The sequence below is a fragment of the Coffea arabica genome, chromosome 2e (assembly GCF_036785885.1).
Source record: "Coffea arabica cultivar ET-39 chromosome 2e, Coffea Arabica ET-39 HiFi, whole genome shotgun sequence".
NCBI classification, from domain to species: domain Eukaryota; kingdom Viridiplantae; phylum Streptophyta; class Magnoliopsida; order Gentianales; family Rubiaceae; genus Coffea; species Coffea arabica.
In genome coordinates this window covers 8,414,128-8,469,462 of record NC_092313.1, presented here as the reverse complement: position 1 = coordinate 8,469,462, position 55,335 = coordinate 8,414,128, and the positions used below count along the sequence as shown (strand labels likewise).

Genomic DNA, 55,335 nt, shown 5'->3' with positions numbered 1-55,335 from the left:
CCACGGCTAAGCTAAGGAAGAGTTTCTGATATTTTTAACATTTATTTCACGTTGATTTTTTTTTGTTGACGTAATGGCACATTTAATCTAATCTAACATACTCCTACTCTCAAGGAGAGGGGAATTTACTCTATGAGGTGGTCCAACTAAGCCGGAGGAACTTGATGGGAACTGAACTACCATCAGACCAGACGGGTGCATCACACACCCTTAAGGCACATTGATGAGAGGTAAGGTTTGAACCATTGACCTCCCACCCTATAATTAATGTGATCGTCAACTCCTCTAGAAGGAGGTGATTATTTATTTCATGTTGATGATGTGGCCGATTTAAGCTATTCGGCTTACTAGTGGAATCGTAGATCGAGACTACACAAGTTTTTATCAAATCAATAACATGAAGAGGTCTTTTTCCTTTTTTTTTCCCCTTTTATCTTGGCAATAAAGCTATAATAATACTACAAAATTCACCCGAAAATGAAAGGATACAAGTGTATTTTCTCTTCCTGCCAGTTTTTATCAACGAGTGTTAGCTGGCTACTAATGCTAGTAGTATTTATCTAAAGGAAAGCAACAGTAGTATAACACATCATCCTGGATACACACAGATATATATTGGATAAAATAACATGTTATCCCGATTATATATGTGCATCATTTCTCATATATCACATATATGAATTAATTAGGAAAAAATGAAACAAAATTTTGCTGCTAAAATTAGGGAAAAATATTTTAGCTAAATATCTTATTCCAAGAGAATTAAATCAATTTATTTATTTTTTGTTTTGGTGGGGTGTGGGGGTGGGAGAGTAAAACTGTAGAAGAAGAGGTACCTAGGCAACCAATCCTGACCGATCGTAAAAAGTTTGAAAAAGCTCGTGCTCTGAAAGCTACGGATATAAACGAACAAAAGAGAAAATGAAACGAAGAAAGCATTAAAAAAATCAGTCATGTGTGGACAAAATGTAACCGTACTATAAAGTTGATCTTCCATGAAACGGCGAAAATTCAGCTCATTTTTTCCTCGTCGGAAAATTTGCCTTTTGGTCCCTCATATTTTTAAAAAAATTATTTTAGTCCATCACATTCAAAATTAATCAAAATAGTCATTTAGACATAAAAAAGTGCGATGGCTGGATCCCAAAGTTCATTTTCGCCCAATTCTCAAGCCTAAAAGTGAGTGCCTTCCTCACCTGCTCATCATTTTAAGGGAAAAAAGGAAAACATACTTTGTTTCCTTTTAAAAAAAAGTGCATAACCACTTTTTTTTTTTCTCTTTTCCCTATTTTTAGCCATTAAAACTATTTTTTTTAGAGAGAAACGAAGTATATTTTTATTTTTGTCCTTGAAATTATAAACATGTGAGAGAGGCGTGCACATTTTAGCTAACAAACAGAGTAAAAATGAGTTTCGAGACAAAAAAGGCACAATTTCTTATATATGAGGGAATATTTTAATTAATTTTAAATATGAGGGGCTAACTTTTTTTTCCCCCTCAACGTGAGAGACCAAATTGGCAAATTTCCCGACAGCGATCGTAATTTGCAGGAATCGTACCATCGCGGCAGTTTTCCAAGCACAAGATAAACATTCACTTATATAGACTCCACGCACGCATACCATTACTGGTAAAATCCATCTCTGCTTCTTTGCATTCTTCAAAAGTCTCCCGTTCCTTTCCTCCTGTATTAACAATCTCGACAACCCATTTATCAGTCTAATTTTTCCAATATACATTAGGTAAAATTCTGCCAGATAACGGGTTTTCGCACTTCTGATTCATCTGGGTACGTTTGTTCTTCATAGTGGATTATCTTTATTGCTTTTTTTTTTTCGCTTTCTTGGGTTTAATTTATTGAGTTAAAATGCTAGGATCTCGGTAAAGTGGTACGTTTGTCCTAATTATAGTGGAATTAAGTAAAAGTTTGTTGATCGTTTGGGTTCCTGAGCTTCAATCCAGAGGAACATGCCTGTTGCAAATAATCGTTTAATCGTTTATCTTTGGTTAGTGGTTCGATGAAGATATAATCATGGCATCAAACTTTGTTTACTCTGAATGTTCTATTTCTTAATTTGCGTTGTAAAATTATTGTGTGATCCACTTATCAACATGTTTGCGCTTGAATTTTTCTGGGTTTTCGTTAAAATATGCAAAAGCTTAAGGCTTGGAATTTGCATTGATAAGGGCAAAAAGTTTCGAGCTTTACTCAATTCTGTGCTTGATTTCTGTTACTAGTATTAAGGTACACGTGACAATACTTTAATCAATTGCAGGTTTCAATTGTTACTTTAATTTGAGTGCATCTGCTGTCTACTGCATTCTATCGCATGATGGCCACTGCTGAAGTAGCTCTGCAACTATATGATGGGGCTGGTCCACAATTTTGGGGATCTAATATTGGCTATAGAAAATCAGGTTCATCGTTTCCTTGTAGATCCTTTGAAAGATGCAGAAAGAAAAGGGTCTTAAAGTCAATGAAATCTCTTAAATGTTTAAGCAGTTCATGTAGGGGCATTAGGATTCATCAGTTTCCGTGTATCAATGGGGTCTCACATAGATATGCTGCGACTGATAAGTTTGGTCTTTCGCATTGCAAATGCCAATCTGCTGATAATGTCGGTGGCCTAACAGCCGAGAGTGGAAATGGGACGTGGTTTGTGGATAATGCTAAGGATTTCAATTCAACAAACGGTAATGTAAGGAATTTTCTTGAGCTTGGGGCAGTCAAAGAGTTAAAACATGATAAGGAATTGCACCACTCTAATGGCAACCCACCATCCGATAAGACAATTCAAGATGGCATGAACAAGGGTAAATCGAGCTTCATTGAGAATGAGGCTTGGGAACTATTGCAGGAATCTGTTGCCTACTATTGTGGTAGCCCTGTTGGAACAATTGCTGCTAAGGATCCTACGAGTTCCAGTGTTCTGAATTATGATCAGGTCTTTATTCGTGATTTTATTCCCTCTGGAATTGCTTTCCTGTTGAAGGGAGAGTATGACATTGTCCGCAATTTTATCCTACACACACTTCAGTTGCAGGTAAGGTGATGGTCTAGTTGTCTGACAATTGTAGCTTGATAAAGAGTACTTGTTTGTTTCACCTTTTGTGTGGGTGATTCTTTTTTTGATTTCTGTAGTGAGATAGCTTTGATCTATCCACCAAAATCTTAATGTTTTATTTTTTCTCTTTTGTGTCCACAAAGTCTCTTTAGTGTTGTAGTCTGAAAATTTTTTGCTCCAAAACTATTCTTTTCATCATCTGTGAACAAAGCTCACGATATTAGTGTCGTGTGTCTTAGTCATTGTAACTGTTCTTCCATTTCCAGGTTATGTAAGAAATAGGTTACAATCTGTCATGAAAAAATTTGCAGGATGCACTGCCCAATCTGCATATAAAGTTGCATACTGTTTGTTGCGTTTCTTGAGATGCAAAGTGTATTCTACAAATCTGTACTTTGTATTGCATGAGTGGATTTAACGTGGCATGTTTTTTTCATGTTCAGAACTGGAATTGCGAGAAAAGATGATCTTGAACATGTCTTGCATTTCTGCTAAACTTGGGGTGGTGGTTGGGAGTGAGATTGATGGTCCAAGACATTTTGTACAGGAATAAAAGTAATAGGTGTATTCATCAATCAAATTACTCTACCAAGTATGCAGAATTAACAATGGACCTTGGCCTGAACATGTAAAGCTTGTCACTGACCCAGATAAATTTTCAAATAATCACAAATGCCCCAAAATTAAGGTTGCCTAACACTTCTCAATTTACTGAGTATTCTTTAGAGCTGTTTGATGCATGGTAATCACTGTGCTCTGCCTAAGGGGGGCTAGAAGTGCCAAGTCCCCTATGAGGATTGTTAGTCATCACTTATGATGGTCCACAATATGTGTGTTCTTCTCTTTGTACATCCTCTTATTCACATTTATGAAGTACTATTTTATTATTCTTCAACTATTACCGCTTCAGGAATGTAGGTCCTGTTTCCATATGACACATCTCTCCCCCCTTCCCATCAAAAATTACAAAATCTGCACTTTTCCTTCTTGCATGAAAACTAGCTATGTTCAATTGAGTTTCTCTTCTGAAGCAGTGAAGAAGTAACCCATTTTGTCAGAATTTTTAACCTTATTCAACTTGGTCATCTGCATGATTAACTTCATTAACATAGTATAATAGGGGACATGATTTAAGACAAGGGCTATCATTATGTATTTATCGAAAGACGAGACCCAGAGATGAAATTCTGGGAAACAATTAAGATATTAGGAAGAAGACATCACAGTACTGTATTGATTATGTTGCGCACTGCCTTGGTCCTCACTATTTTATTTTGCTAATGTATACCATATGGTTTGTCTAAAGTTTTCTATTCATACATACTTGAAGCTTGCCTCCCAGTATTGGTTTGCCTTCTCTTCTCTCCTTGCTCAATCTTTAACTGCAATTATTATTTATCCAACTCTATGGTTGGTAAAACTGGATGGTTCACCAATTTAGAGTATACGAGGTTCTGTCCAAGGAGAAGTGGTAGATTTATCTAATTAAGAGGAGTACACTTGGAAATTATGTCGCCAGTAGTGTCATCATTATTATTGTTTTTGTCCAGAGCTGGGAGAAAACTATGGACTGTCATAGTCCTGGCCAAGGTTTGATGCCTGCCAGTTTCAAAGTGCGCACAGTTCCTTTAGATGTCGATGACACTGCCACTGAAGAAGTTCTGGATCCCGACTTTGGAGAGGCTGCAATTGGTCGTGTTGCTCCTGTTGATTCTGGTAATATCTGCTGAAGCATGTCATTAAGAAGGATCTTGATGTGTAAACTAATTGGACTTCGAATAATGTGACGTTCAATACAGGATTATGGTGGATTATTCTGTTGCGTGCATATGGAAAATGCTCAGGAGACCTCTCAGTACAAGAGAGGATTGATGTCCAAACGGGAATCAAGATGATTTTGAGGTTATGTCTTGCTGATGGTTTTGATATGTTTCCAACGCTGCTGGTGACTGATGGTTCTTGCATGATAGATCGTCGGATGGGCATTCATGGTCATCCTTTAGAAATTCAAGTAAGCAGATGATCTTGATCGACAGAGCATTTTCTTGGTAAAAGTTGTAATCCTTTATGTCAATGGAAATTAATCGGAGCACACACACGGAAAAAAAAAAAAGGAATAATCTCATTTCTCTTCTGGACTTTTTGGCTATCTTCTTGTAGATTTGTCATCCTTGGTGGCAGTATTTTGGCTACCATTTCTGTGCGTTAGCTATTGATATTTTAAACTTTAGAAGTGACAATGCTCATTTTTTCTCTCTTAGTGAAGGGTAGTTCATGTATGATAAAGTAACCTTAGATAGTTTTTTACTTTCAGCAAATGCTCGAGTAATTCTCAAAAATCTCTCACTTTCCCCAACAGCCTATTAATTTGTATTGAGATTCTCTAAGATGCAACTATTTCTGGAATATGGACTTGAAGAAGACAGAAAAAAGAGAACTATATCGAGAGCACTTTGATTGTGCATGTATTGTTTTTCTTCCATAGTCGAACTTCTATGAAGTAAGCTGGTTGTGTATACTGGTATGAGTTCTCTAGTTTGGGGTTCTTGTTCTGATGAGGGGATTGGTAACTTCTTTGAGATGTCCAATTCTGTTGCAGGCACTATTCTATTCGGCATTACTTTGTGCTCGGGAAATGCTTGCTCCAGAGGATGGATCAGCTGATCTTCTACGGGCATTAAACAATCGTCTTATTGCCTTATCCTTCCATATTAGGGAATATTACTGGATTGATATGAAGAAGCTGAATGAGATTTATCGCTACAAGACTGAAGAGTACTCCTATGATGCTGTTAACAAGTTCAACATTTACCCAGATCAGATTTCACCTTGGCTTGTTGGGTGGATGCCAAATAAAGGAGGCTATCTGATTGGAAACTTGCAACCCGCTCACATGGACTTCCGGTTCTTTTCGCTGGGAAATTTATGGTCTATTGTCAGCAATCTTGCAACCACGGACCAATCTCATGCTATACTGGACCTCATTGAAGCGAAATGGGCAGATTTGGTGGCAGACATGCCGTTTAAAATATGTTATCCTGCTCTTGATGGTCAAGAGTGGCAGATAATTACAGGCTGTGATCCAAAGAACACGTAAGTTGAACTTTGATTAGACTGACATTAACCAATTTGTGTGGCTTTTGACTGAATATATTTTCCTTTGTTTCTGATGCAGGCCTTGGTCTTATCATAATGGAGGTTCTTGGCCAACTTTGCTCTGGCAGGTACCAGTTGTTCAATTTAGTACGGAATCACTGTGATTGTTGTTATTTTGGTTTCATGCATGTAATAACAGTGCTGTATTGGATCTTTCCTGGGGTTGTGGCTTTTCTGTAGCTTATAACTGACCAGATCTAAATGGCTGATCCTCTTTGTCAACTCAACTAATTTTCGATTGCATTTGTACCGGAGAACATGATAGGAATTCCATTTTTCTCACCTAGGATCTGCATGCGTGGAGGAAAATTTCTTGTATGCTCCTTTTAAGGAAATGAGAAGTTCTCAATCACAATGGAGGGAAAAAATTACATCAATGTTGTAAATGAAGATTATCATCGGCTTTTAATTTTTCTTTTATATACAATGTCCAATTCTGCTATTTTGCTTTTCTCTATTTGTCGCAGCACATACCTCATGCTTACAGCTTTGGCATGCATGTGTGTACATTATTCGAGTTGGTAATGTTCCGAGTGGAATCCACTTTTTTTTTTTTTTTAATTGTGAAATGCCTTTGTAGCATATGTGCCAAAAGCATTTACCATGCCATGTTCATTTATTTAGCGTTTAATCCATAGCTCTATCACTCTATTTAAAATCTGATTCTGCAACGCTGCATGTGTGCATATCTTTTTTTCACATTCCTTTGTTAAGTAATTGGAATAACATGATAGTTTCTTAGCTGAATTTTGCTAGTTTGTATGATACAAATGAGATAAATAATGCGCTTGATCTTTTGCAGCTAACTGTTGCATGCATTAAAATGAATAGACCAGAAATTGCTGCAAAAGCTGTTGAGGTTGCAGAGAAGCGCCTGTCACGAGACAAGTGGCCTGAATATTATGACACCAAAAGGGGAAGATTCATCGGCAAACAGTCGCGCCTCTTCCAGACCTGGTCAATTGCAGGATATCTTGTGGCAAAACTTCTGCTTGCCAACCCGGGTGCAGCCAAGATACTTATTACCGAAGAGGATTCTGAGCTTATAAATGCCCTTTCATGCGCAATCAGTTCCAGTCCAAGACGAAGACGCGGGCCAAAACCTTCCCAGAAAACCTATATAGTATGAGAGTTGGAGGCATGTAGCTGACAAGACATGCTGGAAAGCTTCATTTGCTTCTCGCTCGCCTGTACAGATGAGGGGTTTGCATATCCCTTGCAGGTGGATGCTAACATCCTTCCATCCATGATTATTACGTATTGGATGGTCCCGTTATACTAGTGTCGCAATTCTTTTCCACATTTCTTGGAGTTTGGTTCAAAGCTGAAATTATTTTACTTGTCGGCTTGTATCACTAACTCCTACAGAAAGTGTTAATTATTGGAAGTGTCTGATTCTATCATATATAATATAAATTATTGTAATATGTCGGTTACAATATAAATTTATATATAACATAAATTTGCTTGCAATCATTCCTTCCATTCCATTTTTGACAGTCTTGATTTTTTTTTTTCATTAAAATATCCTTACATTAATATTAGGAAATCATTATATTTCTACATTAATTACAACGGCAACACTGGTGACAAATTGCATCATTCAAAACTTTTATTAAACCAATTATAATAAAGTAGATTATGTTCATCGATAATAAAGTACATTAGATAAGGGTATTTTAGAGAGGTTAAAAATTAATTATATTTTTCAATTAAAAAGTTGACTAGTATAATTTAGGATGGAAGAAAAGAAAAAAACTAGTCGTTTTCGACTTCAATGACAAGTTTACAGTAAGACTACGTGAATTAAAAAAAAAATATAGACGACAAGCAATTAAACATTCTATGCTTTATGGTTGCAGCAACAGAATTGAAAGAGACATGCAAGCTGAGAATTGCGGTTTCTGCGCAGCATTCTCCACTTGGCACTGAACAACACTGCCTCTCTTTGCTTGCACTGCCAAAACAGTAGTGTTTCTAGAAAGATAAATAAACAAAACTAAGTCACAACGTACATAAACATTTGAACTCAAGACTACAAGGAAATGATCAGAAAAAAATGGCATGTGTAATTGTGCACGTATATTTTGTCAGGTGAACTAGCATCTGGTACTTGGCTACAGGGTGCGACAAATTCCAACATGAACCCATTCATTCTAGTTTATCAGCAGTTTGCTTTGACCCTGTCCTGCATTCTTTCCTTTCTTGGGTAAGAAAAGTTGTTTTAACATCCTCGCAAAGGATAAGTTTGGTTTCTTCTCGAAGTCTGATGGTCTTAAAAAGTTGGAACTATGAGAAATTGTGGTGAAGTTTGTTAATTTTCTTTCTTGGGTTCATATATATTTTAACTGGAGAAGCTCAGCTTGATTAAGAAGAGAGGGTAAAAGTTTAGATCTGTGAGTCTTATGTCTACATAACAGGTAAACCCTTTTTATAAAATAACATTTGAAACCATAAATACATATAGTTTTGTGGATAATTAACCATTTAACCATATTCGTTATCTTACAAATCTTGGTGCAAAATGAAAAGTAACTGTCACACGTACCAGTCAAAAGATGAAAAGTAGCTTTCATGGCATGATAGGTTAATTGTAGCTGGGAGAGATGAATATGCATCAAGTAGGAGGAGAAATGAGGGGATCAAGTCTTTGATGCCATTAGCCATTCTTGAAACACAATTTTCTACACCATCAAGCATGGCTAACAATCTTTAAAAAAATGCACGCAGGCTGTCTCTCTTAAGCATCAAAAAGTTACATACACTGGAAGACAAAATCATGGATATATTATTGGTATCTGCAAATTAGTTTACTCCAGAAAGAAACAGTCTTCAATTATATAAATGCAAGGAGTTCAACATACTTGATGATCAAATTCATTGTGTCATTCATTCATTCCCGGCTGCTACTTTCACGTTATATTAAGGATAGCAACCACCTGTCCTTGAACCTGTACCCAAAAACAAGAACAGAAAATCCATGATATCAAACAAGAGGGATGCCTTAGAATAGGAAAAAGCTTTCAGAACTTGTCAAACCCCTGAGCCCTGCAAAAGAAAAACTTCTCAATCAACGTCTACAATAGCTTCCAAATCATCTGATCGGCCTTCCTGTGGCCTAAAAGAATCGAATATTCCCCATCAAATTGCCCATTCAACGTTCTTGATTAATATAAGTAGCTGCAGACTTTACATAACCACTACATGAAGCGCAGTAAACATGAATATTCCTGTCAATTCCAAATTAACAAAAGACATAGTGGGATAGCTGCTAGATAGCCTAGATGTGTGTGTGTGTATATATATATATATGTATAGATGTATATATGTACATAGATTAAATACATTAAAATAACTAAAAATTGCTTCGCAATCTACCGGAAGACAGAATTAATACACCTTTTGGGCCACAATGGGCCCAGAACTCTTCCAACAGCTGGCAGAGTGACCACACCACAAATTGCCGGCCCAAATTCACATTCTTTTGTTCTTTTCAACCCCCTAACCTTCAAATAATGCTTCCATTTCCCATTCTCCTCTCAGCATCATAACACTCAGCTTCTCGAGTCTCACCCTTTCAGGAAACTGCTCCACCTTCAGTGATGATTGAAACAGCCTCTCCACCTCCTCAGAAGACACGAAAATCGGCAGAAAATGCTGAAAACGACCGCGACACGCCGAGTTTCGACTCCACAACCTCGACGACAACCACAAGCACTGCCACTCCCGTTGGTATTGAAGCAAAGATCAGTACAAGCTCAGCATCCGAAGCCTTCAACTGGGTAGCATCAGGGCACACCTCATCCTTCAATAAGCCTCATGCAACGGCAAACGGGGATCCCGGGTGGATTGCCATACGTAGCATTCACTCAGATGTAAACATGATCACCCTCCAAGACTTGTCTTTCATCAAGAAACTTGGGAGTGGGGACATTGGCACTGTCTATCTTGTGGAGCTCAAGGGTGCCAGAGGTTGCATGTTTGCAGCTAAGGTGATGGATAAAGAAGAGTTGGCACAGCGGAGTAAAGAGGGTAGGGCAAGGATTGAAAGGGAAATATTGGAAATGTTGGACCATCCGTTTCTGCCTACTCTCTATACCACGTTGGATTCTGCTAGGTGGTCTTGTTTGTTGACCGAGTTTTGTCCCGGCGGTGACCTGCATATTCTGCGACAACGGCAGCCAGGGAGACGTTTTGATGAGGCTGCCGTCCGGTTAGTATTGCTTCTCTGCATGGCTGCAAATCTTCCACCACATTCTGTCATTTTTATGTTTGTCATTTCATACGCACCTCAATATTTTATTTTTCTAAAACTTTTTTGGTACTTAATCAGTTCACTCTCCAAAAACACTCTTAAATCCAAAAACGCAGACTAATAAGTCTGCTGCATAAGTCTTTCAATTGTTGTTCTAGTTCTTGAAGGTTGGAGGTGGATAAAAAATAACATTCAGGCATTTGTGCTCTGAAAATAACATTATTATAAATTCTTTTTAGATTTTGTGTTCATACTCCATATATTTGTCATTAAGAAATGAATGTACAATTGCCTAATAATTTATGACATGGTGGGCTCACAAACTATGAGTTGGTTAGACTTTTTTATCAGTCTCTTGTCTTCCCATTTTCAGTCGCGGCCTGCGTCATAATTCATATGTTAGACTTTCTCTCTCTCTTCTTTTCTTGTAAAAATCATTTTGTTTTGTGTACTTTTGTTTCTTTTTGTAAAGGGAATCGTGTTTGCAGACTTTGTAAACTAATACAGCCAAATTCTTGTCTTAAATATAATCATTAACTCAGTTAGCCACAAATGGTTGACATTTTCACTAATTTGCTTGTTAATATTTAGGTTCTACGCATCAGAGGTGGTGGCTGCTTTAGAGTATCTACACATGAAAGGGATAATCTACCGTGATCTGAAGCCCGAAAACATTCTCGTAAGAACAGATGGTCACGTAATGTTGACAGATTTTGATCTCTCCCTAAAATGTGACAATTCGAAACCAACGGCTCAACTTGTTCCTGAAAGCTCCCCATTAACACTGAACATCGGTGAATCGAAGATTTGTACAGTCGAGGCAAACCTATCCTCCAAGTCATATTGCATTCTACCCAGATGTATGGTGCCAGCCGTTTCATGTTTCCAGAATAAGCGAAGGAGAAAGAGGCGGCAAGGTCATCAGAGGAGGGCCCTCGAGATAGTGGCAGAGCCAATCGAGGCTCGATCGATGTCTTTTGTGGGCACCCATGAATACTTAGCCCCGGAAGTTGTATCAGGGGAAGGGCATGGCAGTGCAGTGGATTGGTGGACACTGGGGATATTCATCTTTGAGTTAATTTATGGGTTGACACCATTTAAGGGGCTTGATAATGAGTTTACCCTGTCCAACATTGTGGCTCGATCCCTTGAATTCCCCAAGGAGCCTGTTGTGTCTAGCTCAGCCAAGGATTTGATGGCTAAGCTCTTGATCAAGAACCCCACAAAGAGAATGGGATCCACAATGGGGGCTACAGCGATCAAGAACCATCCATTCTTTGACGGGGTGAATTGGGCTCTGTTGAGACGTACAGAACCGCCTCACGTTCCCCAGCCTCCCAATAACAAGGATTTGGTCTCCAGTTCTGATCATTATGATGCTTCTGTAGAATATTACTGAATTGTCTATGTTTTACTACTTCAAGGATGAAAGTTTTTCAATTATTGCATAGGTTTATGTGTACTGATATGCATACATGTATACAAACATTGATTACCAACTATCAAGTGTGATGACCTCTTTTACAGACATCAGAAAGAGGAAAAATTTTCTATAGGCCATGGAAGTTATTCTTTACAGATCATGCCTTTAAAACACTTGCATTTTTAAATCTAGAAGTCTTCACACTCAAGGTATAACAATCCTCAAACCAAATCTAAATTAAAATCTTACTAGCTACATGCTGTAACTATGCACCAATCTTGAACAGAAGGCTTTCGTTTTCAAACATTTTCACCACAAGCCCGTTTTATAGTAGTGATGATAGCTAGAAGGAAAACTATGTATTATCTTCATCCTACCGGTCCCTTCCATTTGAAAAGATGAGGGTTCAAATACCCATCACATATAATTGGACCTCATTTATCCTTAGCCATCTTTCCAGGCAACAGGGTTATCAAATAGGTAGAAGCACCTGAACGATTGAAGGCCGACTCAAATCTCAATGTTGACCGTCAGAACTCCCTCGGTTGCTTGTCTCAGCTCCATTGTCATTCTTCATTTTCCTTCTTGGTGGTTGTACATCTCAGTGAATTCAGAGAAAAATTTAAAACACTTACACCAAATTCTTATGCTGGATTTAGCAGAACTCCGATCATGCAATTCAAGAAGCCAAAATAAATGGCAATATCAAGATACATTTCTTTTTATACTTGCTGATACTGGCAGTATACCTGTTCATTTGTGCAGTAAATCAGACATCCTTCTCTTTTTTTTTTTTCCTTGCGTTGCCTAATGTTTTTTAGTATCATTATGGTAATAGTTTGCTCGAGTACATTTTACCATGATATTTTTTTTTTGCAGTAGATCGTAAAGACTAATTCGTTAGTTGATCCACCTGACCAAATTTATCAGTTATTGTGAGTAAGAAGCGAATCTGATTGAGTTTGTGCTTTGTCCGGATCAAGGGATAGACCAACAATTCGAAAACAAAATTGGGGATTGAAAATGATTAACTTATATTACTTAGTAATTTATAAGCCAAAACATGCAGCCTCTTGTCTTCCTTTCTTCCCATCCAAGCTTATTATAATCCTTTCTTTTGCGTCGGGTTATAATCCAAAGGGTTAATCACATTTACCCTTCCTATATTTTGATTAAACTATCAATAGATCCCCTCCAGAAGTGGCTTATATGAGCTTTTAGAGGCATTTGGTCATAATCCAAAGTCCATATGGGTCAAATTGTTCGCTCAATTATGCGTGGGTCTCAAAGGTGGCTCGTATCGGTTTTAGAAGTGACTTTCGCCTAACATGACACATAAATCATAGATTTTGTGCCAAATATAATGCTTGGATTTAAAGAATGGCCCGACAACTGTTGAGCGAAATTATTAACTCAAATTATTTAATAAATTATGGACCGAAGCTTATAAACGAACCTTGCCTCTTCCTTTCTTGCCACCAGTGTGAGATGGGGCCTCACATGCCAAATCCCAAATAATTGATTAAGCATGTCATCATGATTCTCCCAACAGTACACCACTTGTGCAAGCTAATCTCTACAATTACGACGCTTAGGTCCTTGCATTAAAAGACATATTGTCCTTTTATAGTATGGTGAGACAGGCACCATAAAGAATAAAACGCATAAAACGTCAACGTATAATGGTTTGAGGTGGGCTATGGAGAGTAAGAGCTAGTTGGAGGCTTGGAGCTGGAAGTTGAACTTTTGACCTGAACTACATTAAGGAATTGGACCACCAAATCTCAGTAATCAGAAAAGGGAAAGTGTTTGATGTTACTGGGGTGGCTTGAATGCCCCACTGGATTATGCAGTAAAATGAGATCACTTGCTGGCTTGATTGATAACACCAATTGAATGTTGAGAGCGTATAACCGTAAAACAGGCATCCAGTACTTCTGCAGAAGCACTCGGCGTAGATTGAAACTAAGGGAAACAAGAAACCTTAAATCAGAAATGAAGCCCTGCAATTTGAGAGTGGACTGTCTTTGCAGAGGCTAAAGCCTAAAAGACGCTCACTCTAATTCTCCATTCTCACTGTCCTTTCTTCGTCCATCTTTGATTAACAGTTCACCAAGTTACTAGCTGTCCTTTCAAGTCTTTGATTTGTCAAACTACTCATTAAACAACACCACCAACTTACTGCAACCAAATGCTAGTACTATATAACATAATAATAGATGTCCATTTTTCTCCTGTTTTCAACACCGGATGGAGCTCAATGGCCAATCGTTGTCAACCTCAGAATCACTTAAAGAAAATGATGATTCCGAATCCAGAACAGCAGCAGTGAAGCTGCAAAAGGTGTATAGGAGTTATCGCACCCGCCGTAAATTAGCAGATTCAGCTGTTGTTGCAGAAGAGCTCTGGTAGGTCATTGACACTCTGTTCTTCACCCATAAATGTAGTTCATGGTCATCAAGAACCATTTAACAATGATACCTTAATTGTCCCTGCTATGGTATTGTTTGAAGGTGGCATGCCATAGATTATGCTCGCCTGAACCATAGCACCATATCCTTCTTCAATTTCTCAAAACCTGAAACAGCTGCCTCTCGGTGGAATAGGATCAGCTTAATTGCTTCAAAGGCAAGCATTAGGATGTACAAATTGAAGTTTAAGCCCCCCCCTGCTCCGACCTTGTACTTCTGAACTCTGAAGTTCTTCGCTGAATCTTATTTTTCTGTAGGTTGGAAAGGGCTTATCTCAGGATGATAAGGCCAGAAAGTTAGCTTTTCAACATTGGATTGAAGCTGTAAGTACACATCACAAAACTTTCAATAAGCCCTAGTCTTTTCATCTATTCAGGCATTTGATTATCATCATCAGCATGTATTACATGATTTTCATTGTTAACTATCATAATCATTTCATCCTCATGATCACAGGTTGATCCAAGGCATAGGTACGGTCATAACTTGAATATTTACTACGATGAATGGTTTGGAAGAGATACAGGACAGCCATTTTTCTATTGGTAAGTTATAACATTAAACTTTAGTCTTTGCTTGCCAATGAGAATTAACATTAATGCTTACAGCTACTGCTTACTAGATTTACTGGACAACTTATTACGTTTCCCTATATTATTCCACATCAATATATCTATCCTCCATCACATGCACCTCTGGCTAAGTGTGCCCTTAAATCACAGTTAAATGCGATATGATTTGTATTTTCCTTCTCAACCTTCCTACCCAGAGATGGAATAAACTTTTCTTGCCTCTTATGTGGCATTTGTATGAAATTCGGACTTCCACTACGATCCAAGCAATTTATAAAGAAGTCAACAGATCAGACTAATCTAATAGTCGTACCGTAGATGGAACTGTTAAACTGATTATTGTAATCGTTTAGGTAAATTAAGTTGCTTATAAGGCTTCACTAATCAAAACTGCATATGAGGGAAACTGTGAAAGCACCTAAATACTTATAATAGAGGAGGAGTCGTGAACTGTCAATTTTTGATAGTTTGATCTCGTTTGGAAATGGCTGCACCCAGATAATGGGATAGCTTATAGTTACCTTTTTGCAGGTTGGACATTGGAGATGGTACAAAACTTGACCTTGATGAATGCCCCAGATCAAAGCTTCGGCAACAATGCATCAAATATCTCGGACCTGTATGAACTCAGTATCAGATTAGATTATATATGAAATCAATTATGGAACACATTCAGTTATTTTCAACACCTGGTAGGAAAATCACACATCAAAAAAGCATATATAGGTGCCTTTCTGACAATATCTTCAGAGACTCGTGCATATATTCGCTGTAACATGTTCCTCCAGTTTAATTACCCTGTCTCAGCTATAGTTAACAAATACATGCAAAGTAATCAAGAGGAAATATGATAGAGTGATGTTAGTACAATGCTTATTGAATTTCGAGTTTCTCAATTTTTATAAGGCTTACAATTAACTATTCTAGAGTAAAGGAACACCACTAGAATGCTTTTGCCCATATCTCCTGCCAGCCAATATAAAAAAGAAAGAAATTAAAAGGGCTGAACAAGGTTTAAAGGTTTTAAATAGTCTCTTAACTCGTCACATTTGACACATTTACGTGTTTCTCTTTTCATTTTCTTTCCTTGTTACCAAAACAAGCAAGAGAGGTTGCATTATGAATATGTAATAGCTGAAGGTACTTTTCTACACAAACAAACTGGAGATCTTCTCAACACAACTAGTGGATTAAAACGTGCAAAATGGATATTTGTGATGAGTGCCTCCAAAAGGTTGTATGCTGCTGAGGTGAGATCATAAAAGAACAAGGTCGACAATTTCTTAGGTTGATGCTTCATTAACTTTGGTATCAAGCAACTAACTTCAGCTTCTCTGTGCCAAGAAAAAGAAGGGGTATTTCCACCATTCCAGCTTTCTAGCCGGAGGTGCCACTCTAGCTGCAGGGAGACTTGTAGCAGAACATGGAAAAGTAAAGGTGCGCTACTAATATTTATTCTAGATAATGGGGAAACACACACATCCTCACAAACCAAAAATCCAATATATTAGTGAAGATGGTCCATTCACGTCTCATGTCAGAAGAGTGCAATTGGAACAGAGTCGTGCATTTGTTTTCCCTTTGAGGTCAAGGATTATTTTTCACATCTGAGTGAATGAAAGATATGAACCTGGGTCTTCGTTGAAAGCTTTTATAGTAAAACTCATTTGAGAGGGTTTGGTGGTCTTAAGAATGGTCCAGCATGCATGCATTGCATGTGTATACTTCTAGTTAGCTCTTCGGTCACAAAATTCATGTCTGAAAATCATGATGAAACAAGGAATTTCAAGAATAAATTCTAAGAAATGCACAACTTAAGTAACACTACAGTGGCTAGTCTTCATGGTTGAACACTTGTTCAATTATATATGCATCACAAGGTTGCCAAAACAAATCGTTTCATCAGACTAATTTGAGAGACTTAAATGAAAAACAAGCAATGGAAAAAAATGTAAACTGATAGTTTATTATAAATAAGCTTTCCAAGTATACAGTGTGTATCTACCTCGTTTAGACATGAAAAAAGGATCATTTAACATGACAGAATACGAATTTCATTTATCTGTGTGTCACACTAAGAAATGAAACAAAAACTTTACTTTATCTCTATTTCAGTCAATCTCAACACACAGTGGACATTACCGACCAACAAATGAGAATCTTGGCATCTTCCTGGCCTTTCTCAAAGACAAAGGAGTCAATCTTGAAGAGGTTCAGGTATAAAAGCTAGAGCATCTTTTCACCCAATTCTGTTAATGAGAATGCCATATCAGCTCTGCAGATTCACTAACGATGCATTTTGGCCATGAGCTAACCTTGCTGTCAAAGAATTTGTACCGCAATATCAATGAGCTTAAGCCATTACCTTCCATTGCTGCCTGTATTACTCCTTTTATATAGAGTCTATTTGACTAATAAAATGTGCAGTAATGGTTGCATGTATGACCTCCTCCTACATCAGGCAGGTACTTCCCCATGCAAAGGAGTATGAAGACGATAATCTTCAGATAGCCAATGTTATTGAGGAAGACCTGCCTTTCGAATCTTCTACATATAGCATTAAACCACCAACAAGCAACTTGATAAGGACTTTATCCAATAATTGACAGTGCCCAGAAGTTACTCAAAAAGAATTACTGCAGAGGATTGAGTCCAAGAGAGAAGCAAATTCAAATCAACTAGGGCACCAAGTAAGTTTGAAATGGTCAACAGGAGCCGGCCCACGAATTGGATGCATTGCTGACTATCTGCATAATTTAAAAGAGCGAGCCTTGAAGTTCATTCACCTGTCATCCAAGGACCTTCAGAGTTCACCATCCCCTCAATCTACTTCCCAAGTTCTGAAATTAAGAAATCCTTGCAAGATGATGTGAAAGTAAGTTTACCCATGGATATTTAATTTCCTAAAGGGTCAATTATTGATCCACAATAAAGTATATTACCTTCTTCTTCATGGGCCACCAAATAAAATTGTAAGGTTTATCACCAGATGAAATCAAGATATTTACTCACCACATTGCAGCGAGAACATGATTTCAGGAACATATTTCTCATCAACCATCTGGGCAGCCAATCCACTCAAAACTTCATGGAGACTGTTTTGCTCAAGATGTGGATTTTGACTTGCAGAGAACAGAACTATCCTGTTCTTCAACTCTGTCCAGCTGAACCCAGTGTCCTTCTTCAGTGTCTTCTCCTTCATCAATTTTCTAGTCTCAGCCAATTCATTCCACATCCTTAAGCCTGCATAAATATTAGATAACATGATATGCACTGAAGTATCATCAGGATCAATACTTAATACCCTTTCAGCTGCATATTTCCCCAAAACCACATCTTTATTAGTTTTGCAGCCTGACAAAAGACAGCGCCAGACAACTTTATCTGCCTCTCCTGGAAAACGCCTTATGAAATCAAATGCTTCTTGTGTTTGTCCATGGCGGGCAAATAGACTGACCATACAGGCCAGATGATCTGCCTTTGGAGTGATCCTGTAGTCTCCAATCATGGAGTTAAAGTGGCACAATCCTTCCTGTAAAAGGCCTACATGACCACAGGCAGACAACACCCCAATAAATGTGATGTCATTGGGTTTAACCCCATTCATTTGCATCATATCATAGATCTCCAAAGCTTCCTTTGCAAACCCATTTTGAGCATAGCCAACCAGCATGGTATTCCAAGAAATCAAGTTCCTTGAAGGAAATGTATCAAAAACTTTCCTAGCAGCATCCATACGTCCACACTTGGCATACATATCAATCAAGGCACTTCCAACAACCACATTTGAATCAAATCCAGGTTTTAGAATGCGAGAATGAATTTGCTTTCCCCACTGGACTGCTGGTAAATCCCCACAAATGCTCAAGAGGCTAGAATAGGTATAAAGGTTAGGGTCAAAACCCTCAAAAAGCATGTCACGCAGAAACTGAATTGCTCCTTCATAATGACCAGAGCCTACAAAGCCAGTAATCATGGCATTCCAAGTGACAATATCATATTCATCCATCTCATAAAAAGTCTTCAGAGCCTCCTCAACAAGACCTCTTTTAATGTAAAAAGCCAAAGTTGTATTGCAGACTACGGTAAATGAATCAAATCCTAATTTTATGATCAAAGAATGAAGTTGTTTACCAACTCGTACATCCATTCCATCATCAATGGCTCCAAAGACAGATGCAAAAGTTTTCTCACTTGGTTTCATACCAGAAGAAAGCATCCTATGAAAAAGTAAAATAGCATCTCTCCCCTTTCCCTGTTGTACACAGCCCCCTATTAACGCAGTCCAAGCTGACAAATGTGGCTCATTAGCCTCTAGAAAAGCCTGATGTGCAGCTTCCAATTGGCCACACTTGGCATAAAAATTTACCAACCCAGTAATAACAAACTGATCCATTAGAATACAACACTTAACGATTAGGCAGTGGATTTGCTTCCCAAGTTCCAAATTCTCCAACACAGTACAAGCACCCAGAACACTCGAACAAGTGAACTCGTTAACAGTCATTCCCACCCTCAAAGACCTTAAGAACAATTTCAAACCTTCCTCGTTCTGTCCACACTGAAAACAAGAAGATATGAGTGAAGCCCAGGCAACCAAATTAGGCTCCAAGATAGCATCAAATGCAAGCCTAGCCGACTTCAACAACCCACATTTGCCGTAAAAATTAACCAAAGAATTACTGACAAAGCTATTCAAACTATCCTGAGTCCTATATATCCTCCCGTGAATTTCCTTCCCAATACTAACAGCCCTTGTATTAACACAAGCAGATATAGCACCAACATAAGTATGCTCGTTCGGCAAAAACCCTTCAAGAACCATTGACCTCAGGCAACTTAAGGCTTTTTCCGAGAGACCCATCTGAGAAAACGAGCAAATCAACGTCGTCCAAGTGATAACGTTTCGTTTTGGCATTATGTCGAACACGGTTTGAGCATAGCCCATCTGCCCCAACTGTAGGTACATCGAGAGCAAATGATTGTTTGTATAAACATCTGGGATAAATCCGGACCTGATTAGCTGAGCATGAACTGCTTTGCCGCTGAAAATGGACTTGTGCTTGGCGCAATTCTGCAAGAGGGAAGCAAAGGACTGCATGATGGCTATTGTGGCGTTCTGTTATGGAATTAATGGGCATCTTTCTTTTCCTTACAACTTCCTTTTTCTGTTTTCTTCTCTAAACAGTGGATTGTTGCAAGCAATTAGACATATTAGTATCTCTTATGGTAGCTGAAAACTGCACGTACGTGAAAGCGTGGAGAAAAAGTAATCAAATTAAAGAAAAGAACAGAAAAAAAAAAGCCATACAAGGCTGGAAGCTTGCCTTTTTCTTGCCAAAACAAAAGGCTTCTTTTGACTTTGTACGACTTTTACGTTAGTTAGCCGCGTCTATGGATGCCAAGCTCAAGGCGGCAAATTTATTTCCGTTTTCCGATTTTCCACTTTTAAGTTTGCAATGGCTACGCTTCCGAAACCTTTTTTTTTTTTTTTGGAGATATATAAATAAATGAATCAGAAATGCATTTGCAAAGCACTATCACCCCATGCATGTTAATTCATTGATATTATAGCTAACGCACAAGGTTATGCATGGCCTAGGATGATACTGACGGATGGATTTAATGATAAAGGAGCAGATGACCAAATCCATAGATAAAAATGATGGGCAGCAAATATCTTCCATATGGGTTCTTGATTTTTTGAAGACTACCAGCCAAGTCCTCGATTATATCCTACCTACGGCCCCATAATCAAGTGACTCAAAATTGAAACAACTAATGGTGGCTGAGGAAAAAACCAATCCAAATATCAAGGTCCTGCATGGCTTTTTATGGTTGGGAATAGCGAGCGACAACATTTTTTTTTAGCCAATCTAACCAGCAAGAACCACTACATGAAATTCAAGGTTTCGCATGACCTTGACACTCTTCGTATCCCTTGGTTCCTGATTTACTGATGTTGGAAGTATACCACAAAATCAAATGAAAAACTTAGTTACAACATGAATATCGGCACCTTGATAAATTTAGACAGCCAAAACACTTTCTAGTTTCTGTTGCATGGAACAATATTCGAACATCTCAAATAAAAGATAAACGGAGCTTACAGTTAATTAGCGAATACTGAACACCACACACCGAGGTATTGTATATGTTTATTATTGTTGACCCGTAACATACATTTTAGCTCCTTAAGAGTAACATAATAAGTGAAAGCAACAGCTTTCTGGCCACTAGTGACCCAAATTATGCAGCTGCAACAGTTTCTGCGGGCTTCGATTCAGTTTCTGCAACAGTTTCTGTGGACTTCGATTCAGTTTCTGCAACAGTTTCTGCGGACTTCGATTCAGTTTCTGCAACAGTTTCTGCGGGCTTCGATTCAGGTGCAGCTGATGCTCCTTCTTCCCAGAAAGAAGTCTTCTTCCCGGTCTTTGAAACAGTCTGAAGGACTGCTTCAGGCTGTACATTACCCTTTACTGTCACTTTCTGCTCCTTAAGATCAATGTCAAATGATTCCACGCCTGAAAGTATTACCACGAAGCGCAAGTCAAATATTATACGTAAACCAATGTTCAACATGTCAAGACCACTCCATCTTTATAAGAAGTAAAGACAGTCAAATATTATATATAGAACAATGTTCAACATGTGATCAGTTGATAAAAATAATAGAATACTGCAGAGTCTGCAGTGGTTTACGAGTCTGATATAGTCGAATCACTTGCTATATGAATGGTATTTAAATTCTCAGCGCTATATTGGCAAACTTCTATCTTTTTTTTTTTGGCAATTAACAAAGAAACAGCCAAGTGCTGAATGCAAATATCACTAGTTTCTTTTGATCAAAATAGCACTTGAAACTATGGCCTGGTGTAAAGTCAGGAATTATTAAGCCGGCTACCATGCAGTCTGAAATAAGCACTGAACGACTAATCAATCAACAAACCTTCATTTCTATTACTTTACAAGAACATGAAAGTTCTGGGACAGGCTTATTTGACAGTTGAGAAATGATTTGTAAAATCAAGCACCAACTTAACTAACCAATTTCTCTAGGTGGCCACCAGATTTTGCACAATTCTGACAAGATATTACAGCAAAAGGCTATATTGCATATCCGAAGAGCATAATCAACATGGTCAGGGGGCACAGATTTTCCTCATTGATAGTTTCAAAGTCAGTGGTGTCAATGACAAACAATCAAATGAAGAATAGGCAAGTTGACAAACCTTCCATTTTGCTTAACACCCGATTCACAGCTCCAACACAGCCTTGGCATGACATGCCAACCTTGAGGACAACAGTCTGCAAACATGGAAAATGAGAAATATTAAGGTCAGAATTACAAGTCGAGTAAAACATTGCTTATATTCCCATGCTACTTCCCCAGTATCGTCGAATCCAAAGTATCGTCTGGAAAATACAGATTTCAGCAAATAAATTAGCTAAAAGAAATGCTTAATTCAACCGGAACTTCCAGATAGAGTGTTTGGAAATAATAATTTCCCTTTTTTTTCTTGACCAGTGCAATTAAGCATCCAATCACTGAAGAATAAACACAAAGTTACTGAACTTGCTAGTCAAAACATAAATTGATCATCTAATTTTACTGCAAATTGCCTGCTCGATGCTTCGGTAGAACCAAATGATAGCGGTGAAAAGCGTTGTATTACATTTTTAAAAAAAAAAGACACTTTTACATACATAAATATTCAAGAACAGATGAGTAACCACATTATCTTTCAAGAACACGGAAAATAGCCTAATTTCAACTAAGCAAATTACCCCGATTAAATCTTAGGGCACCCAAATCAGTTCTAATTCGAGAAATTTCGGGTAGGGCAACTAACGGGAAACTTTTAGCTAAACTATGAGATTATGCTTCGCAACCTGATTCCACCTGAATTTACAAAACTAATCATGAATGCTACCAAACAAGAAATCGGAGGGAAAGAAGAAGAGGAAGAAGAAGAAGAAGAGGGAGTACCTGAGACATGATTGCTGATGACTGAATTAAAATTATCAAATGCCGAGAGATAGAAGTAGGATACGTGGGATAGACGGGTGTGCCTTAAATTGCCAAGTCGGTGGGGTATTTATCGACTGAGAAAAAGACGACGAGGGAGAAGAAAAAAAAATTGCTAAATAAAAAATTCTGCGCAGATAAATTGGAGAAGTCAGCCGAATCGGGATTTTAAAATACCCTTAAATTTTGATTCGTCATGCCGCGTAATCGCACACGACTTCCGTTGTAAATATATTAATATTATTCTTTTCTCTGTCTATGCGTACTCTTGGATAGGGATGTAATCGAGTCAAGTCGAGCTCGAGTATTGCTATACTCGAGCTCGACTCGACTTATATGTACCTAAGTTGGAGCTTGATTCGAGTTCGATCGAGTCCAAAAAATCGATACTCGAGACTTGACTCGAGAAACTCCCTTTAAACTCGAGACTCGATTCGATAAGGTTCGACCTTTTGGCAAGCCTTATCAAGTCGAGTCCAATCAAGTTTCTTGACTCGACTCTGAAAATGCACACTTCTGCCCTTATGGAATTTTATTATAAAGAAGAGTATATTGTAAATTCAATATAAATTATATCCATAACGGTCATTTTATAATTATAATATATATATTATTTAAATACACCCCGACTCGACGAGTAGCTCGACAAGTCACGAACCTCGAAATATTGGCTCGAAACTCGACTCGAATAACAATCGAGTAGCTCGCGAGTAGCTCGGCTCGCGTACATCCCTACACTTGGACATTAAAACACTAGTACAGGTGAAGAATTGAGGTTGCAATTGCATATTTGCAGCTCCAAAAATAAAAATTGAACTACCGAATCTGGAGGAAATGAAGAAAATCATCGTGTTCTTTCTTTCTTTTTTGTTTTTGTTATAATTTTCTAGATGCCCGAATTTCACTATAGTGTTTCATGTTGATCGTTGAAGTTGACCCAATGATCAGAATTAGAGGTGTCAATATGGATAAATGGTTCATAATTGGTTTTGACTTAATGGATGGTGGATAAAATTTATCCAATCCATTTAGATCCATTTAATAAATGGATCTAAATGGATGGATCTAAATGGATTAAATAAAAACCAATTATCCATTTATAATCCATTTAAATATTTTGATTACTTTATTTTTGTATTATCATTTCTTGTAATATGAAAATACTTTTTTACGTACTTGTAAATTTTAAGTGTATTTGAATGAGAAAGAGTACAAAATACGCCATTCTCTCATGGTCGTAAAAGGACTTTGGATAGCAAAAGAACTACAATTAAGCTATCAAACATTAACTGATGCAGAAACTTATCACGCGACTGAAGGTGCTTGCAATCCCCAATTCACAAGGGAAGACGTAGTTAATAATAACGAACACTACAAGGAATTAAAGAAAAGAATAAAATTCAAACTGGCATATTTTATGATGTCCAGTCCAGCAGGCACATGTATGCACGGCAGAGAGAGGGAGAGAGAGAGAGAGGCCACCAAGGCCAAGGGGAGCTGCTGAGGCCTCACCAGGCATTTCCTTTCCGTTTCTTTTATTTGGTTTTTAAGTAAATGGATATATGTGATTTTTATGGATAATTCATATAAATCCATTTAATTTAATGGTTTTGCTTTGGTCAACCATTTAAAATCAATATTATAAATGGATAATCCAAATCCATTTAATTATGGATTATATGGATGGATAAATGGATCTCAATCCAAATTGCCACCTCTAATCAGAATTCTTAGAAACGATTGGTTTGTGAGGAGAAGTGAGAGGATTTTTTTTTTTAACAAAAAAAAAAACACACACCTTACGTTTCAATAGATCATTGGCGAAAGGATTGTGAAAACTTGCTTTTGTTTTCCTCATTAATATCGATTTATTATACAATGATTTATAATGTCTCAGATGATTAGTATGAACATTAAACCATAGATGAAAATCATACTCATCTATATCATCCCCATCTATGTATAAAAAATTGTGTATCACTTTCATAATATTAACTATCAAATGGTCCAGAAAATATGAGAAATAAGACGATATTCAATTTTCACATATTTATGTAATTTATCCAAAAAAGAGAGATATACGATTGTTTGGATAGTTATTTTTTTTAAAAAAAATTTATCTTTTTCGTGATTTCATTTTTGAATCGCATTTTTATCTCTTATACTTTTTTCCACAAAAAAAAACTTCAAAAAAAAAAAAATTCCAATCCAATCCGGCTCTTAAGCTCGGTGGATGGCCAAATCTTAAACTTTTCATCAGATAACGGGTACACCAAACATGTTGGATTCCTTGAAAGCCATTTGTTCTGGTCGGCCTCAGTCAATCATCATTTTCGAATAAATCCACTATCATTGGCCTGGCCAGCAGTAAGAGTTCTTTTTTTTTTTCAGAAAAGAAACAGCAGTACAAGTCGGTCCTTCTTATTCACTCTTCGCCATGCAATTCGACGTACGTCCCAACTTTGTTGCAGTACAAACAGTGGAGTACAAAAGTGAATGCGTACAGAACTTGGTAGTACAAAAGTGCGTTTTCCGCTTCTCGTTTCCCATTTCATTTGTTTTTTTTATTCGCCTGTTCTATCATGGCCCATGGGTACCGCGTTATAAGATATGACTGGGCTTTTTTGGACTCTTCATACAAGATGCGGCTGGAGTATCATTATTGGATATCTTTTCCTGGACTTCTTTGGTGTACTGATGCTGCTCGATTGGTATGATGAACTAGGCCCAAACTTGAAAGGGCTAAACTACAAAAGCATTGCGGTGAGTCCACCCAAACTGCTGTTCCACAATCTAGTAATATTTTTTGCATTAATCTTTCAAATTCAAATTTTGCATGATTGTTATTCATCCAACGCTGATAGTGTATACACCGTCAATGTAGAAAAGATTTACTCATATTTTTTATTAATATATTTAATACTGTCAATTACACAAATAAGAGTCCACAATCTTCTCTTATTTGTATTGTATCGTATATGTAAACTTAGGATTAATTTTTTATACACTGACCATCCCTATTGGATACATGACAATTTATCTGAATTTAAATTTAAAATTTAAAATTAGCTTATGTGTCATGTATCCAACGGTGATAGTGTATACATATTGTCAGCGTATATAAGATTTACTCGTAAAATTAATGAATTCTGCAATCTTGTTTGGAGCATTTTTATTGGTTAAAAAACAAATTTTGGACAAAACAAATATTTTGTTATTTTGTTACTTTGGTATTGTAATTTCCAAACTCCTTACTTCCTTTTTACTTCTTTTTTTTTTTTTTCCGGAAACTTAGACCTTACTTCCTTTTTACAGATTGCCAATAGTTGTACAAGTCACCAACGCATGACACATGTTACACAGCAGCTGAACAAGAAACACAAAATAGATAAAAAAAAAGAAGGAAAGACGTTACTTAAAATAGAAAACGCTTCCTTTCCGCCTGTGGCCTCACCCTTTCTTTCCAAAGGAAAAAGGGACTAAAGAAAAAATGGAAACGGGTTCAACAATTTATCAGAGAGCAACTTTGATAGCCTACATGGTTGGTTGAACTTTGAAGCCCTTGATGCACTAGTAGCAATACGTGCAAGTCTCTTCATACGGAATACACTGTAAATATGAAAATCTCGTGAAAGAACATATGGTAATTGGTAAAAAGCTTCTCCAGGTTCAGGCCTTTCAGCTTCAGGGGTTGCATTCTTTGCCTGATCAAGCTCCTGAACCATAAGGCATTCTCTGAAAAAAAAAAAAGGCAAGCCATTTTTTTCTGGGTGGAAGCCTGGCCTAAAACATGACCCCCGCTTTAGCCACCCCACATGTATGTATATAAAGGGATGTTTAGGTAGTTTAATTCCCACGAACATCATCTGTACCAGTTTCCTATTCATACATCATCTTACTAGCACTGACGGAAAAAATGACTCCTCTGAGATGCATCAATTTCATTTTTCTGGCCTTTTGGGCTCCTGCTGTCCTCGCGGTGATGGCCGAAAAACCCCCAGTTCCTACATACCTAATCCCCAAACCCCCTCCACCGCCATCGCCAGTGAAACCATCAGTACCCGTGATACCTGTCAAACCCCAAATCGTGAGATGCCGCTCCAAATTGTTTCCTCACTGCTTCAATATCCCCTTCCTTTGCCCCTTAGACTGTCTTACCAACTGTTATGTGGACTGTGTCACCTGCAAGGCTTACTGCAGTAAGTTCAGTAACTGTACATTATAATTATTACCACGGCATTCCCCTCTCTAACATAACATTGTGCTTTCCACTATAATTTGGGACTTCAAAATCGTGCTTGGACTAATGCAGACCAATGTAGCTCTCTAGTGCAAGTTTTATTCTTGAATTTCTAACTTTTGGCCCTTTCAATTATTCTATCTCCAGGTTGCAACTTTCCCGGCGCTGTTTGTCAGGATCCACGATTCGTTGGGGGCGATGGCAACACATTTTACTTCCATGGCCGCAAGGATCAGGACTTCTGCCTGGTTTCGGATACCAATCTTCATGTAAATGGTCATTTCATTGGCAAAAGAAAACCCAATTTGCGCAGAGACTTCACTTGGGTGCAGGCCATTGGAATAATGTTCGACGACCACAGAATCCTCGTGGCCGCAAAAAGGACTTCAACGTGGGACGACAATGTGGATCGACTCGCTATATCCATTGATGGAAATCCGATTTCCCTCCCCACTGAAGAAGGATCCAAATGGCAACTTCCGGCCCCGTCCAATGTCAGTATCATGAGAACAAGCAACAATAACGGACTTGTGGTTGAAGCCGTGAACAATTTCAGGATCACCGCCAATGTGGTTCCAATAACAGCTCAAGAATCAAAAGTTCATGGTTATGACATTACTGATGAGGATTGCTTCGCCCATTTGGAGCTTGGGTTCAAATTCTTCAACATCACCGATTCAACTGATGGAGTTCTGGGACAAACCTATAGGAGCGATTACGTGAACAAAATGAAGGTGAATGCGGTAATGCCAGTCATGGGCGGTGACCGTAAGTACTTGACTTCGGGACTTTTTAGTGCCGATTGTGCTGTTTCTCGCTTTGGTGGGAAGGTTCTTGAGAAAGCCAATTCTGCTTCTCCTGTGCATGAGTATCCAGCCTTGAACTGCAAGAGTGGGATGGAAGGGAATGGCTTGGTTTGCAAAAAATAATTAAGTTGCTACAGAGCATGTTGTATGCTGAATGATGAGCTATAAATAATTGAGTTTCAGAAAAGTCTTATTAGAAATGAAGTGATCATAGCTTTACATGATGTAGCCGCTGTAGTAAATTGCTTATTCTGATTTCTGTTTATGGGTTTTTATTATCAATTTGCATTTAGTTAAACAAACCTGGAAATTATTGAAACACGTTCGATATTCTCAAATTTCTATAATAATAATTATAGGCATCATACATAACTGATCGCATGGTCTGGTAGTCGAATCCTTTTAAGTCTATAGTGTAAAAGCAAACCTCGACAAACCAAAGAGAAGAGATTAATACATCCAAGTACATGAACTTCATCAATACTACAGTAGTTGTTTGAAAAGCCTCACTGGCACATATGGAATATTTATACTAGTTTGATCAATTGAGGAGGCTCTGAAGAGAAGGTTTCAGAGCTGAATACACTGCTTCCCAACCCTGTTGCGAAGGATGAATGTCATCCCAGAAGAATTGCTTGAGATCCTCGCATACGATATACTTCTCTATTCCAAGACCCTTGACACTTCCACATGTATAACCCCTTTCAGTACCAACACAACATGGACTTAATTGATCCTCAAACGTCGAATTTCCTGCATTCATGGACAAGAAAAATGTAGACAGGCCAATTTAATTTCTCGCGTTGTATCAACATTGTGGATATATACCAGATAGATTTGAATTCTATGCATCTTGATATTTGCCTGGTGCTGTGTATGATTACCTGGATGGTTGTTTTGCAGGTTCAAGGCAGACATGAAAGCGCTATAGAGGTCAAGGATCACAAACACAGGAGCACCAGCTTCACTGTTAAGATTCTCTATGTTTTCCTGCAACATTTGGTTGTGGAATTTGGCCAGCGAATTTCCATTTTCACTGCAATTTTTATGTGACATGGAAGCAGTCGTTATGGGCAAACACCCTAAGGGGTGCATTGCTGTAACGCCTACTTTCCGCACTCCTAATCCATGTATTCTTTGAAGATCCAACACAAGCTGGCTCATGATTGATTTAGTGAAAGCAGGCGAATCCTGTTTCAAGTACGTACGTTTTTGTTTTCGAGTGAGATATTTCAGTAGTAATACAAATCTACATCTTTTCATAATTAATTTATTTATCAGATCACTTATATTCTTTCCAGTGAATTTCAAATCAACGATCCAATGCTTGCTTGATTTCATGAAGTTCGAAATTAGGTGACAGCATACGAGTTTGCTTAAGTTCCAGTATACTGTACATGGGGATGTCAAGAATTTCTAAACTACCGCACCTCACCTTCATTATGATGGAGACTTTTATATCCTATAACACTGCTTTTCCAATGTTCCACATCAATCCACGGACTACAAACTTGAGCCATTGACATGAAAGTTGTACAAAGTATAATAAATAACTATGGATGTAATTTCTGACCTGAAATCAAATCATAGGTAACTCGTAAAATTAAATTTTTTTTTTAATATTGAGTCAAACTAAAATTACTTTCTGACTCGATAGCAATATTGAATATCGATGAATCATAAACGCTCCTTTTCGATTTTTCGCTCATTTTTTTCATTTACTTTTACCTACCTCTTGTTTTTGATCGATCTACTAAAATTCCAACCAATAAATTTCAAAAGAAAAACGAAAAAGGACCCCAAAATGAACTGGAAAACTATTGCTTACAAACTCTATATTCTTAAGCTGCTCGGCTAACATGCACAATTTCTTATCCGAAAAAGGACATGTACAACTTCTAATTAACGACATAGTTTATCTATCAACCATAGGAACTGCACAGATGGGATTAGCTTAACTACTTGTATGACTTACCTCATTGGTGCCACTTTTGCCAAAATAAGCAGCATAGTCGTTGCCAGCCACAGACACTAAAGCAACTGAAGAACTCATGTTTTCTGGGCTGTACACTTCTTCTTCTTGAACCAGTTGTTGGAAAACATTAATCTGTGTTGTCATATTTGGTCCATTAGCCAATGTTGTGAACACACCTGTCCCTCCTTGGGCAAAGTTCAATCCATTTTCCAGTGCAGATTTCTCGCCTAATCCCAGCCATTCATTGAAGGGAACTGGAGAAGTTGTGCCAAGAAATGAAGCTGAATGTACAAATATGATGAGGGTCAAGCAAAATTTCACAAGCAGCTAGCATTGAGAACTACTCATTGTATTGTATCCATGCAAAAGATTTAAAAGCCAGGAAAGTAATTGTTATACAAGTTTTACAAAACCAAAGATATAACAAAAATAATTTGCTAATTTGGTGGTAAAAGATGTTCCAAAAAAATGAATAAATTTGGTCGACTATTTCATACAGGAGCCCAATAAGCATGCGGCCGGGTCGGAAATTAAAGCAATGTGTAGTACCTATGTAATCAGTGAGAACGCGACCATCAGAGAATCTGCCTGACGGTTTACCGGGAAAGCTCACCCCATATGGCTTCTTCCAAGAGATTGCTGTGGATTTTGGCGAATTACCGGTGTCAGCATATGAGTCACCGAAAACAAAAAGCTTCGGCGAGTTCGGAGCATTTTGATGATGATGGTGTCCGTTGAGATGATGGTACTGCACTTTGGCACCAGTTACAGCTTCTGCACACCGATCATCAACACGCCAAGAAAGACATGATAGTTTAGTTAGCAGTATATCAGATTCTTATGTAGAAGTACTTATCAAAGTGAAGTAACAAAGTGTTAGCAATTTGCTTTCTAGCTAACCCGGAGCACAAGCTGTCCAAGAAATCGAAAGGATGAAGAATGTGAAGTATGCCGAGGGATACAACATTGAATGCTTTTCCATCTATTAATTATGCGAGAAGCGAAACTAGTAAAATGTCCGGAAAGTTGGATTCTTGCAGAAGTAGAACGCAGCTTCACGAGGTAAAATGGAGTATTGGAAGAGAGTAAACAAGCTTGAATGTAAGAAGATGCGGGTGCATGGCATGAAAACTGCAACCAGCTGGAGCTCATCCCCGGCTATTTATCAAGAATTTATCTGTTGGTTGAGGGCCCTACGCATTGTACGGGTTTATTCTTGCATAAACACGTGTTTAATTAGAAAAAATAGTAGGCACATAATTTTACATACATGATATGATGAGTAGTTTTCAAGTAGATTAGCATTGTGTAGTTTTTACGTAAACAAGCATTGTGTTATAATATCTTGAAACTTTTTTTTCATCATATTACGTCCCAAAGTCTAAAATCAAGAAGACAAGAAAGTAGCCCACTTCAGAGCATCTTTCTTTCTATCTTTCCTTTTCTGGCAATTAGGTTGCAGACAGTAAAAAACTGAGATTGCATCCTGTTCCAAACCCCACAAAATAAACTCTATACTGTGTTGTCTTCATGATACCAATCAAGAATATGATTAAATGAGACCAAAAGGTGGCTTCTTTCCTTTCCTTTTTTTTTTAAAAAAAAAAAAAATCTGGAGCTAGAATCCACGGCAAGGAGGAGCTTCCTTAAGCATAGGTTAAGACGAGTGTATGGTTATAAAAACCTTATGAAACAAGAAGACCAATGTCATAGATTAGTTCTTCATAATCATAGAGAACTAAACAACATTTGGACGCAGAAAAACATAAGCTCATTGGATGGGTTGGAAAACAGAGTTCGAAAGCTAATGCAACACTTGGAATTAGGAAGGTAACTGTCGCACTTAATTATTTATTCTATTGAACTGAGGCACCCAGCAATTGCAAAATATCACTGGGAGCAAAATGAGGTAACAGGGATGTACATTCAGACCAACGTCTGAGCAGTTGTCATTTTCCACAGCTTTAAGGGTTCGTTCGGGAGTGGAGGATTTGGACAGAAAAGAAAGGGAAAGAAAAAAAGGTTAAGTTTTCCTTCGTTAGTTAATTTTTAGTAGGAAAGAAAAGAAAGGAAATGGAAGGATTTAAAAAGATGAATAATTGTCAAAATTTTTGCTCCCAAATTGGAAAGAAAGTTTGAAGAAGCTTGTCAATTTCTTTTAAAATGCCTATTTTGTCCTTAAAAAGGTCTTAAACAAATATTTAATGACTTCCATATTCAAAATCATTCCACTAATTCTCCAATCTCTTCTCTTCTCCTCTTCTCTCACAACTTAAGTTTTCCCTTCTTCTCTTTTCTATCCTAAGCTCCCAAACTAAGCCTAAAGTGAGCTCACGCAAGTTGCATACAAATTAAAAGTAATTGCGAGGCATCCATGCTCACCAGCCATTTTCCTCTCCTGCATTTCAATAATCTTGAGGCAAAAACATTTAGCGTCGAAACCTTGAAGAACGTGTAAATTGCACTAGATTAACTGTTCTGCACCCTAAAAAACCCAGCATTCAAAAGGAGCAATAGCAAGTGCCATAGGGAGTAATCCTTGTGAATTTGATTTCAAATTAACCAGGATGGATTTCCTCCAGTTTGCTTCAATATGATCCTATTATCCTAATTCTCGTCGTTGGAAGCCAAAACTTGAGAAATCAACAATTCTCAGATGGAGGAAACAACGTTGAGAGAGCAGCCCCTAAAACGGGTCCAACAGTGCTTTGATTCCGACTAGTCAGGGGCCCAATGCGGTCATTGGATACCGGGAGGTTTACACCAAAAAAAAACTTGAGAAATCAAGGCAAACTCGGGCTTGCTCGAGGTTAAGGTTAGCTTAACTCCACGTAAGTTAAAAGGAAGGCTGAAGGCACACTGGAAAAAATTCAGGTAGCTGGTCTAGGGCGTCCTCTGGAATATTTTGGTGGATTTTTCTTGGCGACATCAACAGTTATCATCCACCCATTGATTATCTGTAATCATAGAAGGAAACAATCTCAGCTTGTCTTTCACACTGTGAAATGACTAAAATTCAAAATCTTGCTTCACATAGAACAATTACGCTTGTAAAGCTACCTTGCCATTCATCTCTTTAAGGGCAGTGGCTGCAGCTTCCTCAGCGGTGTACTCTATAAAAGCATAACCCTTGGACCTTTTAGAGATCTTGTCCATTATGATTTTAACTGCAAGTGGTAATAGATTAACACTAAACCAGGTTAGAATTATGTGAAAACAAAAAAAAATCGAAATTACCATAACCAGAGAAGTCCTTCAGTGCATTTAAGCATAATACCTTCAACAAGTTCGCCAAAACCTTCAAATGCTGCCCGCAGAGTCTTCTCTGAAGTGTAAAATGATAGACCTGCCACAGGATGCAGTAAGACACATTATGTTGGCTTAGTACATTGTGAAGAAAAATGTGTTGCCCCGTGTGAATATCTCTTCCCCCCCTTAAAGCTTATAAATATTCATATCAGGCACGTGCAATGTAAAGATTTTAAAAAAAAAATCACTACAGAAGATCAGGGCACAGTGGCAGAACCAGGATTTCTCACATGCAGATTTGGATCAAGAGAGAATTTGATTGAATTCTAAGGACACTATATCAGAAGACTATTCCAGAAGTTACTTTTTAGCTCCATCTAGATTTTCTTCACTTACATAATGATAAATAGCATAATCATTGTAATCACATGACAAAAGCTACTTGTCATACTACAAAAGTCCACTCGCCCTATCTCCAGAATTTAAAGAAAGACAAAAACAACAAAAAGGTAACAAACAAAAAGAACTGTGGCAGTAGATGCTTGCAATCAAGCAGTAGCTCAGGGCTAGAGTGCTGAAGTTAATTTAAGCCATTGGTAATCACGTAGAGCATATCAACCAATTAAACAGTAGCTTCTTGGACAAAATTTAACAATAGACTGTCTGATCCAGGATTCCAAACTAGGAAGGCTGCATTTGACTGTCTAATACACAATTATGATTATGAGCATTAACATCTATAGGAATATATGTATCACATTTCAGCACTTCTCAGCAAAAAGAAAAGCAGTTCTAAAAGATAAATGACAATCAATTGTTAACGGGCATGGAAGCCACACGATACCTGTGACAAAAAGCTTCTTAGTCTTAATGTTTGTCACTTGACTCGGTGATGAAGAATCTTGAGGGCCACTATTTTCTAACTTTTCACCTGAGAGAAGAGTATTGAAATTGTTTTTTAAGTTTGCTAAAGTAAAGCAGAAACGTGATTGTGGTGTGAAAAGATCATCCACAGAAAACAATCCAACTGAACAAGTCCACTGTACCAACTGACACAGTAACAGGAACAATGGTGGGGATGTTTCACTCAACAAATTAATAATCAATGCTAAAAGACCACCTCATTTTCTGATTTGTACTGATTTTAGAACCAAAAACAGTAGCAGAGGAATAAGGTGAAGTTCTGCAGAATGAGAAATTATAAATGAAATAGTTCCACCTTAAAGCCACTCTTAAGACCTATGATTTGAGGACAAACTCATCCAAAGTCATTAAGTCAAGTATGCTAAACATGAATTGACCTGTAAACATTCAGACGTAACCATATATATTATCAAGAAAGAACTACTAGACCTCAAAATGGGAGATTTGCTGATACAGAATTATCTATAAAAACAAGACCCAAGGGTTTTCTTCATAATGTAGAACAAAATGACCTGACTCATGAAATGAAGGTAGTTAGACAAACCTCCATAATCTTTATCATTGGACTCAAAATTTTCATCCAGACGAACTGATAGAACACTGGGAACACCTGCAGTAGATAAAGACATTGAGTGTGATGTGATGAACAAACCAATGCATCATAATGAACTTGCAGGGAGATATACTGACCAGCTAGCTCCTGTACACATGCATCGTCCAGTTCACAACAGAACCCATAATTTGATTGCAAAGATACGTGATATATGCACATTTGAGCGTCATTTTCACTACGATGAATGGCGCCTCAAGTTAGATGTATATTGATATTCATGATGCAAACAAAAGAAGAACAAAGAAAGAAATACACAAAACTCAGCTACTTACTTCCCCATAACCTTGGTTAGAACTCGAACATAATAATCAACAACCTGTTTCTTGGTGATTAGCACACCAAGTGGCTTCTCAACACGAACAATCCAGTGTTTAGAAGTCCCGGGAGTAAATAACAAGGGACTCCTGCTGTATAAACCTGATGGAGGATTCAACTCAACTCCAGACTCCGAGAGTCTGTAATCCTTTTGTACAGAGCCAAAATCGAGGTCCGGCCTTACTGATAGAACACCTGGTAAACCTATTGCCCATGCGACAGTAAAGTCAGCTCAACTATTGCTCCTCTACACATTCTCGAAGGACAGAACAAAAACCTATAAAAATGTGTTCAAACTTCTGGCAATTGACAAAACTAAATATTGAACAAGGCAAAGATTTTATATTGATAATTAATTTCATACGATAGAAAACGAAAGAATGGAAAGGAAAGAGGAAGAGACAGTTAAGAAGAACCTACGAGCTAGCTCATCAGCTGCATCTTGATCAATGTCACAACAGAACCCATAATTGTTTTTGGTGCAACAAGCATCATATATACAAATCTGGGCATCTTTTTCACTGTCCAAAATGGCAACTTGGAATCAAATTGACGAAGCCATATGAATGAAATTTAAAACGTTAAAAAGCAAAATTCAAGGAAAATACTTGGTGCACGCAACAGATTGCATTATAAGTAGTAAACAAAAAAGAAGACATCTTGTAAAGGTTATAGAGACATACCCACCTGCCAACAACTCTTTCAAGGTTCTTCACATAGTAATCGATGATTTCTTCTTTGGAATTAAGCTCTGGACTAGGTTCCTGCATTAGAACCATCCAGTGGCGTTGAGGACTGGTATTATCACAACCAGCTGATATTGAAGGCAAGGAAGTAGTAGTAGTAGTACTAACTGCTGCAGATACTGGGACTCTTGTTGTTTTAGAGGAAAAGGAACGAGAAGAATTAGTAAAAGAAGAAGAAGAAAGAGTGATAAAGGCGGAGAGGTTTTGTGGAGGAGGGATTTTAAGGGGAAAAGGGACGAAAGGAGGAGAAATTCGAGATGGGTTTTTGGATGGTTTAACAGAGAATGATGATGGAGTTGGCGTGAATAAAGAAGTAAAGGAAGGTAGAATTACTTCCATAGATTATTTGGCTACCATGCGATGCCAGAAGCCAGCCTTCCTTCTTCACTCAAATCCCACACACTCTCTCGGAAGCTCAGAATCAAAGATGATTATGCTGAGATTTTTAGGCAACGGGCATGAATAATGTTTACAGGAATGATACTTGTTTGGGCGGACCGCGGCGTTCAGGTTGAATTGGCTCATCCTGTAATTTGTTGGGGCTGGGGCTGGGCCTGGGAAATAAAATTGGGCGAGACGAAATGTTTACTTGCGTACCAGAACGTCCATGGATCAGAGCCCGCGGATTTTTCAAAGAAATCTATACTATTTTTTTTTTCTCAATAACGATAACATTTACTCCCTCCGTCCCAAAATAAGGGACGTTTTTGGGGATTCTAACTTATTATGCACAGTTCAATCAATTTGAATGTGAGACATTTTTTTCCAATCGTGCCCCTTTGACGGATATCAAATCTTAATTGCTGTCTATGGTGATGTGAAAAGAATCTGTGGGTCCATGTAAAATGTAAGCTCTTTTTCATGCTGTTGCCAAGCACGCGCCTATTTATGGCCATCAAAATTTTTGGTGCTGTCCACGCACCTTTTTTTTGGATGTCTATTTATTGCTTTTGTGGGTTCCATCATACTTGTTTTTTATTTTATCAATGTCTTTTTTGAGGGTACAAATGGAATGTTAGAGAAAAAAATTGTAGTGTGACTCAAATTTTGGGACATGAAAAAAGGTGAACTATGACAATAACAATGGGACGGAGAGAGTATATAACTTAGGGCCTGTTTGGAACCTGAGTTTTTTGGGAGTTTGTCTAAAACTTTACTGTAGTGCACTATAGAAGTTTTTGAAAAAATTTTGTAGAAATTTTTGTAAGGTGAAAAATTTTGTAGAAGTTTTTGTAAGGTGAAATTAGAGGTGGCAAAATGGGCGGGATGGGCGGGATTTGCTTGGGTTTGTGATGGAACCGGGTCATATGGGTTTGGGCCCAATCTTACCCATATGTATTTTGGGACTAAGTTGGGCGGGATCACTTTGGGATGGGTTTAGATTGATCCCGCCCAATACCCAAATCTATTTTCTACATATTTTTTTCCTTTAATTCATTTTTATTTTTTATATAATTTTAATATTTTTGATTTATTATTTTTTTTTAATTTTATTAAATAAACATGCAAGTGCTTTATATTCAGGATTCCCATCAAAAATTGGATTAACAAATAAAGGAAAAAATAGATATACAGTCATATTCCAACATATATCAAGATGGCCAAGGTACTTAAGGTATTGAATATTTATTCTCATCATTGTCCAAAGATGACAGGTCTAAATTGACTGAAATGTTGAAAATTCTTGTGCATAATGGCTAGGAAAACTACTAGATTATATTCTCTAGTATGACTATAAAAATTGTTAAAGATAATTTTTGAATCTAAGACTCCGTTTGGATTGGCTATTTTTTCAAAAAATAAGTTTTTCAAATACAATGTTACAGTAATATACAATAACTCAAAAAACATCCCATCCATATTAGTATATCAAATATTTCAAAAAAATTTTATAGTAAAAATTTTTCATATACACTGCTATAATAAAATATTTCAAAAATACCCCCCAAAAATAGTTAAACCAAACAGAGCCCTTGTTATTTGAGCCCAATGGGTACCCAAGTATTTCCCAAGTATTCCCATCAATTAATGGGTACAATTGGGATTTGTCCCATTTTAAACCCAATATCAAAATCCAATACCCATCCCGCCCAAAGTCCCCATGGGCATGGGTAACCCATTGGGACTTGGGACAAATTGCCACCTCTAGGTGAAATATAATGTTTCCTTTTCTAATGTTTTTCTTTCTTTTTCTTTTTCTCTTTCTTTTTCTTTTTCTTTTTCTTTTTCTTTCTTTCCTTTTTCTTTTCTTCTTCTTCTTCTTCTTCCCCGTTACCTCCGCCACCCCTAGCAGCCACTCCACCAGCAGCCACCCCTCTGCCCAGCTTATCCCTCTGCCCCGCCACCCCCCACCCCCTCTGCCCCGCCTTCCCTCTCCCCCCACCACTACCTCTGCCCCTTCCCCCTCTGTGACGACCCCACCTCCTCCTAAGGCGTACCAAAGGGTTCGGTGGACCGCCTGCCCAACTCTCGTCAGAACTCACTCACTCGTAACACGTGCATACATCCATGGACCATAAATAGCGTCGCAATTCAAGCTTAGAATTTACATTGATAAAAATCATGGTACAAAGCCTCAATATACTCAAACTGGTTCAAGGCGTATACAATCCAAGTACAAAACATTCTATTCGAGGAATAGCGCGAGTACAAGTCAAAAGTCAAAACAACTAGTCTACGCTAGTCTTTACATATCTCACGCCTCGCTCGTACCCCCTGTAAGGAAAACAAATAGCGTAGTATGAGCTAAAAGCCCAGTGAGGTTCCAAATCACAAATTGACCATATTAAAAGTACACGTATCAACGTAGCAAGAGATAGCGAGCTTAACAAGTTCACGAAGATAAACACTAATACTTCAAGTAGCAAATTTTCAAACGAGCAAGTATAAAGTGCTTTTGGTTTTCAAAAGGTACAACAATCCGATAAGCAATAATCAATTTCAAGTATAAGGATACGGAAGGCTCTCAGGAGCCAAATTCCCATTTGCATCTCCAGAGCTTGATCAAGTAACAGTTGACACTCCGTCAACTTTTAAGTAAACAACCAATCCAGTAGAACACCATTTAAACGACTCTCCGTCCACCGTTCAACCCCCAACTGGGCCCAAAATCCTCAAGAAACACGGGTGGTAATACTCGAGTATACCGATTAGTCGAGGAGATATCACTCCATTCGACAAAACAAGAGACCCAGGGTTCGTTACCCAATCGACCAAACCCTTGCCGGCTCGACTAGAGTAACTCGCCACAGGGTTTCTGGAATTCCAGGAAGTGCGCACATCATAAACAAGTATATCAAGTCAATTGCAACAATAAACAAGTATATCATGTAAGGGCAAGTGCGATAAAGTACACTCTTGCCCTATCAATTCACGTATATAACATGTACTCATATTGGTCACGTATCAAGTTCAAGTATCTAGTGCAATTCGGTATTTGAAAGCACTCACCAAAAGATATAGTGCTTCTAGTATTCACGTTCAGTTATACTCCAGGTTTGGAGTCCAAATCTGCGATAAAAATTCAATTTGAGAACTTTGAAACATGACTAAGATTCGAAACTTAGACGTTTTGTTCAATAAAAATCAAGAAATTGGAATTCACTTGGATAGTAGTCGTGAAACACTTGCTCGCTTTTTTAAACAGTAAAACTTTGTAACATTTATACTTGAAATTGTCATGCGAGTTGAAAGTATAAGGAAAACATGCTTTGAGCAATCATTATTTCATTTCTCAAGGGTACAAGTTCTGCCAAATCCTTACTTATATACCTCGAAACAAGAAGACTCACGTACCCTAGATGATTCAAGTACTATTCATATCAACTCGACCCAAGTCGCAAGTGTATTTTTATAGTCCTCGAGCGTAAATTTGGGCAGCACGCCCTTTGTGTTTACCTAATTTTCCAGCCATTTATGGCTTCATTATTTTTCTCTCAACCAATCCCAAAGTCATACATATCATAGATTCAAGTAAATAGCCATTCCATAGGCTCATAACAACATAAGAACAAGAATCAAAGTAATAACAAGTGCGGAAATACAATCTAGCAAAAGACAGATTTGACGCGTGGTTGCGGAAATAACACATCCGAGGCTACGCTTATCGGATTGAGGCGCAACTTATACAGTTTCGAAGCTAAGATACAGGGCTACAATGTTCATGAAGATCACTTAGTCCGGTTTTCAATGCAACCTAGTCAAATCCTCAATTTACAGAACCAAAATCCAACTAGTCGGCTATTTAACCGCTCTGCACTGGAATGGTCATATCTCAGGTTACCAAGGTCCGATTAAGGTGTTCTTGGAGGCGTTTAAAAGCTAAATCAGAATACTAAAACTTTCATGTTTTGGAAAAAAAACTAAATCAGTACGGATCCTAGTGAATAAACGTGATAAACTGGATAAACTGACCAAACGGACTACTGGGAAAAACCTTAAAACAGTGAGGGTATTTTGGTCTTTTCACGGCCTACGTTACTCCGATTGAGCTGAAATTTTGTAGGTACCTATAAAATACCATTCTCTACAACTTTCATGTTTTAACCTAAGGCCAATTAGGCCTCTAACATGCAGCAACAAAATCGGGCAGAAAGGGGGGAAATTTTCCAGAAATCTGGAATTTTCAGTTTTCAATCCAACCTTCCTTGATTTCTTACTTCCAACACTATCAAAGCCCTTTATATAACCTTATATACAACATATACTAGCTATACAATAAGTTTAGGCAGAAATTTATTAAACCCTAACTTGCATATATCATCCAAAAATCATCACAACAACTTGCATATCTTATAATCAAGCCAAAACAGGAGCTAACTATCATCTTAAACCAAAATTTAAATGGACAACAACCATGATCAGATTTTATACCTCAAAACAAAGCTTGGAAGAGTGATACTCCACCTCCTTTGGAAATTTTTGTTTGCTCTAGCTTCTTAAGACCACAACTAGTACTTTAATCGGTTTGGAAGTTGATTTTCCCACTTGGATAGCTAAGATCAAGAAGAAGGAAATTGTTTTCTTGCTCTCACTTTCTCTCTCTCTCTTGACCACCACCTTTCATTTTTTTCTCTTTCTTTCATTGCTATTTCTAGCCTCTAATTTCGGTCAAGATAGCTGGAAATTGAGAAGATATTTTGCTCAAATATCAATAAGCTTGTATGGTAAGAAAGTGGTGGTCAAGTGGTGCGTTCAATCGGTAGTGCGCGGGACCCGCTGGTTCACGCCGTTTTTCTTAAAAACACACGTACTAGGGTTTTTACTTCCTATTCACCAACCTTATCTCATTGCTCCTAATCACATATTATTTCTCACTTAAAAGTCACTTTTAATCACCAAATTCGATCTTTGCTCCGTACCGAAAATTCATCCGGCGAAAAATCGCAAAAACCCTAATTTGCTCCAATCTTGAAACCGAAAAGTGAAACCCTACTTTCTAGGTTTATTTACACTTATTGTGGAATGATTGGGTAGTAGGGATTTAATAAATAGTAATTTCCAAATAAAAGGCATTTTTGAGAAAAATATAAGAAATTTGCGGGTCCTCACACCCTCTGCCCTGCCTTTCCCACCCCCCGCCTCCCCTGTTCCTCTTCCCGCTTCTCACCATCTTTCTTTTCTTTTTTCTTTTTTCACAGAGAAGTGGGGAAGGAAATGGGGGAAACACAGAGAGAAAAAAAAAAGACAAGATGGGAGGAAGAGGGGGAGAGGGAAAAAAAAAGAAGACCGGCACTGGCACCGGAAATCGGCGCCGGAGGTGGTGGTAGGGGAGGAAGAAGAAGAAAAGGGGAAGGGAATTTTTTTTTTTTGTGTTTTAGATATTTTAAGTGTGTAGATAAAAAATTTTGGAAAGTTTTTTGGGGTTCCTGTAGCAAAAGTTATTAAAAAACTAGTAGTTAAAAAATTTGGTAAAAAACTAGAGTGCCAAACAGGCCCTTAATCTATCATTCCCTTAATCTATCATTCAGAAGAATCAGAACGTCCATGTATCAAAGCCCGCGGATTTTTCAAAGAAATTTATACTAGTTTTTTTTTTTGTTAATAACGATAACATTTATATAACTTAATCTATCATTCTATTCTTCAGAAAGGAAAGTTCAAATAGATTGTGCAAGAAATTAGCAGATATATAGATTCAACTAATCAAAAATATACTCTTACACCACCTTTAAATTTTTTAAAATTTAAACTGTAGATAGGTTTAAACCCTTATGAGCTACAGCCAAAAAGGAACTTATTAAGTTCTTTTAACTTAAATCCTTTTCTATTTTCTAGTGGCCTCTGAGCTTTGCTCAATGGTTGAAATTTATACCAGTTCACAACTTCAAATTATTCTTTTAGTTTTAAATGATCTAATAGTCCAATTTCTCATAATTGTCCAAAACAAAAGTTATCAACAAAGCAAGAAATAAAACAATTAATTGAACGGATCATGGAACAATTAATTGAAGATTTTAGTCATCTATTTCAAGGGAGTAATTATTAATTAAGAAATAAAACACAAATCCCTTTTTTTTTTTTTGGAGGGGAAGAGGGGGGCGCTGGGAATTAATATTGGTAGTGAGTAGACAATCCCATTTTTCAAGAATACTAGGGAGGTGTCCCGCGCAATGCGCGGGCGCTAGGTAAAAGAGTGTAATTGTGCTAAAGTTTTGTATCTGTATGTTGAATAAAATGGTTTTAAAAACTTATTTAAGAATGCAATTAGTGATTGTTCAATTGATGGTTTTTTATATTAGAAACCAGAATATATTTTACTTAAACATTTGATAATATAAAATGTGTTTAATTTGATAATATGAACACGTTTGATAATATTAAACATGTTTTAATATTTTATCTAAACATTTGATTTAAACGTTTGATTTAATTTAAACACATTAAAAATTTTATTTAATTTGTCGGAAAAGTTATGCTATGGATGACTTGACAATTCCAATTCTATTTTTTAAATTAAATTCTTGATTTTTTTTGGACATGTTAGAAATTGAGTTTATTATTAGTGCTGTGCATATGTAAATTTATTAAATTATATGTGAATTAGTATTAGTATATATTATATTTGTATATAGGTTTATTGAATTATATATAGATTAGTATTATATTTTATATTTATTAAATTAAATTATATATTAGAGAGTGTAATTGTGCTAAAGTTTTGTATCTGTATGTTGAATAAAATGGTTTTAAAAAGTTATTTAAGAATGCAATTAGTGATTGTTTGAATAAATATATAGCAAATTACTTAAACACAATTGATGGGTTTTTATATTAGAAACCAGAATACATTTTACTTAAACATTTGATAATATAAAATGTGTTTAATTTGATAATATGAACACATTTGATAATATTAAACATGTTTTAATATTTTATCTAAACATTTGATTTAAACGTTTGGTTTAATTTAAACACATTAAAAATTTTATTTAATTTGTCGGAAAAGTTATGGTATGGATGACTTGACAATTTCAATTATAATCGAGCAATCCGGTTTTTTTAAATTAAATATTTTGATTAAATTCTTGATTTTTTTTGGACATTTTAGAAGTTGAGTTTATTATTAGTGCTGTGCATATGTAAATTTATTAAATTATATGTGAATTAGAATTAGTATATATTATATTTGTATATAGGTTTATTGAATTATATATAGATTAGTATTACATTTTATATTTATTAAATTAAATTATATATTAGAGGGTGTAATTGTACTAAAGTTTTGTATCTGTATGTTGAATAAAATGGTTTTAAAAAGTTATTTAAGAATGCAATTAGTGATTGTTTGAATAAATATATAGCAAATTAGTTAAACACAATTGATGGTTTTTTATATTAGAAACCAGAATACATTTTACTTAAACATTTGATAATATAAAATGTGTTTAATTTGATAATATGAACACATTTGATAATATTAAACATGTTTTAATATTTTATCTAAACATTTGATTTAAACGTTTGATTTAATTTAAACACATCAAAAATTTTATTTAATTTGTCGGAAAAGTTATGGTACTAATCGAGCAATCCGGTTTTTTTAAATTAAATATTTTAATTAAATTCTTGATTTTTTTGGACATTTTAGAAATTGAGTTTATTATTAGTGCTGTGCATATGTAAATTTATTAAATTATATGTGAATTAGTATTAGTATATATAGATTAGTATTATATTTTATATTTATTAAATTAAATTATATATTAGTATTTATATTTTATATGTTTATAATATGTTTGAGTTATTATATGCTTATTACGTGTTGTATTAGCGTAGAAAGGCAGTTAGTTGACGGTGTTAGAATATATCTGGTCTTGACATTTGGATAGCAGCTAGATGTTTTGGTGTGCAGGTGGTATCAGACGTGTAATTTGCAGGGTAGGAGGAGGGTAAAAAGTACAGGAATTCACGGGTGTAGTATTGTTTGTTCCCTACATAGTTGAAGCTGATATAGGGAGAAGTAGTATATATTTGGTACTTGTCTGTAGATAGTTAGTGTGTGCAAATGGCGAGCGGGAGCGCAAGATTTCCCACTGTTCAACTATATTATCCAGAGGTGGAGGAAGAGGTTAATCAGGTAGCTGTTGTTCGTGGAGCAGCTTATCCTATGGGAAATGGCTGTCGGAATCGTCCGGCAGAACCGGTTGCACGAGCTCAGGTGGCAAATGTTTTGCTGAAAAATGAATTGTGTGATTTGTTTAAAGAGCTTTACAGGCATCATGATTGGGCTTCAGTTTTGGAAGCTGCGCTTAGGACTGGAAGAGGCTATCCTATCTTGGGGTTGATTGCCAACAGGATGAGGGTGGAAGTGTTAGAAGAAAAGTATTACTTTCCCAGTCCGCCATCTTCTAGTGACATGGGCGGCGAAAGTGATTAAGGAGTTGGAGTTTGGGAAAATGTGTTTGTTAGTTTGGTGTTTGGCGTATGGTTTTTAAGCATTAAGATGTGTTTGTCAGTTTCTGAAGGATATGATAATCGTGTATTTGCTGCATAAAGTAGCGTCATATGTATTTCTGTCTGTTGTATAAAGTACTAATGTTTTGATTTGTATGAGTGTCTTGTGTTTGCCAAGAATATACAAATGCGGCAAAGTAATAAGCAAAGCTTGTGAATTGAACGTGTTTACAGATTTGTATCTGTAAACTGATGAATGTGTATGAAAATTTGCATCTGGATTAAATGCGTAATAAAATGAAGTATATTATCTGATGTTTATCTATAAGATTTGGAACTAATGAATGGTGAATAATTGTAGGATATTGGATTGGATATGATAAAATTGATAGAGGTCTGTGTTTGAAGATGTTTGGATTGGTTAATTTTCAGCTGTTCCATGCAACACATATATAGATGTTTGGACAATGTAATGAGACAGGTTGACTATTGATTGCTTTTGTTTTGGTTCGTAGAAAGAGTAGGGGATTCACGTGTGTATAGTGCTTTTTTGTCTGGTATATATGTGTTTGTTATTATTGTTTGGTTCACATGTCTACAGTATATTTTTGTTTTTTGTATTTGTCTGTTTTTGGTTTCTGATGTACTTGTTCTATATAAATTTGTTAGTTTGGTTGGTATATTGTGATTTGTGTTTGTGATTTTTTCTTGGTTTAAGATGAGTTACACTGATAATCGTATTGGAGTATTGCGTGATTTGCATCCAGGTATTGAGGTTATGTTCAATCGGTTATCACTAAGTGATGTGCGGGGAAATTTGCCTGGCCATACTGAAGATAATGGGATGTTGAGGGGTGCAGATCGAGTTTTAGCAAATAATATTCTACTTAGGAATGAGATATATGATTTGTTCAAATGTTTTTATCGGCATCCAGAGAAAGCTCGTGTGCTGGAAAGTACATTAGGAAATATTGGAGAATTGCCGTTTCTGCAGATAATTGCTGGTCGTATGGAAGTAGAAGTTGAAGAGCAGAGGAAAGCAATTGAAAGTGCTATGGGTGGATTTTCTGATGCAGCTGGGAGAAATTTCTAGCGGATAGCTATGTATGTTTTTATGAGTTTTTATGATTTGTATTATGGAAATGTTTGCTGTTGTACTCTAGTGTATTCCATGTCTAAGTTGGTGGTTAGATACTGTGTTTAGCAACTTTAGTTGGATAATATTTGTACCTGGTGTATTTGTTTTTGTATTTGGTGAGGTGGTAATCAGTTCCATTGTAGTATGGTGTTTGGCTGTTTTGGAAATGAAGGTGCAATGAATAAATGATTGTAAATATCGAATCAGCTTTGACTGATAGCACAAAGCAAAAGAAAGGGAGTGAAGGGAGATTAGTTTCTGTGATGCAAATGTTAATAACTATAAATGAAATTCTGGTACGTTTGGATTTTGAAAAAGCGGAGGTAACAATGTTTAAATAAGAATGTAGGGGAAGTTGCTGAACTGTACAAAATCTGCTGAAACGTTAAAGGATAATATACATTTTACTTAAACAATTGATAATATAAACAAAATGTTTGATAATACAAAATGTGTTTAATTTGATAATATAAAGACATTTGATAATATTAAACACGTTTTAATATTAAACTTGTCGGACAAAGTTCAATTCATGGTTTAAGTTCAATTCTAAACATTGATTATGATTTAAGTGAAATTACTTTAAACGTTATAACACATGATCAAAGGGATTTGAAATTTTTTGGGATTGGTTAAATTTTTTCGACATCCACACAATTGTGGAGTAGAACAAAAAATTTAAAAATCCCGACTGCATAATAACGCTGAAACCCGCAAGCGGGATTCTGTGTTTTCCTATTTCAACGTTAAATCGCTTGTAAACATTCATTTATAATAAATTTTAGATTCTAAAATTTGAAGAGCAAAAGACCACACAATTGTGGAGTAGAACAAAAAATTTAAAAATCCCGACTGCATAATAACGCTGAAACCCGCAAGCGGGATTCTGTGTTTTTCTATTTCAACGTTAAATCGCTTGTAAACATTCATTTATAATAAATTTTAGATTCTAAAATTTGAAGAGAAAAAGCCTTTTTTCCTTCTCCATCCACACAGCTCTGAAGTACAACAGAAGCTATGAAAGCCAGCTGCACTAAATATATAGATGGTTATCCTTATATTAGAAACCCCTTAAACACAAGTGATGGTTTTTATATTAAAAACCAGAATACATTTTACTTAAACAATTGATAATATAAACAAAATGTTTGATAATACAAAATGTGTTTAATTTGATAATATAAAGACATTTGATAATATTAAACACGTTTTAATATTAAACTTGTCGGACAAAGTTCAATTCATGGTTTAAGTTCAATTCTATACTAACACTTGATGAACGAAACGTTAAAGGATAGAAAGTTGAGTAGCCAAGTTGTACAAATCAAAAGTTATACATGATACTGTGGTACGTTTGCACTTTCAAAAAGCTTAGCTAACTATCTTTAAGCAAAAGTGAACAGAAAGCTAAGCAAGTGTACAAAAGCTGGTAAAATATTTGACCATCACAAAATACAGGAAAGCTTCAGCTATCAAAAGTTAACCCAGCAGAGCTTCAAAAGTATGTAATAGCAAAAACCAATATATGGCATTTTCAATCTTGCTTTTGATACTTGTCACTGCGTTGCTTTTTAGTTGGGCTCTCACTGATCTTAAGAGTAGAGAGACAACTGGAAGTCACATTTGTGTCTTTTGGAGCAGTACTGACCACATTTTCATCAATACTGGTGGAAGGCAGTTCTGGATTTGGTTCTGAATAGCCAGTGGTTGAAGGAATCTGTGATATAATCTCTGCTAGAAGGGATTTGTGCAGAATAATGGCAGAGTATTTTTCAGTACTGCCAGATGCATGGGTGTTTGGCATTTTCTTCACAAAGCATGTTATGATAGTGTTGTTAATGGCCTCTTCAATAGCTTGATAGTTCAGTTCATGCTGTACAATTAAAATGAACAGGTTGACATTAGATACAGTATACTTATTTGTTGATGACAATATTCTATATGCTTATGGAAACAGTATTTCTTACCTTGTTTTCTAACTCTTGCATCTGCGAAAGTGTGAAAGGTAGTAACTGAAGGGCATCATTATCATAAAGATCAAGCGTTAAAACTCCAGAATAATCAGCAAGTTCTACAGTTAATCGAGATCTTGTCACTATATTCACATGTTTGTTGCATGAGGTGCAAACAATTTTCCAGATAGGCTTTCCTCTGAATGATTTATGGCATTGTGGACAAGCATTATACCATAATCGCTGGCTTTTGTCTAGCAATTTTGGAGTACCACGCAACCAGTAAGCTTTTTTCTGTATTGAATTATAGTGAGTAGTTAGAAATCTGAAAATATTATTGTGTATAAATGATGGGTTGTAGAATTTACCGTAGGAAATGCCAGGAAGTCTTGAATAGTGGTCAGCTCGTCATCCCTTGGCTGTGGTAGAAGCTTAACTCGGTTGTGGTATGCTTTTTCTGCTATCAATTTTTTGATTTCTGTTTCATTCTCAATAGCCCTTGTGATGAATAGAGAAGTTTTATTTACAATGTTTATAATATGCAGTTAATAGAAAATATTTTCAAATGATGTTTGTTGAGAAGAATTGTCACCAGTGCTTGAGATCAGCAGCTTGTTGTATTGGAGGATTGAGAAGAATGCTTGATCCAAATTTTGTTGACAGGTTCAGTGCTGCAATATTTACGTGGCTCAGTATGTTCAATTTACGAGGTTCAGTATGTTCAATTTACGTGCTGCAATATTTACCAGGTTCAGTATGTTCAAAGTCAGAAAATATGTGGAGCATAAGAAATTTCTTATATACTCACTGTGATATGATGATACTTTAATCCGAAGTGCAACAATCAGTGGCATTGTGTCAATTATATTTGCAAGTGCTTGGCCTTCATCTGTTTCATGCTCACCCCATAGTGTTAGGATAACTGGCATCATGCTGTAGTGTATTTGATTGATAGATGAACATTTGTTAGAAGAGATTATTTGTATCAATGTGTGCTGGTTTAGAACTGATATAGAATAAATGGATAGTTTTAGTTACCTTTTATCTATAAGTACCACTTCTCTAGTAGCTGTAGTGGCCCTTTGTATCCGAGGATGAACTTCAGCGACAATGCCTAGGACATCTGATTTTCAATTGTGCTGAGTTATAACTATAATGTGTGCAGTAGCAAGTTAGTAGTAAGATTTGTTGGTTACCTATATCTGTGTTGTCATCCATATGTTGGTAAAATCTTCTATAGGGTGAGAATCTGAACACAGCTGGAATCTGAGGTGGCTCGACTTCATTCACTGCTTGAACAACAGTAGAGTTGTCTATGTACCATGTGCATTGATTTGGATGAGTGGAATACTCTGATGGTGTGTACTCAACTCTAGCATTGCAGAGAATGTATCGCTTGTAAAGTTGGAAATGATTTCGGAAGAACTCAATGTCTGATTTATAAATCATTGCTTCAACTGTTGACCCCTGAGAATAGTCATGGTTGTTTTGATGTCAATGTCAAAATTGAGTAATAAAGAACATGACATAAAATTGAGAATTTGTATTACCTGCTCATCAATTAATATGAGTTTCTGATATCGGTTTCCTGCCTTTGAGAGTAATGGCTTTTGCTTGTCTAGAACCTGAACCATAGTTGTCCAGTTTTGTAGTCCAGGAATTATTTCAGCAAATGAGATGATATTTTTTTCCTCCTGCAACTCATAATATAAGTAGCTAAGTGCTGGATGAAGCGAAAGAAAGGTGTAAAATCATGAATATATACAAATAACTGATATACAAATGGTTAGAACAGTGATTGATAAGCTAAATCTAGTACTTCTGTATATACTATATTTTCTGTAATTGAGTCTTCTTGGTCGTCAAATATTGATGGTTTAATCAGAATTTTAATAGAACTACTATTCTTAGCTCTTGACATTGCTACATATAGCTGTCCATGGGAGAAAACCGGCTCACGCAAATATATGCCGACAAAATCAAGTGTTTGTCCTTGAGCTTTGTTTATTGTCATAGCAAAACAGGGTCGAACAGGAAACTGAATTCGTTCGAATGATACTGGTGAGTCTGAATTATTCTCTGCTCTAAAACAGATTCTGTGAATGAAGACTTCTTTTCCAGCAAATTCTCCACATGTTATGACTGCATGTATAATGTTGGAGCTCAAGGATTTGCATATCAGCCTGGTGCCATTACATAATCCCTGAGGCGGATCGATGTTTCTCAGTAACATGATAGGGCAGTATGGTTTGAGAAGCAGCTTATGAGGAGGGAAACCATTTGGAGTCAAACTGTTTAGCAAATCTTCCATGATTGTCTGCTCAGAGCTATCTATACACTTGTCTCGACTGGTATATTCTTGCAATTGTCCTTTGAACTGTACAATGAGCCTGTGATTAATTTGATCCACAAAGTCATTTTTTGTTGTCAGAATAGCACGATTAATTGCAGAGAAATTGTCCTGGCAAAAAGCGTTCAAATCTGGGAACACTGTGCGGATCAATGTGTTCATTGATTCTTCCTCATTGGTATATCTTATCAGCATTGATGCAGGTATCTGGATAGAATTCTTGGAGATAAATGGCTCTGTTCCATTTCCGATGCGGAGTAGATATTCAGTAAATTCTGCATCATATCTTGCTCTCATATTTTGAGTCAGATGCAACTTATGTAGCTGTGGCCATATGTATGAGTTCACTATACTTGCATCGATAAATTCAGATTTTGATCCTTTTGTTACTACTGGCAAGACTTGACGAAAGTCACCTCCAAAAACAATGACCTTTGATCCAAACAAATTGTTGCAGTCCATTATGTCTCTGAGAATTTTGTCAACACTCTCAATTGAAGTCTTGTGTGTCATTGGAGCTTCATCCCAGATGATCAGAATTGCAGATTGCAGCAGTTTTGCTAATGAGCTTTGTTTACTAATTCTGCATTGCTTATCTCGTGTTCCACTAATTGGTATCTTGAATCTTGAATGAGCTGTCCTTCCACCTGGAAGAATCGAAGCCGCAACTCCACAGGATGCTGTAGCCAGAGCTATGTGTCCTTTTGACCTGATTTCTGCTAGTAGTGCTCGATAAAGGAATGTTTTTCCTGTTCCGCCTGGTCCATCAATGAAAAAGGCTCCTTTTTTTTCAACAAAAACTGCATTTATAATAATATCAAAAACTTTTTTCTGATCAGCATTTAATTGTTCAATTGCTAATAAGTCATGCTCTGGTACAGAGATTGTTGTTTCAGCTATTATATCACGAGTGTTGTTGTTCAAGCTATCAAAATTCATGATATTTGGAACTAAAGCATACTCATTGATATCTTTTCCCATTGATTGTAGGAACTGATTTATCTGGTACAGTACCTGGAAACGAATTTGATCAACTGATACTTGTGGAGTTCTGCTGATATCTTGAGATAATGGCTCTTCAAATTGTTCCCAAAGATACCTGGCATTTGAAGGAGGAAAATGAACAAGTAGTGTGGCAAATAATCTTCTCAAAGTATATGGCATGTGATACATAGCTGCTTCCTGAAGGCATTGTTGTTGTGACTTATCAGACTCAAAGTAACCCCTGAGAATTGCTGCCTCCCGAAAAGTACGTACATATGCTCCATTTATTGTTCTTAAGTCATCGAATGAAGTTGGACTTTTGACATTTGTGAGTAGCAATCTGAGAAAGTATCGTTCTCCTTCCATTGGGTTGGCTGTTACTATCCTACCTATAGAGTCTTTCTGCTTTCTTGGTTCCCATTTCCTCCTTCCTGGATACCAAACAAAGTGCTCAGGAAACTGTTTGTAAGTACATTTGAGATTCTGAGCTAGAGAATCAGTAGAATTCATGTAGAAAAATTCTGTCAACATGGTTCTCTTAGCAAATCTATTTGCTACTATATCACGTAGGTCTTGGTCTTCTCTGAAATTCAATGCTTGACAGTTTTGTAAGTGAAGCTGTAAGTGAATAACAGCAGGATGTATTTGAAACAGCAGGAACCTGTATATTCTCCATATACCTTCCACAGCACAGACCCATCTAGCCGATTGATAGTCTTTGATCTCATCGATTGCACAGACATGACCATCAGAATTCAGCTGATTAGAATCCTGTGAATTGAGTACAAAATGAATCTTGTCATGACCTTTGTAGATATACTTATACATGTACTTTACTGCCTTGACTGTAGAGCAGATTTCCACGTTCAGATGGCAGTTGAATTTTGCAAGAAGGTAAGGATTGTATGGAACAACCCATCTGTTATCAAGCTCATGTCCACGGACCATCATTTTGTATCCATTGTTTCTTCTTCGATAAGTAGGGTATGTGTTATCTCCATGAAAAGTCTTATCGGCAAATGGTTTTGGATAATTATTCCTGCATTTTTTCTGATGTTCTCCTCGCATACAAACATTGGTTGGATTTCTTTTTCCACAAGGGCCATGAATCATGTGTCTGCGAACCATGTTGAAAAGATGTGGATTTTTGCTTTCATCTGGAATCTCTGCACTAACTATTCTGTCATAAGAATCTGTCGAGTAAAGTTTTGAACATGGCTTCAAAATTATAAGGAAATGAGCATGAGGTAAACCGCGTTTCTGGAACTCTATGACATATGTGTAAGCAGCAACAGATCCGAATATTTCTTTCTTGAATAACTCCTGTTTTAAAACATCAAGCTTTGCGTGAAAGATTCGAGTGAGCAGGTCCGGCCTGTTATGTGCTTCATCTGTTGAAAGCATGAGATTCTTTATCTCTGGCCATGAAGGATTGCAAGTCATTGTAATGAATAAATCTGGTTTGCCAAATTTCTGGACCAAAGCCATAGCATCAACATATCTCCTTCTCATGTCTCGAGGGCCTCCTATGAATGAAGCTGGAAGGACTACTCGTTGGCCTACTTTTGAAGCTTGGCATTGACCTGTTATAACACTATCCATTACGCCTTGCAGCTGCTCTCTCCTTATGAATTCTTGTTTGCTTTTATAGTAATCCAATCTCTGACTTTCAATTTTGATGTACATATCCACAACATATTGCTGAAGTAATCTACCAGTGTTAAGTATGTTTGGAGAATATTTGTCTCTGATCTGCAATTTATAAGCATAATATTCTCGCATTGACACAAATTCACCATTGTTTTCAGGATCATTGGAAACTGAAAGTTACAAAAATAAGGTATAAGTAACTGGTTTCACTATATGAAGTTGCATACATTGATAAGATATAGGATCATGTGAGACTAATCGAAGATAATGCGAGTAGTATGTTCTCAAAACAAGTAATTCAGGATCAGTAATTATGTAAGCAAGATGTGAGCAATGTACATAAGTAATGTATAAGACATTTGCATATAGATAATGTATTAGTTATTCATCTTAGGAATACCTTCTTCTTCAGCAGATATCATGTCTTCAGCAGATTTGAAATTGGTGAGGACAGCAGTAGGTTTGTTTCTCTGAACAGATCTTTTTCTCTTTTTGGCATTTTCTCTGACAAATCTTCTGATTCCAGGATGCCAGCCTGTTTCACCAAGTGCAAATAATAGTGGATATTGGAGAGGATCGTAACAGCCATAATAGTACTGGACGAGGTGATCCCTTCCTTCTTTTGTATAAATTTTAATGTGTCTAGCATAACTTGTTCCTGAACTCTCTGTTTCTGTCCAAAGAGCTGCAACCTGAGAAGCTGTTGGATGGTTGAATACTCGTTGATCATTCTGTGAATGTGATTTCAGGACTATCTGATATGAATCCAAATTTGGAACGTTTCTTAGACTGCGCAGAAAACATGCGTATGGATTAGACTTCATGACTTCCATGATCTTCATTACTATACTCTCTGTTAATCTTTCTGAAACTGCCATTCTGTTTTGAAGCTCATGATCTGTATCATGAAAATACAGTTGCAGATATAATCCAGATCCTCCATGTGGAATAAGGTCTTTGATAAAGTGATAGCTTTGTCCTTGAACTTTGAAGGTATAAATGCCATTTGTTCTCTTGCAAAGTGATTTATCATAGTGTACACCAAAGGAAGTAAAGGCAAACATATTATTATATGTTCTGACATATGTACGAAAGGATAAAGCTTCATCAGAATGACCAGTGAACAATTCTACAAGAATATCTGGCAATTTATTCTCATGGAGAACTACTTGTCCGTCTGAGCAACAGAAATTGGGTGTCTCAGAGTGCATTTTTTTCCCTCCACAGTACTGACAATCAGCTTTTGCAGGTAATCTATCTGCCTGATGATTAATAAATTTGAGTGCATGAACTCCATCAACAGGCTGATTACCTATAGATTTAGCAATTAGTTCAGCTAAACTAAAGGTTGGAACTGAACATAAGGAGGTAAAAGAGGAACAATCAGTGATTTGTAATCTGTACCTCTGTTTTTTTTCTTTTTGTTATTAATAGCTTTCACTTGTTTCGCTGATGAATGCTTTTTGCCTGAATGATTCAAGTATATATAATTAGAAGCAGAGGCCATAAGCTTTATACATGTAGTGGTAGTAATATGATCAAGGTATTTGTATGAATAGAAGTGGTTTGAGGTTACATAATGCATACTGAAGTTTTCTGATCAACATCAGAAGCAATTAAACAATTTAATATATTTTAATGAGATGGTTATTTGATGGATTTTTTATGGCAAATTAGTTTACAACAATAGTGAGAAATAAGAAACTTGAGTGAGAAATAAGAAACAATAGTGAGAAATGAGAATCGTCAAGCAGCTCATATGGTAATTTGAGTTTTTCTATATACAAGATAGTAAATTCAGATCAAAGCTAATAACCTGCAATTCTTCTTGTTTTAGCAGAACAATTATCAGGGACTTGATACAGCTGGTACATTGGGAGGATAGCTGACAAATCTGTTCAAGGTAAAGTTCATGGAATTGTTAGACACAATCGCAGTAGGAATTTTTTTAAAAAGCTCAAAGAACATTTGACCTGAAGTTTGTTCAGCTATTTCTGTCAAGAATTTGTAGCAGTTCATGCATATGAATGATTTATCTGAAAAGTAAACAAGAATACTAATATAACTGATCATGATAATGTTGATGGTTATATATAAGAAGCAATAATCAATGATTAATTTCGAAGCTTAAATCACCTGCATTGTGCAGCATGTCAGTAGCTACGCATGTATGTTGTGTACCACAGTTAGAAGCAGATCCTACGTATAAAAATTAGAGATGGAGTATTGTATCAATAGAATACTGTTTATGATTTGAGTAAGAAAGATATATCAAAAACAAAGTACACCATGTACCTTTCTCATAGCTTGAGAAGCAAGAAATCTGTTCCTTTAATTTTCTACCCAACTGAGCAGAAGCTAGTTCATCACTGTTATTTGCAGAGGGAGAAATCCGAATACCAGGTTTTGGAGCACCTATTACAATAGACAGAGTTCAGATTGGTTGCATGAATATTATAAAAAAAATGAAATTCACATTGGATAACAAACAATGCACAGTCTAATTTACTACAATATAGCAAGAAA

At 36.7% G+C, this 55,335-nt stretch overlaps 8 protein-coding genes and 1 long non-coding RNA gene across 19 annotated transcripts; 4 read left to right on the top strand and 5 right to left on the bottom strand.

Annotated features, from left to right (window-relative positions):
* The first annotated feature begins 1,531 nt into the window (after positions 1-1,531).
* LOC113730692 (neutral/alkaline invertase 3, chloroplastic-like) lies at positions 1,532-7,695 on the top strand. 2 transcript variants are annotated; one of them, XM_027255551.2, is made up of 8 exons: positions 1,532-1,631; positions 1,744-1,790; positions 2,278-3,045; positions 4,617-4,782; positions 4,866-5,077; positions 5,666-6,159; positions 6,242-6,290; positions 7,025-7,695. In XM_027255551.2, exons 3-8 carry the CDS (start codon positions 2,332-2,334, stop codon positions 7,349-7,351), a joined length of 1,962 nt encoding a protein of 653 aa, XP_027111352.2. In that variant the 5' UTR covers positions 1,532-1,631; positions 1,744-1,790; positions 2,278-2,331; the 3' UTR covers positions 7,352-7,695. The 2 variants fall into 2 exon arrangements, with proteins under 2 accessions (XP_027111352.2, XP_071934802.1); XM_072078701.1 differs by lacking the exon at positions 1,532-1,631 and having other exon boundaries at positions 1,638-1,790.
* Positions 7,696-7,972: 277 nt separating this feature from the next.
* On the bottom strand, positions 7,973-9,463 carry LOC140036621 (uncharacterized). 3 transcript variants are annotated; one of them, XR_011840173.1, is made up of 3 exons: positions 9,087-9,463; positions 8,771-8,986; positions 7,973-8,199 (listed from the first exon to the last, which is right to left on the bottom strand). It is a non-coding gene; the product is annotated as an uncharacterized lncRNA (long non-coding RNA). The 3 variants fall into 3 exon arrangements; XR_011840172.1 differs by having other exon boundaries at positions 8,771-9,463; XR_011840171.1 differs by lacking the exon at positions 8,771-8,986.
* A 244-nt stretch (positions 9,464-9,707) lies between these two features.
* Positions 9,708-12,037, top strand: LOC113730691 (serine/threonine-protein kinase D6PKL2-like). Its single transcript, XM_027255550.2, has 2 exons — positions 9,708-10,435; positions 11,069-12,037. Exons 1-2 carry the CDS (start codon positions 9,825-9,827, stop codon positions 11,874-11,876), a joined length of 1,419 nt encoding a protein of 472 aa, XP_027111351.2. The 5' UTR covers positions 9,708-9,824; the 3' UTR covers positions 11,877-12,037.
* A 1,438-nt stretch (positions 12,038-13,475) lies between these two features.
* LOC113728500 (pentatricopeptide repeat-containing protein At3g49170, chloroplastic-like) lies at positions 13,476-20,787 on the bottom strand. Of its 8 annotated transcripts, none has more exons than XM_072078696.1 (4): positions 17,956-20,787; positions 17,086-17,799; positions 15,465-15,560; positions 13,476-14,692 (listed from the first exon to the last, which is right to left on the bottom strand). In XM_072078696.1, exons 1-2 carry the CDS (start codon positions 20,042-20,044, stop codon positions 17,765-17,767), a joined length of 2,124 nt encoding a protein of 707 aa, XP_071934797.1. In that variant the 5' UTR covers positions 20,045-20,787; the 3' UTR covers positions 13,476-14,692; positions 15,465-15,560; positions 17,086-17,764. The 8 variants fall into 8 exon arrangements, with proteins under 8 accessions (XP_071934797.1, XP_071934798.1, XP_071934799.1 ...); XM_072078697.1 differs by having other exon boundaries at positions 17,730-17,799; XM_072078698.1 differs by having other exon boundaries at positions 13,476-14,622; positions 17,730-17,799.
* Positions 14,151-17,186, top strand: LOC113730690 (IQ domain-containing protein IQM3-like). Its single transcript, XM_027255548.2, has 8 exons — positions 14,151-14,308; positions 14,414-14,528; positions 14,629-14,694; positions 14,828-14,916; positions 15,475-15,562; positions 16,047-16,193; positions 16,288-16,380; positions 17,059-17,186. Exons 1-8 carry the CDS (start codon positions 14,151-14,153, stop codon positions 17,164-17,166), a joined length of 864 nt encoding a protein of 287 aa, XP_027111349.2. The 3' UTR covers positions 17,167-17,186.
* Positions 20,788-20,941: 154 nt separating the features above from the next.
* LOC113730689 (copper transport protein ATX1-like) lies at positions 20,942-23,106 on the bottom strand. The gene is made up of 3 exons (XM_027255547.2): positions 22,934-23,106; positions 22,176-22,251; positions 20,942-21,467 (listed from the first exon to the last, which is right to left on the bottom strand). Exons 1-3 carry the CDS (start codon positions 22,940-22,942, stop codon positions 21,193-21,195), a joined length of 360 nt encoding a protein of 119 aa, XP_027111348.1. The 5' UTR covers positions 22,943-23,106; the 3' UTR covers positions 20,942-21,192.
* A 3,604-nt stretch (positions 23,107-26,710) lies between these two features.
* LOC113733481 (uncharacterized) lies at positions 26,711-28,239 on the top strand. Its single transcript, XM_027259850.2, has 2 exons — positions 26,711-27,171; positions 27,360-28,239. The coding sequence occupies exons 1-2, from the start codon at positions 26,889-26,891 to the stop codon at positions 28,139-28,141; spliced, it is 1,065 nt and encodes a 354-aa protein (XP_027115651.1). The 5' UTR covers positions 26,711-26,888; the 3' UTR covers positions 28,142-28,239.
* A 161-nt stretch (positions 28,240-28,400) lies between these two features.
* LOC113728499 (GDSL esterase/lipase At5g03610-like) lies at positions 28,401-31,102 on the bottom strand. The gene is made up of 5 exons (XM_027252899.2): positions 30,894-31,102; positions 30,543-30,767; positions 29,994-30,274; positions 28,903-29,209; positions 28,401-28,771 (listed from the first exon to the last, which is right to left on the bottom strand). Exons 1-5 carry the CDS (start codon positions 30,973-30,975, stop codon positions 28,560-28,562), a joined length of 1,107 nt encoding a protein of 368 aa, XP_027108700.1. The 5' UTR covers positions 30,976-31,102; the 3' UTR covers positions 28,401-28,559.
* A 1,562-nt stretch (positions 31,103-32,664) lies between these two features.
* On the bottom strand, positions 32,665-36,305 carry LOC113730688 (organelle RRM domain-containing protein 1, chloroplastic-like). Its single transcript, XM_027255546.2, has 9 exons — positions 35,782-36,305; positions 35,515-35,615; positions 35,052-35,298; positions 34,857-34,954; positions 34,711-34,776; positions 34,087-34,173; positions 33,271-33,339; positions 33,054-33,160; positions 32,665-32,950 (listed from the first exon to the last, which is right to left on the bottom strand). The coding sequence occupies exons 1-9, from the start codon at positions 36,177-36,179 to the stop codon at positions 32,864-32,866; spliced, it is 1,260 nt and encodes a 419-aa protein (XP_027111347.1). The 5' UTR covers positions 36,180-36,305; the 3' UTR covers positions 32,665-32,863.
* Positions 36,306-55,335: the final 19,030 nt, after the last annotated feature.

Bases quoted from the DNA above. Each gene is read 5' to 3' on its own strand.
- LOC113728499 (XM_027252899.2), bottom strand. From the start codon at position 30,975: ATGGAAAAGCATTCAATGTTGTATCCCTCGGCATACTTCACATTCTTC. The intron at 30,275-30,542 runs GTACTACACATT...TTGTACATTCAG, and splicing joins CGTTCTCACTGATTACATAG to CTTCATTTCTTGGCACAACT. The intron at 29,210-29,993 runs GTAAGTCATACA...TACTTGAAACAG, and splicing joins GCAAAAGTGGCACCAATGAG to GATTCGCCTGCTTTCACTAA.
- LOC113730691 (XM_027255550.2), top strand. From the start codon at position 9,825: ATGATTGAAACAGCCTCTCCACCTCCTCAGAAGACACGAAAATCGGCA. The intron at 10,436-11,068 runs GTTAGTATTGCT...GTTAATATTTAG, and splicing joins TTTGATGAGGCTGCCGTCCG to GTTCTACGCATCAGAGGTGG.
- LOC113730690 (XM_027255548.2), top strand. From the start codon at position 14,151: ATGGAGCTCAATGGCCAATCGTTGTCAACCTCAGAATCACTTAAAGAA. The intron at 14,529-14,628 runs GCAAGCATTAGG...ATTTTTCTGTAG, and splicing joins TCAGCTTAATTGCTTCAAAG to GTTGGAAAGGGCTTATCTCA. The intron at 16,381-17,058 runs GTGCGCTACTAA...TCTCTATTTCAG, and splicing joins CAGAACATGGAAAAGTAAAG to TCAATCTCAACACACAGTGG.
- LOC113730692 (XM_027255551.2), top strand. From the start codon at position 2,332: ATGATGGCCACTGCTGAAGTAGCTCTGCAACTATATGATGGGGCTGGT. The intron at 6,160-6,241 runs GTAAGTTGAACT...TTTCTGATGCAG, and splicing joins GGCTGTGATCCAAAGAACAC to GCCTTGGTCTTATCATAATG. The intron at 6,291-7,024 runs GTACCAGTTGTT...GATCTTTTGCAG, and splicing joins GGCCAACTTTGCTCTGGCAG to CTAACTGTTGCATGCATTAA.
- LOC113730689 (XM_027255547.2), bottom strand. The intron at 21,468-22,175 runs GTTTGTCAACTT...TAATACTTTCAG, and splicing joins GGTGTTAAGCAAAATGGAAG to GCGTGGAATCATTTGACATT.
- LOC113730688 (XM_027255546.2), bottom strand. From the start codon at position 36,179: ATGGAAGTAATTCTACCTTCCTTTACTTCTTTATTCACGCCAACTCCA. The intron at 34,777-34,856 runs GTCAGTATATCT...TATCTACTGCAG, and splicing joins ATGTGTACAGGAGCTAGCTG to GTGTTCCCAGTGTTCTATCA. The intron at 33,340-34,086 runs GTATCGTGTGGC...ATCCTGTGGCAG, and splicing joins TAAGAAGCTTTTTGTCACAG to GTCTATCATTTTACACTTCA.
- LOC113733481 (XM_027259850.2), top strand. From the start codon at position 26,889: ATGACTCCTCTGAGATGCATCAATTTCATTTTTCTGGCCTTTTGGGCT. The intron at 27,172-27,359 runs GTAAGTTCAGTA...TTCTATCTCCAG, and splicing joins CACCTGCAAGGCTTACTGCA to GTTGCAACTTTCCCGGCGCT.
- LOC113728500 (XM_072078696.1), bottom strand. From the start codon at position 20,044: ATGCAGTCCTTTGCTTCCCTCTTGCAGAATTGCGCCAAGCACAAGTCC. The intron at 17,800-17,955 runs GTGAGTAAATAT...TCATCTTGCAAG, and splicing joins CATGTTCTCGCTGCAATGTG to GATTTCTTAATTTCAGAACT.